The following is a 56383-nucleotide window of genomic DNA, read 5'->3' as shown; positions in this document are numbered from 1 at the left end:
TCGCGATGGAACAAAACGTGCATGTCCTTAAAATCCATCATGAGATAGGAGTCTCCGCTTAGAAAAGTGTTAGCAGGGACAGTAGCAGTGATTATCGAGAATCCCACGCGACATGTCATCATGTACCATTTGTGGAATCTCCTCATCTCCTATGGACCATCTTAGAGTTGAAAGAATGATAGAAATGGCTTGCTATTCTCAAATTTCTCAGGAACATCCAGTGTAGGTAAGAAATTCAACTAAGAGGTACCTAATGTTTTACTGGTCTCTTTCACGAGATCACCCTTCGTTGGAGATTCCTGAGTGGATGATACCTTCGATTTGGAGGATGAAAGCCACCTCTTCACCTGAGATGTTAAAGTTATTTCGTATAGGGTAACCATGATAGGGACTCTCCGATGCTCAGGTGAAGGTGCCGGAGGCGCAGACGCTGGAGGCAGAGGTGCCGGAGTCACAGACGGTGAAGCACGATGCGAAGATGCCTGAGGCAGAGAGACTGGGTGCGGGGGCAAAAGTGCCTGAGGCAGAGAGGCATGGCACGGGGGCGAAGGTGACTAAGGCAGAGATGCTGGGCGCGGGGGTGGCCGTGACGCTGATGATTATGACTACTGACAGCTGAAGATGATATCTTCTCTGGGCCACAAAATAAAGTCACCAACAGCTTCATCAAGAATCTTGATACCCTTAGATGTGCTGATGTCTAGCTTCTACTTTTATGGTGGCTATACTGAGTCCACTTGTACCTTGGTGTAACCGACCGGGATATCTTGATTGTGAAACACATGCCTGGAATGGCCTTGACACTGTACACTTTTTAGTTGGAAGAAACATTGTTACACCATAACAGAAAAACATTGCTAGATTTAGTATACATCTCATTGTAACTAACTATAGATTAAATTCCCTAACGCATGTAGCACATCACAACAATTGCAATTGAACCGATACAATCTAGCAAATTCAGCAATGTTGTGTCATATGAAGGGAGATTGCTATGTGGTCATAAAGGAAAGCATGACGGCACGATGGCTGAGCATCACACAAAGCACGACAGCATGATGGCCAGGCATCACACAGAATGGCGACACGATGGACAAGCATCACACAGACAAGAAAAATGGACCATGGCTCGGTCGAAGCACCGGCTACGATGACTCGGCCAGGCGACATAGATGAAAGGATGGCTACTCACCATGGCAAGGTGGTCCTCGGCATCAGCGTCAGGGGCAGCGGTGGCTCCTCCTCCGTGGGGGTGACGACAGCGTGGGGCGGCTCCTCCTCAGTGGGGGGTGACGGCAGCTAGGACGGCTCCTCCTCGGGGGCGGCAACAGTGTGGGGGCAACTCCTCCTCCGTGGGGGCGATGGCTACCCGAATTTGGGACGACATCGGCTTCAGCGGTGGTGGACAACGTCGACGTTGGCATCGGCGTTAGCGGAAGGCATCAGAGGGAGAGGGCGATTGACGCAGGACTTAGGCAGCCTGATAGCGTGGCTGTCTACTCTTCAATGGGATTAGGGTTTTGGGGTCGCGCGGGCTCCATAATTCATTTCCACAGGCGGTTAACTTAACAAACCGTCTATGGTTGACTTAACGAACCCGCTTGTGAAAATCATTTTAAATATGTTTTTTATCCCCCCTCCCCCCATAAATAGAAATTAAAGCATGCCCTAAATACATGTATTTAGTACATATTCTATACGAATATATTTAATACATTTCCTAAATATAAATTAAAACATATTATTACTCCATACATGCCCTCAATATAAATTAAATTTGTTTTTTACATATTTATTAAATATTATCATTTCTTGTCACTTTTGGGAATCAATAATCATATTGAAAATTAAGTTACATAACATGAATGTCACATTGGCAATTAAATTACATAACATGAAAATCACATTGGAAACTAAGTTATATAACATGGACTATTTGTCTTGAACTATTTTTCCTACACTCTCAAGGCACATGTAGGATATCACAGATCTATCGAGGGTTGCTTCTACAAGTTTGATCTTTTTTGGATCTCCGGAAGGTGGCACATCATCAAACTGATTGTATTCTTTCTCATCCTCCACATTCTCAACTCTACCAATTCTTTATTTTCCAGCAACAACTGTGTGCTTCTTTTCATTCTTTGTGGCATATAATGCTGAGGTCGACAGTTGTGAACCCATAGTTGTCCACTGTAATGCTATTTGGGTGTTTGATCTATTTGCACCGAACGACGGGGATCTGCAGATTCACTCCATAGTAGAGTTCCCATATTACATCTATAAATCCATAGTAGGTGCTCTTTTCCCTTGCTGTATCATAGGCCTCTATCTGAACATCGTTGTTTTAGGCCTTGCTCTTCTTATCCTTTGCTTTGGTATAAAATGTGTACCCATTAATATCATACACTTGCCATGACGTAACTGAGCTTGATGGGTCACAAGCCAACATCTTCATATTTTTTTATCTACAGATTCACCATTTGGTAGGTTTTGGTTCTTGAACTATGTGGTGAAGAGATATTTGTGCTTCAAGATCCAATCATCTAAGCGGCCTTAATTTTTTATGTGAAGCTTATTCAGGTTTTGCTTGACGTATGACTCCACTATCTTGAGCTGCTGCAAGATGGTGAAATGTGCATATTCCACTGCTTTGTAATCATGATCGATGAATCTTTTCTTTCCTTTGGTTCCTTTCCTAGACAACCTCCCCTCATGTCAAGATACATGTATACCAATTGGTTTAGCATCTTTCATGTAATCGATGCAACACTCAACAACTTTCTCGGTATTGTAGCCCTCGATCATGGAACTCTCTGAGTGAGCACGATTCCGTACATATCTCTTGAGAATGTCCATGTACCGCTCAAACGAATACATCCAATGTAAGAATACAAGACCCAGTGCAATTATCTCATTCACGATGTGAACAAAGATGTGTACCATGACATCAAAAAAGGATGGAGAGAAGCACATATCAAGCTGGCATAGAGTCTCTACCAAGTAACTATGTAGAACATCCAATCTTTCAGCATCAATCACCTTCTGTGCAATTGCATTGAATAAGTGACATAACCGTGTGATGACCACCTTTATGTATCCTGGCTTGATACCCCTGATTGTAGTAGGAAGAATATGTATTATCATCACATGACAATTATGAGACTTCATACCGATTAGCTTCAAATCTTTCATCAGAATAGTTTCTTGATGTTGGATGAGTAACCAATCGGGACTCTCACCCCACGTAAGCACTTGCACAATGTTTTTTCTCCCTCAAGTGTCAGACAGTAGTTTGCCGGGAGAAGGTAATATTTCCCATTTGGTTTGTCTTCAGGGTGTAGCTCTAGCCTGATTTTAAAATGCACTAAGTCTTTACGTGACTTGATTCCATCCTTTGTCTTACCCGGTATGTCCAGTAAGAAGCTAAGCATGCTATCACACATATTCTTTTCAACGTGCATGACATCGATGCTGTAGCGAATGTCCAAGTCCTTCCAGTAGGATAAATACTTAAAGAAAATTGACATATTCTTCCACAGCATGTCGGTCGGCGTCTCACTTTTCTTCCTCTTTTTACCCTTCGTTGGCTTCCCAAGAACAACCTTGATGTTATTGATCATTTCAAACACTAGTGTCCCACCACAAGGTTTTATGTCAGTACCTTGCCCAATCATATTATCAAAATATTTCTTCATCTTACGGTATTTATGAGTTTGAGTAAGAACCGTTGATGTCATATGTACACTACCTTATGTGAATACGGAAGGTACACATATGCATTTTTATCCAAGCGTACTATACATCCTTGCTTTCCTTTAACATGTCCCGATAGGCAAAAAAGGGCGGGATAATCACTAATGGTAATGAAAATCATAGCTTTCAGCATGAAGCATTGTCGTTGGAACTCATCGCATACTCAGAACCCCATCGTTCCATAATTTTACCATATCTTCCATCAATGGTTCCATAAATATATCTATATAGTTACCAGGTTGTTTCGGTTCTTGGATAAGAATGGACAACATAAGATACTTTTACTTCATGCATAGCTATGGAGGAAGGTTGTAGATGGCCAAAACCACTGGCTAAGTGCTATGTGAGGTGCTCATGTCACTGGAAGGATTCATTCCATCGGTACTCAACGTGAATCTTACATTCCTCAGTTCTTTAGCAAAATCTGGATACATGACATCGATCTTTCTCCATTGGTTAACATCAGCGAGGTGTCAAAGCTTAGTTCCATCCTTCTTGCGCTTATCGAAATACCAACATATTAGTTCAGAGTCCTTAGGGTTCGAATACAAACATTGCAAGCAAGAGATCACTGGCAGGTACCACATCACCATGACATGACTTCTTCTCTGTGTTGGAAGAAATATCTTGTTCGTCACAACCAGCAGTACTCTTCTTCTTCACATTGGCGGAAACATCTTCATCATCACAATCATCATTCCTCTTGTACCGACTCGTATTGCACATCGGATATTTATCCAAGGCTTCATACTCTTTACGATAGAGGATACAATGGTTCGAATCATGTGAATCTACACAATTGAATCAACATTGGCCATAAATTTTAGCTAATTTGATAATCTAAATAGCTAGAATTACAAGCATATCTAGATCACGTCTAAACCCTAATTAAACTTTAAATATAAATTTAAACTTCAAAAAGATATTAGCTAGAGATGAGATACCCTTACCTTATATGGCTCTTCTAAGGAATTAAAAAATAAAACCTTCCCCTCTGTTTTCAAAATTCGTGCCCACCTCTAAGTTATTTTGTTCAGACACAACGAGTTATATCTGAATAGAGCTCCCCACAGGGAGGTACTAGAGAGATTATCACAAACAGTTCACATAAGGAGCCGTCTGTGGAAATTAATTTTTAGAGGTTGTTCTTTATGTAAATCGTCTGTGTAAATGACACATTTCTACAGGTATTTAACATAAAGAACAGGCTCTGAAAATGACCTATCTCTATAGGTGGATACTTATATGAAACGCATGTGAAAATAGATTTTATTATGGAGCTATTTAAACATGCGAGAAATTGTCTGTAGAAATTAATTTTCACAGATAGTCAAAACCGCACGAGACCTTAGGCTACTTCTTAGACAATTTGTTGTATGAACCGTCTGTAGAAATAAAATTAAATTTTTCAAAAAATAGTTTTTATAATAATGGTCATAACAATCAACTTGTTTTCAGAAAATGAAATAATTTAGTCCATCACCACTCATATCTTATAACCACACGTATAAATATGAGAAAAATCACGAGACCAATCCTACGATGGAAGAATTAGTTCCTGGAACCAAATACGTACTCCGGTGGTTCTCTGTTTGGTTCGAAGTCAAAATTTGATCGTGTCTCAAAAAAGTTGGCCGACTAAAATTTTTCTACAGCGTTTCTAAAAAAACCTCAAACGGCCAAATCGTCCGCTCCAATTTTAACCGGCTAAAATTTTACCTTAGCCTCAAACCAAATGCCAAAAGCCAAACCAAAATTTGGCCGTGCCCTGATTTTGGCCCTGCCCAAAATTTGACTTGGCCAGTTGGAGTCATAAAACAAACAGAGCCTAGACCATCTCCAATGTATTCCTTTCATTTTGTTCTCTTTCTAATTTCTCTTCCCATTTCAATACCCTTTATTTTTTTCTCATCTCCAACAAATTCCTTTCGAAGGGATTCGTGAAGGGGAAAAGGAGAGAATCCCAGGGTCAAGGGAATAGGAGAGAGAATTTATTCGTGAAGAGAAATCGTTGGAACGTTGAAGGAAACAAGAATCATTTCGTGAATGAAACAGGACTCTTGAAGGGAAGTTGTTGTAGATGATCTTATATGTCTTTCTGAGAGAGAGAGAGAGAGAATCTGGACTTTTTTTACGTCTCTTATGTAAATACAACATGTAGTATCTGAACATGCGTACAAACACATACCTAACCCTCATACACGCATACCTACTCATACACCCTACGCACATACTAGATCTCATACACGCATACCTACTCATACACCCTACGCACATACCTAGATCTATAGACTACACACAAAGACATGAGCGTCTCTAAGGAGATCAACATAATCACCCAAGACACTGTAAACAGCGAGCACATAATAGTCCCATTGTGGCTCCACACTTGAGAGGCCTGCAGAGAAATTAATTACGGGGATAAACCCCAGTAAGACCCGAGTTCGATCCTAGGGATTAAACCCGGGTGACAATGCTCACATCTCAGGCCGCTAGCCAACTGGTAGCCAACTGGGCCCCTGGCTCATCCGGGGAGAGTCTAGAGGTGCACTTGGTTGGAGAGTAATGTTGGATAAGATATGTATATTTTTATTTTTTAATAAGATCATCTAATTTTTTATTTAGTTAGATAAATGAGATGAGCTAGCTTTTTGTTCGGTTTGTAAGATTAGAGTGGATAGTATGAGCTCATTTTCTATTTGGTTGGTGAGATTATAGTGGATATGATGATCCATTCATATTTATATGTATTTCACAAGCATTTGGATGAATTTGTGAATGTTTGAATTTTTTTTAATTCAAATTGAATTAAAAAGAGAATATCACATGAAATGATATTGATGCATATAAATGGAGTATTACAAAAGAACTCACTTTTTTTACCAAAAATATAGGGTTGAAGTTTTTTTTATAAATTAGTGCATCACATGAGAATAATATTAGTAAAATTTCCCATTTTTTTGAGAATTTATTTGAGGCATTAAAATTGCCAGAAGTTATAAAAGTATATTTTTTAAAATTTTAGTTAAAGATTAACTCGTGCCTTTTGGATTAAACTAATTAAAATAACTTACTATTGAGCTCTAATTTACCCATAAAATTTTTTATTTATAATTTGTAGACTACTCTTATACTCTCAAATAAAATTGAGAGTTATATAAAAGTTTGAGTGCACATGTACACTGGAGACCTTCTTGCTCGTGAGGATAATTTCTGGCCGATTCGGGTCGGAATCGGAAACTGATTGTTTTTTTTTGAATTGGCATAGGATATATTTGGCATGGAATCGGCATCGGATATTTTTTTCGTAATCGACATCGGAATCGGCGTAGCAGTTTTTGATGGAATCGGCATCGACATCCGATATCCGGACCACCTGAGTTCGGATATTATCCGAAACCCAGGGCTAAAACAACATTCCAATGCTAAAAAATTCAAAACATTATTGAAATAATCAAGAAAATTCTAAAATATATATATTGTAGATGATCCTATAATCTAGCTTAGAAAAAAAATTCAACTCCAAATATGATATGTACAATGAGAAACAAAAAAGACAAACTGTGTATAATAAAATTTATCTTTTTTTTCTCATTGTATTGATCATATTTTTATCTAATTTTTTTAGAGTTAAATCATAATATCCTCTACATTACCAAAATTATTTAGAATTTTTCATGATAATTTTGATAGTGTTTTGAATTTTGAGAGCAAGAGAACGAAATATTTTTTATTTTTAAATGTGTCACCCGTTGGAAGGGCAACATATTTACTTTTTTTAACGGGATGTTTCTATCTTGATCATTAGCCACCATACAGGATCAGTGGCGGACCTAGGATTTATTGGCTGGGTATTCAAGCGAAAAAAAAATTTGTTCCATCTAAAATAGAAATAGTCCATAATAGCTTAAATTAGGATACAAATGATCCAAATAGTCCAAATTATAAAATATATAAAGAAAATTACAATTCAACTTCGTGTTTCTTCGTAGCTTGGAACAGATTTATGATATCAGTATCCTTGACTTGGACAAAAACTTCACGCTAAAAAAGGTAACTAAGCAATCATTCAAATATTGATTACTATTCTATTTCTCAGCTTATTTTTCACATAATTCATTGAAGAAAAAACTCTCTCAACACTAGCAGTTGCCAGAGGAAGAAGTAACACTAATTTAAGAAGCTTATACATAATATCATAGTTGAGATTTTTCTTTATTTCATCAAGCATAATGGATAGCATAAAGGGAACGTAGCGAGATCTAAGCATGGAGGCTAAGAAAAAAAATACCAGATTGAGAGACTGAGAGAAGGAAAGAGCATTCGGCATTTATAGCTTTTTAGCCTAGATAAGCAGGTCCTTGACCATGACGGATTTAACGTCAAGGAATTGGTGGAGCTTAGAAGGCTCAAGCAGTTCGGCTCCACGCTTCTGGGCTACAGCCTTCACCGCAGCACCGCTCCAGCCTGCAGCCAGTAGAGTAGGCTAGCAACTCCAACCTCTAGCTCGGCGCAACGAGAGCAATTGGAGATCGGAGCAACGAGAGAGCCGAGAGCTCCGGCCTCATTCTGCTTGTCGCTGGGTGATGACTGGCCAGTGGCCGCAATGGGATTTTGCCTTTTGGCCTGGCTGCTAGCTAATCCAGCCCAACTCACTTTGGCTTGGTTGGTAGCTTTTGGTCTGGCTGGTAGTATATGCATGCATGTATAGCTTCCATATACTAGTTTTTTTTGCAAAAAAGTTGGGTATTCAGGTGAATACCCTTGCACCATAGCAGGTCCGCCCCTGTACAGGATACCGATCAAGGGTATGGACGTAGTTGTCTGCCGGTTCTCATCCTATCCGACGGTGGCGTTGGGGCGTTGTCCATATGGCGGCAAGCTCGTCTGAAGAAGACTCTTCCTTCTATTTGTGTATATGTTATCTTTATTCTTTTACTAGCTTTATGAGTTTACAATGAACTAAGTTTAAATATGTGTACTAAGTTTAACTATTGTGTATCTGTGTGAACTTGTATCAAGCATAACGTGTGAATATGTGATGAACTAAGTTGTGTTGTTTTTTTATCCAAGTGACCAAGTGTATGCCCTGTATTATCACATCTATTGCGTAGTAACTTCTTAGTATAAATATGCTCTTTGTTTTTGTTATGGTCTTATATATAATTTGAGTAGTCTTTCATATCCTGTTAAATATTCTCTGGTTGTATTCGTTTTTATCTATATTCGTTTTGTATTCCTTTCTGATATTATCTGTGATCATATTCGTATTCAAACTATCCGTATTCAAATATATTTCTAACAAAAATACATAATTTCAAATACAATAGAGCCCTATTCCGATGGATTTCAAATCATTTTCATCCCTAGAACCGGACGGCCTCCGCGTCTTTTTTTTTGGGGATCAGCTCCTTCAGGATACGAAGAAATATTCAAATGACCCTATCCGCCTGATCTACTAACCAAATACCCGAGGACAAAAAACGTGGACGGAGCGATCCCATCTATCCTTCTTACCGTGAACCAAACACACGGTAGACTTGTACACACTACACACCCACCGAGAGCCTAAAATAGTTACTGCTATACCTGTTCACACAGTAGATCGACCATAGACGGATGAAATCTTATCAGCAACCCAAATAGTACGGGCTACACACACCACAAAAAGACCATAACTTACTGTCAGACTAAAAAAACCACACTGTAACATTTTCCAAGAATACAGATTGCTGCCAAACAAGCACCTTTCCAAACAAATCTCCCAAAATTACATCAAATCCATCGATCAGTGACCAGTGCGAAATGTTTTGATTTGAGCCCGTCACAAGGTTCCAAGCAAACATATCTGTTGTCCCCATCAGCAAAACCCATGGCCTGCCCATCTTATCTTCTTCTCCACCAGTTCTGTCACCTAGTTCAATCTCTAACAGAGAGGGATGCATGGTGAGCAGAGCAGACACTTGGACCCCTACCCCATCTTCCGTTTGCTCAGAACAAGAAGCTCACAGATGGGTGAAAAAGAATGGACCGTGCAAGTGCAACCAGCATGCCTCTCTCTCCTCTCCACATAAACTGATGAACAGGGGCCTGCTTATCCAGTTACCTTTCTACCTCTCTGCTCTAGCTAATTTGACACTTGGAAAACATTGTGTAACTTTGGCTGGATTTTAGAGATTTTTTTCGACGTGGAAATATCTCTCCTTTAACGTTGTCTGGTCTCAGGGTGTCACTGGTACGGCAACACATTCGGGATTTCTTTTAGCCTCAATACTTAAGTATAAGCTAAGCTGTAAACATACACCCAAACATGCACACACCCCACGCATATCACACACCTAATGTATATGTTAGACCTACAATTGATTACACATGTCTAACAAAGAGATTCACGAAGTCTCCGACTTTACAAACGACTATTTGTTTACATAACACGAAGCGATGTTTTGATACAAATATACACCAATAGAAAAATGAGCAGTTGAGATTTGACAGAGTGATAGTCAATCGGGTCATCCACGAATTATTCGCAGTCGCAGTTCAGATTCAGATATGAGGTTACAAGTTCAAGGCTCTAAAGGTATAGTTCAGACTCATTTCGACCAGTACAAAGTACAAACTGGCTTGTATACTAGTTGCAGTATCAGTACGGTTGACTTGTTGAGGCCACAAAAACTATTGAACAGCGAGTCAGCCAGTACTAGTGTTTTTCTTTCTCTATACAATTCTCTGCTGTATAACAACCTATAGGCAATGCCCAAATGAGTAATCATTTCCGTTTAGATGTCAGGCTATGCTTTTTCCTTGAGCTCAGCAGATGGTACAAGCACCAAAACTTGGTTTTGCAAGTCACTCTCACCATTGTCGTCTGCACCTGATGAGAGCATGTTCTCCTTCAACCTCTGCAGCCTATGCTCGAGTTCGCACATCTCATCGATCACATCCAAGAAAGGCTGATAATCCGAGACCCCAGTATCCATCCAAGCAGCAGCTTGCTCTTCAGCGCTGACTTCATTATTTGTTGAATGGCTTAGATCTGTCTGCAAAAAGGACTTGCTTGTAGGTGATACACTCTCCTGCAAATATGTTAAAGCTGCACAATCAATTCAATGTTTCAAATTCTCTGCGGAGAGTGATTCTCTGAGTGAAGTGATTGTGTGACTGAAAATAATTCTCTAGAATAAACTATATGTAGAAAATGATTATGTACGGAAAGTGAATCAGGAGAAGCTGTTTTTTTCAGCTTTTCAGTTTCTAATTCATTTCAGAGAATCACTCCCACGGATTCCACTCAGAATTAAAAGCTGAAAACTGCTGTTTGGCAGAGCTCCTTCTAATTTTAGCCGGGAAGCTACTCTGGAAGCTCTAACAAACAGACTCTAGATCTACCAATTAGCCAAGATACAATCGCACTTGTATTGTTTCTACCTTTACTTGACCAGCTTGAGACAAGCAAGCTTCTTTATTGTGTAGCCCCCTCTGAGGACTGCCAGTTAATTCCATCTTCCTCTTCTCAAGATTTCTTTGCAAATGTGCAGGTACATTAATGACTTCAGACAAGGGAACAAAGCACGAATTGTCTACTAAATCAACCTTGCCGGAGATACCAGCTCTTTCTTCATTGGTTCTTGAGCTTTTGTTGGAACCAGTAATATGACAGTTTCCGTCAGCCTGCAAGACAGCAGTGTATCCTCAATAAATTTACACATGGAACCAAAACATTTGGCATAACAGAGGAATTTAAAACTTAAAATAAAATACAGTTTAGTTCATGCATATAATGATGATATGTAATGCTATTTAAAAATGAACTAATGATGATAAGTAATGCTGTTTAGAAATCAAAAATTCAATTAAGGAATGACCGCATTGACTATCATTCTTTTTGGGATACTGCATTATAACCACCAGAGTCAACATGAACACATCAGACTCCGCATCTATTTTCAAATGTGTAGGGAAATTGGTGATTTCAGAAAAGGAAGCAAATAATTGTCTGCTGAATCAACCTTGCCTGAGATTCCAGCTTTTTCTTCACTTGTTCTTGACGTTTTGCTCGGGCCGGTATTATGACTGTTCCCTTCAGACTGCAAGACAGCACCAATGTTGACAGAACTATGTTGAATACATAACCACAAGATATACTGAATGTAAAAGTAGCACCTGGCGCTGTGTATCTTTCAATTTACACATGGAATCAAAGCATATGGCATAGTAGAGTATTTTTTTGCATAATTTGACCCTTTTCAGAAACTATTTCTGAAAATGGACCCATGCCAAAACTATTTCTAGTTTTGACCCATCTGGTCTGCACCAATGACGTTGGAGCGGAGGGTGAACATCTGCGCACAAGAGGGTCCAGGCGATTTTGGTGAGAATCGTGCCAATTTGGCTAAGTCCTAGCTCAGCACCAATGAAATTGGCACGGAGGTCACAACAGAATTGCTCTGGAGTGGACCCAATGGGTCAAAACTAGAAATAGTTTGGGCAAATGGCAAGGGTCCATTTTTGGATCAAATTGTGCAAAAAATACCATAAATGTATACTTAAAATACAATTTAGTTCATGCATTTCATAACCATATATATATATATATATATATATATATATTCCTGTAAAAAAAATATTTGTTCACTTATACAAATCACAGATTCAATTAAGGCTGGAATAAATATGTTGACTATCATTCCTTCTAGGACTTTGCTTACAGAAGACCAGCTGCAACTGCTTGCGTAGAGAAAGCATAAGCCGTAGAGAGTGGGGCAAAACCAGGATCAAAGGGAACACATGACACAACTGATTATGAAAGCCAGTACTAATGACTCAATGAGAACATCCAAATTGAATGAATAATCATGAGACAGAAATCCATGCCTTGCGATATTTGAGAGCAGCACATCTTGTATTTTTGAACCATTTGTCGATCTGTAAATTGATGACAGAACTTGGTTACCGGCGTTAAAGATTTTTTTACGAAAAGCAAGTTGGAAATTGTTCTATACTTCTTAGAAGCTCTGCCCAAGATATCTCGTTAGACGAAAAGAGTGACAATTGTAATATGGATCTGAGTATCTGACATTAATTTTAATCGCATTTATAGTATTTCTTATAACAGAAGTTCAGTTCATAGTTGGGGGTCAAAGGGCCCAAGATATCTCGTTAGACCAAAAGAGTGACAATTATAATATGGATCTGAGTATCTGACCTTAATTTTTAATGGCATTTATAGTATTTCTTATAACAGAAGTTCAGTTCATAGTTGGGGGTCAAAGGGTGATTGACCAGCAGAATGAAATCCTCAGATGAATAAACACATGCAAGTTATCTGTAATGCAAAGCTGTCAAAATTTATCCAATCCAATACTTCATACCTTTTCAAAAGAAATGCCCAATTCTCTTGAGAGATCTTCTTTGATGTTCCGGGGTGGAAGCTCATTTTCAGCAAAAACTTTGCGAAGCACCTAATTTAGCAAGGTGAACATGACGTGAACCAGATTAATGGTTGCAGGCACAATGAACCAATGTGAAATCCAATTGCAGACATCATATGGCTTTGTATCACAGCAAATACATATTTGTATAATAATATACAGATACAATGTGGATAAAATATTTAAGGTAATTAACATCATAAATTACTTTGACTGCCGCGGGAGGAATCCTGAAAAGTTTTCTCCTCTGCTTTTGCACTTTTTCATCTGGTATGGCATTCGAGAAATCTTCAGCAGAATTAGCCCCAACACCAGCTGACTTCACCCTTCTTTTCTTTCCCCTGTCACGGCACCAATCTTCATCCTCACTCTGCTCTTCATTCTTGATAAGTTTTCCAAACATCTCCTGTGCAGGGTGAAAAGTAGTCAAGTCACAACTTACAACTAATGCTGAAAAACAACAGTTACTTAATGATGATACAACTAATCCATAATATTCTTAAGTAATATTCTTTGAGTTGCAGTAGCGACAGGATACAATTTATACTGGTGAAACACACCTCATTGAGTCTTCTATAATCAACATCTCTTCTTGACCTTTGGTAAGTCAGGATCTGTGCAAATTCATCTTCACCAGAATCAGTGCCTAAGTCTAAATCAACGTTACAGAATCCTTCAGCATCATTGAAATCTGCTGATATGAAGTCCGGAATATCATCATTTGGAGAATAAAGCGGACTTCCTGAACCATTGGAACCATCTAACATAACTTCTTCACTGTCAATGCTGCTGCTGACCTCGTTTTCTTCAGGATCATAGTCCTCATCGCCTGAATACTCAGAAAGCCAATCTTCACCTAGTCCATCCTCAGAGTCTATTTGTTCAGTTGCTTCCTTGAAAATATCCTATAAAAAGAAAGTAGAGTTAACACTGACTGAAAAAGGATGAAATTACTTAAGTAAAATAATCAAAACATTAGTGACAGAAATCACAAATACTTACTTCGGAGGGACACTTCACTGTATAGCTCGTTCCTAGATGTGCATTAATAGCTTCTAAAATTTTCATCTTGCAGAAACAGAATTTGCAAAGCCATCCATGGCTACTGATTGGAAGAACTGAGAGGAAGCACGAGACAAGGATAAATATATTATGAACGGTAAAGTTACTGGTACTGCAACATCTGGTAAAAAAAACTAACAAATGTCTGTGTGCTTTTCAGATGTGGAGCAAAAACTGCAAGAGGCAATAGAAATGGGTATAAAATCATCAGAATACAGTGTGTACTTTCAATGTGTGCAATTGCAAACCAGATTATATGACATGCATCAACTTATGTTACTTTTTATTTCATCATTAGGAAGGTGAACAAGATGTAAGAACATAACTACTTATACAAACAATTATCACATGCTAAAAGTAGAACAGCTTTTGTGAATGGCATGACAACATAGTCTAGACTCTACAGACGTTCTGTTTAGTTTAAAGTGTCTGAGCTATATGTTCGCCTAGCACTACCACCAATGGAAAGAAACAATGCCAACAAAAAAAAGCAGCAGTTACTATGACATGAAATGCCACTGAAAAACAAAGAAAGAATTACCACTTTTGTCTAGAGGAGGATCCAAACATTTCTGGTGATATGCCCTTTTGCAGGCCCCTTCGCAGAAGACAATTTTATTGCTGGGAAATGATTCATGAGACTTGCATGTTGAGCATATGATCTAGCAAAGAAAATATTGATGATTTATCAGTTGAGAGATCCTGTGGAGGTAGAGCATCTAATAATCACATTGATGATACACGTACATGTTCAGGATTGACAGACCCATCTGGAGGCATCACCGAGTCATCGATGGAATTATGCAAATCAAGGTGGCGAATAACATCACGGATAGCAATTTTGCATTTTATGATCTGTTTCTTAGCACGCTGTAGCTCCTTCTCTGGCTTTATTTTCTCTCGGCTATTTGGAAAGGTACACTTAATCAGTGTAGTATTTACAAACATACCTTACTCAACTGTAGGAAACATAAAAGCAACTGAGCAAAAGGAGCAAGGAAATTATATACAACAACTTGGTAGAACTGACTTAAGAACAGTCAGTTGACCTGTTGGCATGATTCTATCAAAAATTAGGCAGGCAAATCAGAGTTCTTACACTACCCAATGTCAGCAAAACATACTGCACTGCACTTCCATCTATAACCTTTCTTGCCAGGGAATGTATCGAGACCTCGATTCGATCGAGGGAAGATATGGCGGTAACTTTTTTCCATTTTTACCTGTTACGTTCAGTTCCGAAGGCTAAAAAGTTTACTTTCCGTTCTCATGGAACAAACTTCAATTCAATCAGTCCAAATGGCTACTTCCCAAAAATTAACATGCCAATAAAGCTACATTAATCAGTTATAATGCCCGCAGCCAATGAACTTGTGATCTAATGCCCACCGCCAATGAACTTGTGATCTTCCTATAATTAAGAAGTTGTAAGTGATTGAATACTACATGTCTTTGTCATAAGGTTTATATGCAGTTATTCTTTTTTTCATGGTAAGTGGTCTCATGTATATATAAGTTCTAAACAAACTGCAGTCTTATTTATTATCTGAAAGTTTCCTCCCAGAATAATTCATGTCAACTCAATAAGATTATTCAGGTTCAAAATAAAAATGGCATTAACTTTAGTTGGATGGTTATATTTGAAATTTCCTTTCACCCGAAGTTCACAACAGTGAGAGTGCAGCGTGCACCTTTGCCTGTTCCAGCCATCTCCGGAGTATGCATCTAGTAAATTCTGCTCCAGTTTTATTTTGATCATTAAATATCTTGCTCTTCTTTCCAAGCAAGTTGCCTCATCAGTATTTTGCCTTTTTCTTTTTTGCTTCCTCCTCGCCGTTAGTCCTGTTACAGTTTTCCTGGCAACAGGATCTGAACCCCTCCGCCGTTTCAGGGGACTACAATGATATTTATTCTTTATGGATTTCGACAGAGTAGCATTCCTAACTTTCCTAGGTGATCTCTTGGAAGGAGAATCAGGTTTACATTTGCAGGAAGCATTGCGTCGACTTGATCGTTTTGATACAGGAACCAACTCAGAAGCAGTCCCATTCCTCTGTGGTGGTGATCTTCCAGAGTTGGAGCATACCGGTTTATTTTCTGAAGAATGCATTGCTAGCGATGGAGTATCACAGGGGATTGCAACCTAACACCATAAGAAAGATGTTAAACAGAAGACAGGTACAGTACGAAGCTGCATAACATACTCAGTAGTAGTAGGAAGAAGACTGGTAGAGATAGGTGACTATACCATAAGGTTGATGACTATAGCATGTTAAAAAAATGAAGCAGATATTTTTTACAAAGCTACGCAGATCCCAGGTACTTATTTCTTAATCGTGGCATCTGAAAAAAGTTGGCCATACCAGATACATCTATATACTGCACTAGTCGTCATTCTAGATTGGCAAATATACAGCACTAATCTATCCAAGTGCAAAGCTAAAGATTGATAGACATTGACACAGAATATACTATAAGACTCCAGATTCAGACGGTGAGGCGAACTATTTCTTCCCAACAGTGCGCAACTCACTATGACAAAGCAGAAATGGTGAGCACAACATGTTTCACATACATCAATTCCAAGTAGGCAGTCTGAACTACACCAAGTCGGGTGAATTTCAGTTGGTTCATTCCAAGTTGGCAGTCCAAATGTTGTCTACCGAACGTGAAGCAACACCTCTCAATCCATCCGAGGCAGTAGATCTGGACTCTATGACACAAACGAAAACCAAACGAACCTACCTGATCAATCCCCTCCAGAACGAATCAGCGCAGCTTCAAGCGCCCTGCAAGACATACAACAGCAACTCAACCAAAGAGACCGGGAGGGGAAGGGGAGAGGGCTGTAGGGGTTAAGAGCAGGCAGGCGAGCCCGTACAATGGCGCCGGCGACGGGGCGGCAGACGTCAAGGGAGGCCGAGGACGCGAGGCTCGACCACCAGCCCAGCCAGCCCAGATGCGGGAAGCGCAGCCTGCCACGACGGCGCTGGAGCCAGCCGACGGAGCTCGGGGCGGAAAAGGCGGGGGACGGCGGGGGCTGCTCGAGAGGAGGCGGCGGGGGAGCGGAGCGGCGGCGAGCAAGCGGAGCTGACGGGGGTACGGATGACGACGCGTCGTATCGTTTTCTCTGCACTCGCTGTTGAGTGTTGACGCCCGACGCAGAGGACGGACGGACGGCGTGGGATGACGTAGGGCGGAGATCGGACGGCGTAGCGAACTTTGGACGCTGCGACAATTATTGCTCGTCAGTCCAGCCAATGACAGGCAAGGAACGGAAAAGAAAAAAAAAACATCTTCCTTTGAAATCGCGTGAAGAGCTTAGAAAAAAAGGTTTTTTTTAAACGGTGCAATTGGTTGCCAAAAGAATTGTGATCTCGTGCTGCCTCTGGGACTATCTCCGATCATATTTCCTTTATTTCGTTCTATTTTTGATTTTTTTTATTTTTATTTTTATTTTCTCTCATCTTCAACAGCTTATTTTTGAGGGAATTGTGAAGAGAAAGAAGAGATAATCCTGTCCCTTACTTTTGAGGGAATTGTAAAAAGAAAGAAGAGAGAATCCTATCCTGAAGGGAATGACCTTGAGAATCCTTTTCGTGATGGGAACCGTGAAGGGAAACTATTGAAGCGCTGAAGGGAATGAAAATTGCTTCACGACGGGAATCTGAGTCGTGAAGGGAAACGGTTGGTAATGGTCTAACAATACAACTCACCTAAACACAAAGCTATCTGCATCAGAATTTTTGCCTACAAAGAGAGAAAAAAAGTAATAAGGAGAGATAAAAATCAGACTATATCTACTCATTCAATACAATAATATTGCAGTCTATTGTAAATAAACATATAATTACATTGTTGCAGATATTGTGTATAATGTTATTTACCGGTGACATGGAGTATGTCAAAATTCTTATACTTAGCATCTATCTACATTGGACATGCTCATAGAAATCCACGGTAAACACATCAACTTTGCAGTGAGTAGGACCTCAAATATTGGTTATCCCTACATGATCTCACTCAGCTACGGCTGCTTCCATCTACTGATGCAGCACGGTCACGAGTCATCCCTACATGATCTCCCCTCGAGCTCGAGCAAGAGGAAGGTCCGGTCCGGTCCGGTGCGTCACTGATACTGATCTGGGGTCATGCTCACGACACCAGCTGGATGAAATTGAGGAATACAATGAGGTCCATCTGGGGTCCAAGAGGAGCCAATGTCCCCAATGCAGTGACGACTAAGGCACAATCGTCCCTGACAAATTGATAGAACAATAATTCCAGTTCATGAACAATAATTCTGGACTTGGGAGTCGGTCAAGTTCAAGATCTTACATTTAAATTGAACAAACAAACTGGCCAGAAACGGTATCGGCCATGGACTGAATTTGTTTGAAATTCCAGGGTTTCAGAAAGCCACAGACTAGTCCCTCTCAAAAACAAAGTTTGAGATGCGATATGAAAATGAGGATACAGCGCTCACAAACTAGAAACAAAAACGTTACATGGTATCCAGGTATTGTGGCTTTGCAATGTTGCATATTCTCTTTTCTTTCTAGAAACAAGTAAATGATGGTACACCGATGAGCCCAGATGTCGCAATAGCTATATCCTGGACCAAACAAAGATAAGATGTATAATACTGATTATGTCTGCAGTTCATCATTTCTTCGTCTTCCTAGTTCTCTTTGTAGTCTGGGTTTTCCTTGCTCCCTTCTTAGGAGCCTTTCCTGCAATCTTTGCCTTCTTCTGTCCCTTCCCCTGCATGTCAAAAGAATTATTACTAAAGGAGCAGCGCAAAGGGCATAAAACAGGATATGTGCAAGCTTGTTTAAAAATTAAGTCTCGAAGGGCCCATGACAAAGTTGCAGTCTGTAATTGAGCACCTCTAATACAAAATTTCCAATTCACTACAACACTCTCAATGACCAATTACTGCAGTACATAAGAAAATCCTGTTGACTGGCTTATAGCAGGTTACTATATGTTGTGCACTTGTGCTTCTACCAGGTCAATAATAGAGAGAATCAGCATGCTTTGCGTTAATCTCTCAATCTCATCATCAGTAGGGGCCATGACAAAATGAAAACAAAACCGACATTCAAAAGATTAAGAAACTAAAGAGCAGCGCAGCAACTAAGGGCATATTTGATAGAGCTCCCTTTGATTTAATTTCTCTAGGAAAAATGATTCTTTAAGGAAAGTGAACACCTATTTGGCAAAACTTTCAAAGTGGAATCAATGGGAACTCTGCCAAACGACAGTTTATAGTGTTCAACTCTCAGAGTGATTCCCTGAAATGAACTAGATGCTGGAAGCTAAAAAAATCAGCTTTATCTGATTCACTTACCTCACAGAATCATTTTTTTATACAATTTGCTTTAAAGAATCACTAGAGAATCACTTTCAGCCATAGAATCCTTTCACCAAAAAATCACTTGCCCTAAAGAATTTAGATCAGTGAGAGCTTTACCAAAGTGACTCTGATTCTGTGGCTGAAAGTGATTCTCAGGATAAACTCTATGAAGAAAGTGATTTTATAGGAGAAGTGAATTAGAGAAAACTAGTTTTTTCAGCTCTCAACATCTAGTTCATTTCAAAGAATCACTACCATGGAATCACTCTACGAGCTAAAAACTGTAAACTATCATTGGCAAAACTTCTACCGATTCCACTCTGGGAGCTCTGCCAAATAAGCCCTAAAGTAGAAGCAAGAACACACACCACTGGTTTCTCAGCTTTTCTTTTGGTTTTCGCCTTAGGCTGATCTCCATCGTCATTGTTCTGATTGTTTTGATAAGCATGTGATTCAAGAAGCTTGTCGCCCTCCTCGTCTGAATCAAATGTGAACCCATCAAGGGTACCTACAAAGATGATAAATCTATTATAGAGAAGAATTATTGTAACACGGAATATCATGAATCACTCTCATACAGATTGACTGTTCCTTGCAGTGCACACTAAAACACTAAAGCTACACTCTCAAATGCACCAAGAAGTAGCTCAATCAAAGAATGATAGGAGCATGTCAGCTTTATACATCAGAGATGCTCCGATCTATTGGAAATAATGAATTCAATATCAAGACTGCTGACTGCAACTAATAATCAATAGCCTGGCAGTAATGGCTAGAAGTATGCCAACCTTCCATCATAGTCTCCGATTCAAATAAGTTGGACTGCTGTTCCAGTTGAATGAAGTCATTCATTATAGCCTCTATCTGCACAGGAAAAACAGGGGGTGAATTATGGTAAACAGTTTGCCTTAGGACGAAAGCGGACTTGAGAAATGGAATACATGAACGAATTTAATAGTGGAAATGGCACATTCGGTGCTGAATATTATGACGAGTTAAGCTAATATGGTGGAGAACTCAAATATGCATATTATATTAATTTATGGTTGATGAACCTTTGCTTCTGATTGTCCCACACTCACCTGAAAGAAGAAATGCACCAAGGATTAAAGACCAATACTAAATAATAAAATTGTACTCGGGTTTGGAATATAACTTACTACACAAAATGTCCTGGATGGAACTATAGTTGTTTTGTATATTGTTCCTGTATGGATATGGAAAGAAGAAATAAGATTCTTATGTCTTGGAATATGGCATGTATTAAGACAAAAGGGCCTGATTTTCAAATGCTTTAGCAGAGCTTTAGTACAGATATTTTGCCTGGGATATCCTACTATGGATTCAGAATCCAATAAAGTACATAAAATGAAAGTTACTTGATGGTACCTTTCAGGTCCAATAACAAATCCTGATTTCCAGTAGGACCGTTTGAAACTACGATCCTCCCAACAGCTCCAATATCTCCGCTCAAATCTATTGAGTCACCATCACATTCGATCAATGCCTAGAGAAAAAAAATCAAATAAACAGAACAGCGATTATTAACTTGGGAAATGTTAATAAAATATTTTTTTTTCAGATGGGAGTTTCCAGGTTTATATGACTAGTTTCTACAGTGTAATGTATTTGTTAAGTTATTTTTCCACAGGTCCAGTTGTTAATAATACCAATTTAGCACACATACACAATTAGGAAATTTTAACCATGAGTCTATGGTTATTTTCTACAACCCATGCCCCCGTTGTATTTTCTACAAGTCATTACTTGCTACAAGGGGACAAGTGTTAAGTATATATATGGTAACATATTATTCTAGCCCATATTGGCCCATAAGAACCGACTATATATATTGACACCAAGACTATCAGATACATCATACTCTAGGCAACAATTCCAGGCAAGGTAACATGGTATCACAGCCTAGGGCTAGGGTTACCTAATCCTGATCCTATTTTTTTCCCATCTCTTTCCTGGTGTCGTCGTGCCGGTCTTGTATCCTGCCCGATGCCATCGCGCCGCCGTTCTACACACCTCAGATCCGTCGCGGAGGGTCGATCTGCCCCTTAGTCTATCCGCTCCGCTCCTTAACCCGTCAGGCGTGCTCCTCTGTTCGACCGGTGCACCCCTCCGCTCAGCGCGACCGATCATCCAGGCGGATCCGTGCGTCCACCACACGGCGGATGTGCCCCCAAGCGGATCCGCACGTCCTCCGCACATCCGGCGCGCCACTGCCCATAGTGGAGGCTTGTTCTACCACCCGTCGTTGCGGGCCCTCTCTAGTTGTTGCCGACTTCCTCCATCGTCGCACGTCGCAATCTAGTTTGCTCTTCGGCCTACTCACTCACTGCTGCTTTGTGGAGAACAGAGGGAGGTACTCAATTGATTGCTAATCTCCTGTTCTTACTGCTGTGTTGGTACTATTTATCTTCCAGTATGTCGCAACCAAGTAAAATTGCTATCCCTATTAAACTTGATGGTCACAATTATCGCGAGTGGATTTTCTTTGTGAAAACTGTATTGAGAGGGTATGCTCTGGCTTCTCACATGACTGATGTTCCACCTGTGGATAAGTTCAAAGATGGTTCTGGTGTTGCTGAAGTAAAGAATTGGCAAAATAGTGATGGAAGGGTTATGAGCGCCATTGTCACTAGTATGAAGGAGCCCTTGATCAGTCTCAAGCATCACAAGATAGCTAAGGAGATGTGGGATTATTTGCAGCGTCGATATGTTCAAAATAGTGGTGCTCTCTTGCATACTCTGATGATAGGACTTTATAGCCTTCAGCAGAATAATCTGTCCATAGATGAGTACTACACTGCTTTTGATCGTTTGATGGGACCATTGCTCTCAATGGTACCTTAGTGTACCAAAGGGTGTTTAGGATATTGTGATCAGAAAAATAAGTTTATTAAGTTCCTCATGTACCAATTTTGTCATGGACTACGGTCCAAATTTGAGCCTATTCGTATGCAGCTGCTCAACAACCCCACCACTCCATCCATTGTTGATGTATTGTCAGCCTTGATTGTTGAAGAGACTCGTCTTCGTTTGCTCACGCCTGCTCCAGTGTCAGTACATCATAGTGTACTTGCAGCTTCTCAGAAAACCAGCATAGCTAGAGGAAGTTCCTCTGATGGTATTCCTTGTGAACATTGCAAGAAGATTGGCCATCATTAAGAGAATTGCTTCTCTCGTTATCCAGAGAAGTTGGCTGAGTTCCGTGCACACCATGATGCTCGTGCTCGTAATACAGATCCTTCCCGGGGCTCTGTATCAGTTGCAGCTGCTTATGACAGTGTTTTTCAGTCTTGGGTTCTGAATTCAGGAGCTTCCTTCTATTAGGAATAGCAATTTATATGCAATAGTAGTCCTTGGGGGTAATATATATAGTACATGAGGAGTGCATGATAAGGACTCTAGTAACCTAACCAATACGTAATGAATAAGGACTCTATATTCCTAACACCCCCCTCAAATGCAAGGCACATACAATAGCGTTGCATTTTAAAGAAGTGACACTAAATGATAAACTTAGACGAATACATCCAAAAATTGTCGCTTCAAAGCCGTCGTAGAGTAGAGCCTTAGTAATCCTGTCGAATCAAGCTGAAGAAACATGTAGCGAAGCATAGGAGTAGAGTCGTGATGATGACAACAAATGAATGCCATTGATCGAGAATCACAACAAAACGACAAGTAGCAAGACAACAGATGTAAGTTACCATTGGAACTTGAAAAAACCAAGATGACACAAGAATGACCTAGACCAAGAATTGCAAACACAGCAATGACGAGTAGCTAGACAACAAATGAAGTTGTCACAAGCTACGGAAAGATCTAGATGGCTAAGTTGCATCAATAACGACTCGAAAGAAATCGACTAATGGACGAAGGGGTATGTGGACTTGCACGGTATAGACGAACTCAAAGATAGACTGAAACTTTGGATGTGGACGCAGCGGAAAACAACGACTAAAACTATATGCAAGTGAAGCTAGCAGCAGATAGCACCAAATCTCAGCCTAGCATAGCAACAGGGCACCATACCTAAGACGCAACAGACCATCATGAAACTCAAGCAAGAGCAGCCCACAACTCAGACGTAGAAAAGCAGAACAAGTTACATGGCCAGAAACAGGAGACCAAACGATGGTGAGAAGCTTCGGGTGTGAATGTAAGCAAGAGTGTGCAACATAGCAATAGGGAGCAATATGCCACTAGTAGGCAGCAACAATGGCTCTAAAACGAGGCTAAGACACTAGCAGGCATAACACCAAAGCATGGACAGGCAATAGCACAACAGGAACCGAAGCCTTGCAGCAAACAACAGAGCCGAACAGAGCATGCAATAGAGCAGAGTAGAAAACAGTCGTGCACAGGCAGACCAATACACAACAGATCCAACCTGATCAAGTAGTGCTCCCTCCCATAGCCGTAGAAGAATAGAGCATGCAGTTGAGCATCGTCGCCAAGTAAGGGTTCGCCTTGAGCTCCTCCACATCCTTCCGCTTGCAGATCCGCCAGAATGCCGGCATTGGGGAGAGGAAGAAGCCGAAGGAGATGACAGGAGTCCCACTGGTGCCGCGCCCTGCTCCGCCTTCACAGCTCTCATGCATAATCCCAGTTCACGTAGTAGGCAAGGGCATCGATGCAGGCGCAGAGTCGGATCACGACCGAGCGGAGCCGGATGGCGCGGTAGGGCGAGAAGCCTGCGGGCGACTCGCGGGTGGCCGACTGAATCCGGTCGGGGCGGCCCAACACAGAAGGGGAGCTGGCAGTGGATCCAATCGGGCACGAGAAAGCGATGATAGAGACAACGGAAACGACAGCGTGGAATCGGGCCAACGGACGGGTTATGACCACGCGTGGAGCGGCCGAGCACGGGAAGCACACCAACGCGGGACATCCGCGAGTTCCTTGGCGGCAACGGGCCAGGGGTGCGCCGAATCGGGCAAAGGAGCAGCGCACAACGGGGAAGCGTCATGTGGCAAGGTAGCCGCACGAGCCAAGCTGGGCTGCATGACGACAGGAGCAGCCAAATGGACGGGGAGCAGAAGAAAGAAAGAGCCAGCTGACGAGAGGAAGCCGACAACAGGATATATTGGATCTGGACGAGTTGCGGCGTCCAAAAAAAACTTGGTTGTGATACCATGTTACGTATAGCAACTTGTATTCAATAGTAGCCTATGAGGGTAATATATAAAGTACAATTAGGAGTACAGGATAAAGACTATTAATCTAACATATACGTAATGGATAAGGATTATGTTCCTAACACCTTCCATGTGACATTTGATAAGTCTCAGCTGGTTGCTTACAAGCCGGTCACTTCTCGATGTTCTATTCAGACAGCTAATGGTACATCTTGTCATATCACTCATCAGGGTGTACTTTCCATTTCTTGTTTTTTTGAAACCTAATGTTTCAGATTTTGTGTCTCAGTTATCCATAAATCTCCTCTCCGTCGGTCAAGTTAATAACTAGAACTATTTTGTTGGATTTGACGCCTCATCTTGTTTTATTCAGGATCTTCGAAGTGGGTGTGATTGGGGCTGCCCATCGTCATAGCGGGTTTCCTGGCCTCTACGTTCTAGACACCTTGTGTTTTCCTTCTTCCACTAGCTCCACCGCTCATGTGTCATCTGCTGCATCGTCCTCTGCTTCATCTTTTGCCAAGTGACATCATCGTCTTGGTTACTTATGTGGATCACGTCTGTCTACTTTGGTTCGTCAGGGTTGTTTAGGTCATACATCCATCAAGTCCACTTTTCATTGTAAGGGTTGCAACCTTGGTAAACAGCTCCAACTCCCATATTCCAGTAGTATTTCCCATTCTGCAAAACCTTTTGATCTTATTCATTTTGATGTATGAGGTCTTTCACCTTTTGCCTCAAAAGGTGGTCATAGTTATTATGTCATTTTAATTGATCATCACTCTCGATAAACTTGGATTTATTTCATGAAACATCGCTCCCAGTTGTGTTCTATATAACAATCTTGTGCTTGTATGATCCATACTCAGTTTTCTACTGCCATTAGAGTTTTTCGCTCTGACTCTGAAGAAGAATATTTGTCTTCTATTTTTCATCAGTTCCTCACCTCTGAGGGTACTCCTGCTCAACTCTCATATCCTAGGGCTCATGCTCAAAATAGTGTTGTTGAACGCAAGCACCGTCATCTTATAGAGATTGCTCGCACACTCTTCATTGCATCTTTTGTCCCTTCTTACTTCTATGGAGAAGTTATTTCTACAGTTGTCTATCTTATTAACCGGCAACCGTCTTCACAGTTGGAGGAAAAGTGCCCTAGTGAGTCCCTCGTTGGTACTCCTAGCTATGATCATCTTCGGATTTTTAGGTGTACTTGCTATGTTCTCTTGCACCTCATAAGCAGACTAAGTTGTCTGCCCAGTCGGTTGAGTGTATTTTCTTAGATATAGTCCTAAGCATAAGGGTTTTCGTTCCTATGATCCTTTCTCTCGTCGCATGCATCTTTCTTGTGATGTGACCTTTGTTGAGTATCGTCCCTTCTCCTACATTACCTCCACTCAACAATCTTCCTCTCCCATAAAGTCTACTTCCTTTATATGTCTTCCTCCTCCTCCATCTGGTGATCATACATATGTTCCATCTCCTTCTACGCCTACTCCACCCACCTTTGATTCGGTTCCCGCTCCTTCACCCACACCTGCTCTGGATTCGGCTCCTCCACCATACATTTTGGCTATCACTCATGTTTATACTTTTCGCACCACAGTTCCTTCTGATCATCCATCCATCCCCACCTCATCTGTCAATCCTGATGCTCCTGTCTTTACTGATTCTGATATTGTTGATGAGTTGCCTACTAGTTCTCGTTATAATCTATATGATCGTGCTACTATTGAGCCTCCTGACAAGTTGGGTTTTCCCCGTGCGAGTGATGTTGTAGCTAAGGAGCCATCTACTTATCGGGAGGCATCTGGTATTTCTGAGTGGTAGTCTGCTATGTCTGAGGAGCTTGCTGCACTTGATCGTACATGAACTTGGGGTCTTGTTCCCATACCTCTCATATCATTCCTATCACATGCAAGTGGGTGTTTAAGATTAAAAAAAAGTCAAATGGTTCTATTGAGATATACAAAGCTCGCCTTGTTGCTAGAGGTTTTCAGCAGACTAAGGGTCGAGATTATAATGGGACATTTGCTTACTTTGATCGTTGTGGCTGCTACTCATTCTTGTACTATTTCTCAGATGAATGTTAAGAATGTTTTTCTTCATGGTGATTTGCATGAGGAAGTTTATATGCAGCCACCCCTAGGTGTTGACGCTCCTTCAGGATATGTTTGTCGTTTTTATCATGCTTTATATGGCCTAAACAAGCTACTCGTGCTTGGTTTGAGCGGTTTGTTTCGGTTATACAGGCTACTGACTTTTCTCCTAGTGATCATGATCATGCTTTATTTATTCACATATATCCAAAAGTGAGTACTTTGCTTCTTCTATATGTTGATGATATATTCATTACAGGAGATGATGTTGAACATGTTGCTCATGTGAAGAAGCAATTCAATGAGCAATTTCACTGATTTAGGACATGTTAGTTACTTCTTGGGGATTGAAGTTATGACTTTTGAAAAGAGTTTCTATCTTTCTCAATCTAAATACATTCAGGATCTCATGGCTAGCTCTGAAATTACTGATAATCGAACAATTGCTACACCTATGGCGCTTCATTTGCAACTTCGTCTTATTGATGGTACATCCCTTGAGAATCCCTCTCGATATCGTCGTATTGTGAGTAATCTTGTTTATCTCACTGTCACAAGACCTGATATTGCTCATGCAATTCATATTTTAAGTTAGTTTGTGAGCGCTTCTATTTCTGTACATTTTGGCCACTTGCTTCGGGTATTACGTCACTTGAGGGGGACATCATCTCCGTGCTTGTGCTATGCCCGTTCTAGTCTGCTTCAGATTTATGCTTACTCGGACTCCACTTGGGCGAGTGATCCAATGGATCGTCGTTTCTGTCACTGGCTATTGAATTTTTCTTGGTACTTCTCTTACATGTAAGTCCAAGAAACAAGCTGTTGTATCACGATCCAGTATAGAGGCAGAACTTCGAGCTCTTGCCACTACCACTTCAGAGATTGTATCGCTTCGATGGTGATTTTGGTATTTCTTATGAAATACTCATACCTCTTCTATGTGATAATACTGGTGCTATACAAATTGCAAATGATCCTACGAAGCATGAACTCACAAAGCATATTGGTGTTGATGCTTCATTTACTCGGTCTCATTGTCATCAGAAAACCATTGCTCTTCAGTATGTGCTATCAGATTTGCACAAGCTGCAAACTTCACCAAAGCACAAGCTCAAGCGCATCATCGGCTTCATCTACTCAAATTCAGTGTTTCTAAGCCTCCTATACCACCTTGAGTTTGAAGTGGGGTGTTAAGTATATATATACGGTAATATATTATTTTGGCCCATATTGACCCATGAGAATAGACTATATATTGACACCAAGACTACCAGATACATCATCCTCTATGCATACAATTCCAGTCAAGGTAACAACAAGTATACAATATCACACAAAAACATGTATCTATGTCAAGTTTCCTCATTGTATTGATTATATGATTTATATTCCTCTGCATAAATGTGAAGCAGACATTTTTTCCATGAAGAAAATATAAGAAGCGGAAGACAACATGCATGTTGGTAGCAGTTGGTTGCAACTTGCCTATTAAAGTTGGTCGTACCTTTGAACGTTGAACTTTATCAGGAAATATTAATGGCAACCTCTGGGAGACCTGGCATTTAGAAGAACATACACTCCATCAGAAAGCTGCAGGTACATAATTAGGTACAGAAATAATATTGCACACCATAAGATAACATAAAAATATGGTAATCCAGGGCAAACTACCGAGATAGAGCTTGATGAGTACTATGTAGCATTCAGTTTCTTATTTTCTGATTTGCCAAATACTTGAATGCATTTACCCAAACTTCTACCAGTTCAAAAAAATTCAGTGCGGGATGAGAAGTTTGTTGAAATAATCACATTGTAGGGTGCAAACTGATTTCTTTTCTTTACTATGTTCTCTTTGGCAAACGTCCCTAAGTTTCACATCCAAATATGAGGGGGCAAAAATGAATAGAGTAGTGAGAGGGGTGAGTAGGCATCTTACAGAGTTCCCTGTAAGTTTATATTGCATGTCTTCCTCAGCAACTTCCTCTTGGTTTTCCAAGTTGTCTATGTTGAAACATGAAGCAGTAATTACATGTCATTCACAAATCTGAGTTTTATGATGTTAACTAAAATGGCAGGCATATTAAAATGTTTTAGTTTTACTACCTGTTTGATCTGGATCAGCTTTTGGTCCAGCAACCTTTGGTTTTTTACTCTTAGCTTGCTGATTATCTTTTCTCTTGGCAGTGTTAAGTGAGCCCTCTTCAGGATTAGTTTCACCAGCCCTTGAAGGGCTGTTTCCAGGGGAAGCATCAGAACCAGATGAAAGTGTAACCAAATCCTTCTTTGGAGTCTATAAAAAAGGACAGAAATTAACGGTTAAACTATAGGGCCAGTTTTTGCAACTAGTGTGCTACAATGAAGTTAAAACTAAAGACAAAGACTGGATAAAGGGACTTGTAAGGGTTTCAACACGTTGGTTCTGCTGGTTGCTTGGGAGCTATGGAAGCACCGCAACAACTGTGTTTTCAATGGCGCCTCGCCTGACCTGATCAAAATGCTGCAGGCTGTGATGAATGAAGGCTCCTTGTGTTGTACGGCCGGAGCCAAAGACCTCCAGGTGCTGCTACATGGGTAGATTAGGGTCGGGTTGTTTGGTCGCTCCTTTTATGTTTGTGGCGAGTCTGTTATATGTTTTTAGTAGGTAATTAGGGCCTGTAACCTAACAAACTTTTTCTTCCCTTCTTTTAATGAAATGGCACACAGCTCTCCTGCGCGTTCGAGAAAAAATATCAGGTTCAAGAGAGCTGTTGCCACAAACAGGAACAGAGCATCTGTACAAGAAAAAGATGCCTGCTCAACTTCAATGATGACCAAATTTAGAGTAGCCTGAGCTTATCATAGTCATTTCAGTGTTTACCTAGTATTATTTATCCTTTTTACATGGAGGCAGTAGATGCCAGTAGCATAACTAATTACCAACCTGGATAGCAAGATACCATAAACTGAAACTGGGGAATTTGGAAAACATTTCAATCCATACCAAGCGTCTAGGAGTGTTATCTTGTTTTTCATCTGTGGTTGGTCCCTCATGTTTTCCAAAAGCATCTACAACAAGCATGTGGACAAAAACGAATCAAAATATTATTGAAAAGGAATTGCAGCTTTGGAATTGTCATACTAAATATAGAAGTACATTAGTTCAACCTTTTTTACTAGCCAGATTTTTTCTCCTACTAGCTGTCGGAGTTTTGCCCTTATTTTGTGCAGCATCAGCTCTATCACCTGCATGATCTGAATTGTCCTGCTTTTCTCCTTTTCCATGTTCTCTAGATGGAGTAGTCCTTGTAGGACTAGCATCAGGCGAAGCATCAGACCCAGAAGAAAGCATCACTGGTGCTGTACTTGGTGCCTATACCAAAAAGAAAAAAAAGAGTTCAAATCCATGCAGTAGTAGTAGCCAACTGGTCGTGTAAATATGTAATTGCTACATAATAAACTTATATGAAGTATTGATCTTGGCACAAAAAACAATTCTGGAAAGTTGAGGCTGATGTAAAGACAAAACTAAGAGTAGCCAATAAGTAGCGCAAGAACAAGGTGCTGGATTCATCACAGCCATTGGCACCAAATTGCAATTTAGAAGCTATCATTCATGACATGGCTTGGTGGTATCATCGGTGGACAACCACTGCTTAACGAAAAAACACAGGTACAGCTACAAACATGTTCTGATTCAAGACCTAAAAAGTCTACATCTCAGACCTACGAGGGATATAAAGAGGAATAACTTCTTGAGAAGTTACATGGACCACTGGCAGCATGACAAAGATCAATTGCCAGTGCGACGCTAGTTTCTTCATTTCCTTTACTTTTGAGTTCTGAAATAAAATCCGCATGTTTACAAAGAAATGAATGGCTAAACAAGAAATTAGAACCCAGAAGAGGAAAATTTTGTTACCCACTGGGGTTCAGTGCCGTCTGACCTATTTCGCAAGAAGTTCACACGAGGGATTGCAAAACACGAAAGCAAAAGGTCTCATCTTGCAACCAGAACAACAGGTTTGCTCTAGGAAAAAGAAAAAAAAAAGTTCTTTTCCCCAGCAGTTGCCACGATTTAGAAATGGAGGCCCCAATCTGGGTCTCAGTGAGGGTAGAAGAAGAGAAATGAGATTGGTACCTGAAACGCGCGGAGCCAATCAGGGTCATCTTCTTCCTCCCCCATGCTAACTGCGATGGCTGCTTTGGGGAGAGATCACGGCGCCGCCGTTCGCCGGAGGGTGCGGGGACTCGCGTCGCGGGTGAGAGAGAAAGAAAGGGAGATGGGACTGAGAGAGTTTAGGCGAGGTTTACAAATGAGTTTTACCTCAGAAAATCGCTCGGCTGCAATAAACACGGTAACAAATAGTAATTTAATAGAATTGGTATAAACCGGTTGAATTTTATTAAATTTTTATTTTTTTAAATTTAAGTTTAATCATTAATCATTTGATTTATAAATACGATTCAAACTGAATTATTTATTAACTATGATAACCGAACGGTTACCGATGATAAGTACTGGAAGCATTACTTGCTCTGTCCAGTCCTGTTGTATAAAGACCAACAGCCTTTGTTTTAGTGTTAGATCCTTCATTTATCATAGTCACACATACAACAGGAACGATAAGAATAAGTTTGGCTCGTTTCATTATGAATTATTATAATCTAGATTCTGTAGATAAGTTTCTTATCAGATTTTGGATTATAAAATGTGAGAATTAATTTTTAGATTATAACTGTTTATTTTTGTTTTTAAGATTGAAATTCATAATTAGAATAAAAACAAACGAGCCTAAATCAAGTCGGCAGAGCGAAGCGCAGATGGGGTTTAGGTACAAGATGTTGCAGAGGCATATTACATCAGTCCAGCAGTGCTACATAAAAAATTCAGAAGAAGAAAGCAACGGGAGACACTTCAAATACTTCGTGTTTTGTGAGATTCAGAAAATCATCCTACGTGGCCTAGAAGGAGTTAAGCATCGCAAATTTTGTGAGATTCAGAAGACGTCACAAGATCAGGATTCGAAAATACTACGGTTATCGAGCGATTATCACGGTTTCTAAGCTTATCGGTCCGTATCGATTTCATAATACAAACAATTTTTAAATTTAAATTTAATATAAAAAAATCCAAAAAAAACTAGAGACAATTATAAAACTTTCTATGATTTTTTTTTAAAAAAAACATATAGTTTGCATCATATTCTATATAGAGGAGGTTTAAAAAATATTGAAGCTTAACATACAAAAATATATTTTTCTTATGTATAGTGTATCTTAAGAGGAACTTTAAAATTAGTTTCACTTCATTTAGAGTTTTATTAATTTCTCTATAATTTTTACAAATTTTACAAGCATAAAGTTCACAAGCAAAAAAATTCACTTGATTTGAACCTTAGATGAATTAGGTTTTTTTTTTTTGCGACGAAGATGAATTAGTTATTGATTTTATAAGATTGAGCCATTTTTTGTTTCTTTTTGTTGAATTTCACTTAAATTCGAAAAAATCGCTCGATAAATCGAGAAAACCGATCGATTACCGAGAAATGCGGTTAATACGGAAAACGGATCTATAAATTGGTGAATTCGCTCAGTTATCAGTGCAATTCGACCGGTTACTGAATGTTGATTCAATCAATTTTTTCTTCGATTTTCGTATTTAACCGAGTAAATTTTGAACGAATTCTCACTGAATTTTGAGTAGTTTTTGCGATAACCGTGAATTTTCGGTTACCGCCGAGGAATGGTTTTCAAGGTCCAAACATATTGTAAACCTTACACCAGATCAATCCTATAAAAAACCATAGAGCCAGCTCTCCCATGATAGTAACGTGATAACCGCAAATTTCCAATTACCGTCAAAAACCGTTTTTCAGATCCAAACGATATAGTAAACCTTGCACCGTATCAGTCCTGTAAAAACCATGGAGACGGCTCTTCCATGATAGTGACACATCACTGGCATCTAGTACTAAATGTTTCTAATAGTTACTTGACTTGTTCCTCGAATTCAGACAACTTATGAACGACTAATTGCAGTGAAATTTATCAATTGTTTTAGTCAGACATCAATCGCCGGAGAGGCATCCTTGATGAGCTTATATATGAGGCAACGGCTGAACTCGTGCAGGAAAGGTCTGAAACCGTACATGCTTTTCCTCTCCGATCCATCTCCGAGAAACAAATGGGTGGCAAAAATGCTCAACCTGTTTCACGTAGCGGAAACTTGCATCGAGTTTGTATTTATAACTTTGACAGTAATAAATACAAGCATATCAGTATAATAAGTATACGAAAGATAGAAAAATATACTAATTGAAAATATATAAACTTTATTTATTCATATCGAAATCATAAAGTACAAGTTTCTCATATTATACATATCACTCTATAACCCACACGCTATCTGACTATCTCGTATGATTTGATGATTGCTTTGTCTTTGTTCTCGAAGCTTCGTAAAGTGACTCCGGTTAATTATATCTGTTTTTTCAGGCTACATGCAATTAAGCTACGCTAGTGGTCATCATATCGAGGTTATCTCCGAGTCTGCAAGACTGTAGTCATCCGCAACAAAGAACAAGCGATATAAGCATTATAAATAAAAGTAGTAAAGAAACAGAATAACAGTCTAGTATGAATTTTTGGATTGTTTATGTATCTCAGATCATCACCGGTCACGTATAACATTAGTATCATGTATGTAGAAAGAGGTGAGCTAGGAACGTGATACAACACGTAGTTTCTATCAGAAGCGATAACGAAGCCACAACCAGAAGCTCTGACATCATGCTTGAGTCATTAACTCACTTTTCGAGCCTCGAACTTATCATCATCGGCCGATCGAAGGCAACATGCCACAAAGGTGAAAACCACATATGCGGGGTAATCACTACGGGCCACGAAGGCTTCTGTCGTAATGACACTATATTTTCTACAATAATCATTATTAGATAGCCACACAGATAAAAGGTAATATAACAGCAGTATCAACAGGGCAGAATTGGTAACAAGAGCAAGATCAAGCCACTTTCAGCATCACCAAGAGGCAAAAGCATATCTAGCCACCATCAATACCAAAGTAGCAACAGCAAACTCCTCATATGAACAAGCACCTGATGCAATGGCGAGTACTCTCCCAGGGAGTTAACAGGGGCCATGATCCATACACAAAGATGATCATGAACAAATGACCACAAAGCAATAATATGACTTCAATTATCACAACATGTATCAGGTAACCAAGGTCAGCAGCAGATGGAGTGACCACAAAGTTCACAGCCGGCTGACAAAATTCTCAGCACCAGAATTACACTAGGGCAGCACTAGGCCGGTGCTAAGACAGCATTAGGATAGCACCATGGCCAGGCATACAGATACACAAGCACGCCATGAGTATACACATACACGGGTGCCCAATAGCTCAACATGATAATTGAAGACCCGGGGTCCCATTAGCGCACGGCCGGAACCTGGGCTACTACATCGTGTGGCCAGAGCGCAAAATTTCAACAACGCATGGTCGGAGCCCAGTGCTACAACAGCACACAGCATAGAGAGAGAATTGCGGCCGAGACTCAATCAGCACAACGGCATGCACCGACAGTGCGATGGCATGGCTATCACGACTCGTGGCCGGAGCCCAGGCTTCACTAGCTCGTGGCCAGAGTATGAGACTTCAACGGCGCATGGCTGGAACACAGTGCTTCTACATCGCATGGCCTGAGCTCAAGCGTCCATAGTGCATATCAAAGAGAGAACCGATGGTCGCATATCGCGCTGGGTTGCCGCCCTCGATTTGACTGTAGGGATCGGGTTCGGGCCAACGACAACGTGACACACGCAAGGCGGAGGCAAACTATAGCGGCTGGGCCGAAACATGGGCACAGCGGCATGCGAAAACCTATGATACTTGGGCTCAAGTTTGCACAACGGCGCACAAATCCAAACTGTGAGCATAGCGACATGATGGCTGGACAAGCACATGAGCACGATTGATGAGAGAGAGAGAGAGAGAAGAACCAGTGGTCGCATATCACGCTGGGTTTCCACCCCTGATTTGACTGCAGGGATCGGGTTCAGGTCAACAACAACGTGACACACGTGCGGCACGATGGCCGACCATCATAGAGAACATAATCCAACATGGGGCTTACCAACGGCGCAACTTTAGTGAAGGTCCATCGGCAACGATGACAACAAAGGGGCAGTGAAGATGGCACAGGCAAAAGGTGAGCACGCAAGGTTCCCTGACTTGACCACACGACGGTGGACAACAGGTCAAGCTGAACCCGATGGACGGCGGTGACATGAATCCAGTGGCGATAAGCTCACTACGCGACAGGGCTTCCGCAGCTCTCCAAAAGATTCCTCCCCCCTCGGGCACCATCTCCTTCCTCCTTATATAGGTGTGGCCCAGGGTTCCCTCGAGAGGATAAGAGCTAAAGCTGTTAGGATTTGGGACGGATTCGATTCAATTCGAATCGTGGGTGTTAGGGATGGAAATAAGGGAGAGAGAGGAAGGCGGTGTATCTCGAGCGGCGCGACTTGGCTGGGTTGCTGCCCTCAATTTGACTACACGGATCGGGTTCGGGCCAACGGTGACATGGCACACGCATGGCAGAGGCAAACTATAGCGGCCGGGTCGAAACATGGGCATAGTGGCACGCAAAAACTTATGGTGCCCAGGCTCTAAGTGAGCACAACAACACACAAATCTGAACTATGGGCATAGCGGCACGATGGCTGGACAAGCACATGAGCACGACTGATGAGAGAGAGAGAGAGAAACCAGCGATCGCATATCGCGCTGGGCTGCTGCACCACCCGATTTGGCTGCAGGGATTGGGTTCGGGACAACGGCGACGCAGCACACGTGCGGTACGATGGTCGGCCATCACAGAGAACAGAAGGGCAAAAGGGAAGATTCAGCATGAGGCTTACCAACGGCGTAGCTCCGGCGAAGGTCCATCGCGGCGATGACGGCAAAGGGGCGGTGAAGATGGCACAAGCCGAAGGTGAGCACGCGATGTTCCCCGACTTGACCACACGATGGTGGACAACACGTCAAGCTGAACCCGACGGACGGAGGTGACATGAATTCGGCAACAAAGAGCTCACAGCGCGATAGGGCTTCCATAGCTCTCCAAAAGATTCCTCCCCCTCGGGCACCCGCTCCTTCCTCCTTATATAGGCGCGGCTCGAGGTTCCCTCGAGGGGATAAGAGCTGAAGTTGTTAGGATTTGAGACGGATTCAATTCAATTCGAATCATGGGCGTTAGGGATAGAAACAAGTCCGATCCGAGGGGGATAGAGAGAGAGGAAGGCGGCATGTCTTGGGCGACGTGGTTTAGTGTGGGATAGGGGCAAGGCAGCACGGGAGGTCGCATGGCGCATGTGGGTGGCTTGGGCCCGGAGCAGCGCAGCTAAGTTGGAGAGAGGCGGCACACCCATGGAGAGGGGTGAGCTCATGTGCGGCTGAGGGAAGAAGAGGCACAGGGGTAGGCAGCCCCTTTGGGCTGGTTCGGCTGGGAGGAAAAGAATCGCAATTGAATGTTATTGAACAAGGATGGATGATGAAACAGTCAGTCGCTATCCAGTCGCAGCTAAAATGTGATAAAAGGCTGGTGTAGGAAGATATCAAGGTTACTGCAATATGAAAATAATATGCAAACATAGCAGCAGAATTTTAAAACTCTACATGTGTTTTCCCCCCTCTACTTCAACTCCATGTAATAGTAGCTGAATAACCTAATGACATATGAGTTAGTTGATTAGCTGCATATAAATTGTTCCTGACACTTTGTGCATGTTGGTTGGTATCCAAATCGGTATGGTACCAAATGATCTTAACAAGTTTGGATCTTTGTTACTAGAGACAAGGTTATTTGTTTGGCAAAATTAGCTAAATACTATTATAAATATTCATATTAAAAAATAATATTCGGCTGAGAGAATAACATATAGACCCAAAACTTATATATCATCTTCACACCGATAATATTTTTTAACTTTTACGATAATACCTAGCAAATTACTCCTATTTGTTTTAAGCCTTATGAATTAGCAAATTACTCCTATTTGTTTTAAGCCTTATGAATGAGGTAGTGAGGGATACAGGGGGCAAGACACGCACGCTGCAGTACAGTTCGCAAAACGACTGGACTGGCCGGAGTACCGTTCAATTGAACAGGCCAAGCAACGATCACAGTCCCATTAGCATAAACATTGAAAAGAGATGACAACAGAAGTGCTATAACAAGGCAGATTATGGCGCAACTTATCAAACAAAAGTTCACGTCTCCAACCCTAGTCAAACGCCAAAAAGGACACTGTATGCCTTCGATCACCTCCACCGAGTCAGTTCTAAAAATGTCCCCAGTAAGTCCAATACATACTTGATAGATACAAATAAGGTGGTGGTAGAAGTAAACAGCAACTCTACTCCTACGTGCCCCGGTTTTGATACTAAGTGGTACATCAGTCATCACACAAGCAAAAACGCTTAAATTAGCTACAACTCTGGCATGAAAAGCAATGTCTATTTGATGAACCCCCAGGATATGCCGAGCAAGGGATGGACGAACATATCAGGCCTATAAATTGTCTCACTCCTCATGATACTCTGGGTTCTTCTTAAGAATTACAAAGCCCTCCAGTACCGGTGTCAGTGGAATGTATCTGCGCAACACAAACGAACAGTTATTAGCTTTCCTGTGGGGAACATATACAAATGATATTAACACATTGTTTGTTTGAATCGCTGATTACTTTTCTGTCGCTAGCTCAGCTCGCTCCCCTGCTGCAAGCAAGACAGGTGTCGAATGTGTCTGAAAGCCGGTAATTGTCTTAGGTCTTCCGGCCTGACCAACAACATCGACAGCTTGCCCAACCCGGACTGGAACAGAGAGGGGCTTCAGATCCTCATCCACCGTTAAAAGCATCCTAGGCTATATAGGTGAAAAAGGAGTTCAACCATAGTATCCAATTGTTGTTTGGTCCATTCATAAAAATGGCAATTGTAATGAACCATACCTGCATTGCAAGGACGATAATGTAGAGGATATAGTGATATCTCCCCAGAATCGTGGATTTCATATCAAGGCAGGCATGCAGAACAGTTACAAGCCCTCCAAGCGCCATCCTGAAAAAAAAAACAAAAATGAAGTGTAGCCCAGTAGCATTCAAGGGTGAATCAAGTGTTTACGGATAGTCACTTACGGGGAAAGAAGAAATCGATCAGAATGGTATGGAGAAAGGGTCAACAAACCCTTACCAAGGTGAACAAGTCCCTGAGCAATTCTTACCTGATGAACACACCAAAATTAATCAATGTATCCAACTTAAATACAACCAAGAAAATGTTGTATCTACATGGAGTAAGGATGCCAAAAGATCATTGTGGGGTTATACTTACACAAAACAGATGAGCAGCTTCTTTGTAGTAATAACTTGAAAGATTGCGAAGCATGCCGGCTATTCTGGCATTGTTTGTGCCAGCACCGATCAAACCCAATGAGATGATTGCAGCCTAAAGCAATTTAATTAGGATGTAAGATATAAGCTACGAAGTAAGAAATGAACAGCTAGGTTACAAAAGGTTGAAAATACGAACCATTGACACATCAGCATCCGCATCATGACTCAATCTGCTAAGTGTGTCCATCACATTTACCTGGGAAGGCAAGTATCAGAAATGTAATCAGAATACCTGATGGGCTGTAAACTGTTTAGCAATGTTATGCTACCAAGTCAAGTAAATGCACCACTGACCAAGAACTCTTATCTTTAAATTATCGCATACCCAACAAAGTATTTTAGTCATTTGAGAGAACAGTGCGCAACAAGAAATTGCCTAACCAAATTGCTAAGGATGTGAATTCAGAACGTCCAAAACAAAGAAACTTGCAGACATATATCACATAGGATTATAGATCACAGTTTGGTTTATGATATACAAATTACAATGAAGATAATTTGGCCACGCTTTCAATAACGATGGCACCATGTAAAATTTTCCACGTGTGATAGTGTCTATTATAGGAAGGTGTTGCAGCAAAATTTATCTTGTTTTGATGTGATGTGTTTCTAATATAGCAATATGGCACTGGATCCAAATTACTAGTCTTGGGTTCTGGGCCTATATTAACAGTATTGGGGAAAGGAATAGTTTTGCATTAAGAGAATGAAAAAACAAAGTTAGCTAGCAAACCTAACGTGGCTAGATTGGTTTCATGATCAACAATTTTCTGGAAAAAAGTGAAAATAATTTATCAAGGATGCATGCACACATGTTCCCTGTTGTGTGTGCGGGTGCAAGTGCATCAATTAGGTTAGCACCTTCATGTACTAACTCCATTAAAATGGCTTTATTAGAGGGACATTAACACAATTTGACCATTTTTACCAACCAGAACTGAAAATTTCCCATGGGGCATTTAGGACTCAAATATAATAGTGTGTGGCAGCGCTTCTTTCCCCTTTGATGTAATCCTCTACACATGTAGAACATGTATTTAATTAAAAAATTGCTTTGCTTGCAACTCTGTAGCTCTTAACACTTTGTTGATCAAGTTAACAATTCGAGCATAAGTTAGATTCCACATTATTTCTCAGATATTTAGTATGTAAGACCAACTTATTCACATACCTTGGGATTAGATATGCAGAGTATACCAAGAGCAAGAGGAACTGCTCGTCTAATATTCTGCTCGCCATACTGCAAGAGACGCTCAAGAGAACGTACAGCCATTTCAGCACCTAATTCTTCAGCCATAGCAATGAGAGCAATTCCAAGGACAGCTGGCCCTTGGTGTGTATCGCCTTTCTCAAGATGCTGTGAGCAAATGCCAAGAAGTTTCTGAACCTGCACACAGAATTGGAACATTTATTCAAGCCATTCAAAAAAGTTTCAAGGGAAAATACTAAATACCATTGAAGGTAAAGTACCTTAAGCACATTCCCTGTTCCAGCGTATGCCAGTGACATAAGCGTTATGTCACAGTACTTTCCTATCTTCTCATCAAATGTTTTAGAGACCTCTGCGGTAGCCTCTACACTCTCCTGAAATTGGAATTGCCTACTAGTGACAAGCACATCTTTGAAAATAACTCCATATTAAGTACCTGTACTTTCCGGTCAGTCCAACTTACCACATGTACTTTAAAACCGGACAAATAACCCCTCTACAATCAAAACCAGACAAAATAATCCCAATGATGGTTTTGCCACATGGACCGATAGGTGTCTGCAGATCTGTTTCTAAATTGGACTGACCTGTCTCCTGAAAGGCAGCAGCTTGCATCAACTACTATCTCTGTCTTGCCTCTGTCCCTCATCTCCATTCTCAATATCTCACTCTCAATCACGACCTGGTGGAATCCAGGTTCATGGAAACTCACACCGAGCTGGGGCAGGTGTGGATCCAATCTTAGTTGCCATGGACCGTGCATTGTCTCCATGCCATAGGAAACCAATCAACCCAACTGTGAATTTCGTCGAGCACATCATGGCATGGAACACTTGCATGCGTGTGTCGCACTGGCTGCTCAGATTGAATCAAATCCTCCGTGCCATCAGGAACCAACATTCCCCATCCTCTCTGCTCCATAAACGCATAGCAGCGGCTGCAAGTCGCGGCACTGCAGTCGTCGCATGACTGCTGCAGATGCTGCAGGCAGCACCTGCTGTGTGCCTGCCACAACACCTCCTACAACTGTGGTGCAGCTGGCGGAGGCAAAGACCAGGCCGCCTCTTCAACGATGACGCAGTCGGCCATAGCTCTCAGCTGAGGAAGCAGCAGGTGAGAGGGAATGTGGGAGAGGAGAATAGAAGTGCAGCGTTTCAGGAAAGACCAGGATGCGGAAATCAGTGAGGCCCACATGGAGATGAGAGAGAAGAGAGAGAGGAAAAGAGGTGAGGGAGTCCACGTCAGAAAATCATTGCCAAGGTGGACTCCACATCATCCTGATACTACCTGGTAGGTGGTCTTAGACCTAATTTGAACCAGTATTGAAAGTAGAGGGTGTTATTTGCCTGGTTTTGAAGTGCAAGGGGTAAGTTGGACAAACTGGAAAGTTAAGGTACCTGATACGGACTTCAAATAATTTCTAAAGGAAAAGAATAGGTCAATACTTAAAATCAAGCGCAACAAATAGTATTTCACATATGTCTAAGGAATACCTAGCAACGATTTATTTAATACTTAGCCTACTCAACAAAATGCAAACGCTAATCTCTCAAGGGATGCTCAAAATTACCTGTTTTCCAAGATATAGAAGGCCAAGCGCAACTGGAAGCAACCGTATAATGGGTTCTGCCAACTCAGCTTCACTACGCTCCATCAAAGCAAATATGATGGACTGCGCAATCTCTTCATTGCAAGAACCAACAAAAACCAACCCCAAGGCAATGGCTGAGAAGACCAAGACCTCAAGAGGTGGTTGGGAGTCTCCCAACACAGCTGACAGATGAATTTTAAGCTGAAATTAAAAAAAAACGATGTGAATAGGAAACATACAAGAAATCTTTGAGAAAGTAAGACACAATAATAATCCCAGATGTCTACCTCCTCTTTCTGGGAACCAGCATATGCAATACCAAGACCCAATATTGCCCCAATACGTATGTTTGTGTCATCATTGCCAATATACTCCATGAGAATGGCAAGTGCCTGGGAAAAAAGGGTAGGGTGTTAGGAAAGAAAAAAAAGATGCAGGGAGGGAGGGAGAAGATGAAGAGCTAATAAGGTGGAGCACATACAGGGTCACAATCATTTTTCACACCACAAGTGACAATTCCAATGCCTAGCAAAGCTCCAGCAACAACATGAGTATCACTACTATGCAAGTACTTGTCGAGCTGAGCAAGCCCAGAATCAGTATCCCACAGGAGAATCATTCCCTGTAAATAATAGTTTTTTACTATTGTTGAATAGTTCCAATTAAATCATATGTTATGGTTAGAAACATAAGGAATACTATAATTATACCAGACTAGCCGCTGCGCTAGCTTTTCCATGTTCCTTGTTCTTGAATAACCAAGTTCCAGAAGACCCACTACTGGACGAATCAGATGCTGCAGTCATCAACTTATCCTGCACAAAGGAAAATTTCTTAAGATGCACTATTACCTCACAAAAAGGACTGCTAGTAACAGATTATTCTCAAAAGCTAACCTGGCCAAACCCAGCATTCACAAATGCATTGACAAATGTTGCAGCCAAATTCTGTCTTGCAGAATCAAGACTGGAGCTGGCACCACGGCCATCAATCAAATGGACCTACAAATTACAAGTATAACCACAATTATTATGATGATTGAATTGTGCCTCTACAAATATGGTAAATTCGTAAGTAGTAAGATAAGGTCACCTTGTATATATCCTCTGGAGATTTTGGCTCCATGACCTCAATATCTCGAGCAAGAGTAAGGTATCCCTCACTCAGCTTAGTATTATTAACTATTTCTTGCAAAACCTCCTTGTCATTGTCATCAGCAGCTATCTCATCATCAATCTCCATGGCCAAACCCTTCAGAAGAGGAGAGTTCACAGTTAAAACCATGGGGAAAACCATTTTCATGGAAAAAGATGAAAAAGAGTAACCCTTCAGAATAAGGTGTAGCTTAGGGTACAGAAGGAATCAGAATTGTCCTTTGTGTGTGCATGGATGAGCAACCTGGCCAGCTGCCATGCCTATCAAATATGAATAAATGAGCATACATAGGCTCAGACACATGCACACATAGAGCAGATACATGCACGCGCGCACATGCGCGCGCGCGCACACACACACACACACATAGAGAGAGAGAGAGAGAGGATACATGGCGTGCAATGATGTATGAGAATTGTTTCTTGAGCAGAAGATCATCGGTTGTTGTGTAGACTTGCTTCACATACTGCATGGACTACAAATCATTTAAATGCATGTCAGTTTAAATTTGGTTCTAAACAAAGGGTTATGGAATGAGATAATGATGTGCTCACCTTGTCAAGGAGCAGAGCAATTCTCAAAGCACTTGCAAGGTCTCCAAACTTCATGTAAATAGTATATGCTATGTCAAGTGCCAACATATCATCAGGAGCAGGAAGATATCTGCAAATTTCATGTTCGGGTACAGAAAAGTTTTAATTAATTCACAGAAATTCATCAATACTAAGCTCCATATGGAGTCATTCCAAAATAGGTGCAGAAGCAATAACACAGAAAAATACATAATATGTGACAAAAAGATGCATACAGTAGGAAAATAGCAACATATAACCAAATGTGCTCGCTTACTTGGAAGAACTAGTAAGGTACAAGCAAGCTCTTTTGTAGTTTGTAGAGTCAACATGCTCAGCCAACAAATCAAGGTCTTCAACCTACAAAACAATGAAATATGATGCATCAGTAAATCCATTAGCAAACAAATATTGGGAGCGTATTCTGAGAAGAATAGTATAAGGATTGAAGATACCTCCATCAGAAGATCTACAGCTTCAGGCTCAGCATTATGCTAATAGAAATAAAAGATCAAATAGTTAACAATGGAAATGACAAAAAATCACATTATGCATTACATCGCTCAAGATGCTGTAACAGAATAAGTAAACATTCGACCATGAACACTAATCAGAACAAACCTTCATGTGAAATGAAATAATTTGCTGCACTAGTTCCATTAGGGCATCAATGGGTAAGTCATCATCCTGCAAAACAGTAAAAATAAGCATTAGATGTATGAAAGCTAAACAAGGGAGCATAATCAACAGGGTCCACTACTTAGATTCATTATTGCAGCCCAGCAGAATGAAAAAAAAAAAAAGAGAAGAAGACAAGAACAAGAAACAATAAAAATTTGCAGTGATTAGCAAAGAACTTGACAGATTTCCTACACCTAGCATGTGTGGAATGTGATCATGGTTACCAGGTATGTGGAAATTATGAAAATGCTAAACGACGAGGGAGAATAAAGAAAATGAGACAGGAAGGAATAAAATGCAGTTACTTACTTCTATCTATATTATAAACATTACCAGTACTTAGTTACCGTGTTCACCATGCCAACCTTATCAATTGAGACATATTGTCATTTTCAGCTATTCAACAATCAACACTAGAAGCTTCCATTCATGTGATTCAAAAGTCTACAACTTTGGTATTAATGAAAAAGATATTGATTACTAGGACATTAATCAATAGGTCAGATGTGGTAAGAAATTAAGAGACAACAAAAACACATTTTTTTCACAACTTCAACAGGGCGTTAAATAGAAGAATAGGGCACACAGAATCAAGGTAGAAGTTACAAATAATAATGGTACAGAAGAATTCAAGAATTTCTATTATCACTTGAGTGAGAGCGCAACCTGGCGCTTTTGGAATTCTTGAGCAATCTCGCCTGCCAAATTTCTGTACATGAGACATTTATTTGTTTAGAATCCAACAATTTTGCAAAGAAATAACATGTAAACATTTTTTTTTAAATGAAGCATATTGGAAAACAGGGGAAAAAATTCCTCTAAGGTATCGGAATATAGCAGAATCATGAACATTTCGAGGTGAGATAACTATTTGCGAAATGTATCCTTTAAAATAAAACCAAGTACAAAAAATTAAATGCCACAGAAGTTAATAAAAATGTTCAACCTAACAACTGGGGAGAAGAAAAACAAAGCACGAAAATAGCAAAGTGCCTAAACAAACATGCCTGTCATAAAGAAGTTGTACCACATGTGATCAAATTTGTAAATAGCATAGAGAGGCAAGCAGGAGGTTCACTTATTGTTTCACGACATAGTGTGATATATCAGTCGATAAATGCTTACAGACTTTTGATCATGGAAATATTTTTCCAGAATGTTGCATGGGTAGTATTGTCAATACAGCACATTGGACATATTTAGACTTGACTAACTGAAGGAGCCATGGGAGAGCAGGTAGAAAAATCTTATTTCAGTTTCGCTAATACCTCACATATTCATGACCCCACGAACCAATGTCACCTTCAGAGCCCAACAAACGGTACTTCAGGCTCTCCTGTAACAATTAAAAGGAGGAGATCAAACCTTAGCAGGCGAGCTCAACTGCAGTTGTATGGGAACAGCTGGAGATTATTTTCTTAATCAAAGAAATATCTTGTCTATGACAGTGGAAAAAAATATTGCGGCAGGCACATACTCTTTCTCCTTCAACAGACATTGTCAAAGCTAACACTGACAGTATGTCAGCCATGTACTTCTGCAAAACAGTAAGAAGGTGGCATCAGCACTGTACCAAAGCAATGTCTAAATCTAATCAGGCGCAATTGGGAGATCAACAGTTAACACGTACCTTCAGATCAGATTCTGGCATGGTTTCGAAGTATGACTTGAGGGTTCCATAGTGCGGGCGGAGGAATTTCAGTGGCTTTGGGACAGATGTCATTGAACTTGTGGCGGAACGAATCTCCTGCCTGAAAAGAATCAATTTAAGTAGCAGCAGCAGGAGTTAAAGAAACAAGCTTTTGGTTTACATCAGAAGCACTCAATTATAATTCCTTGCATAACTGTAACATTAGGTGAGACCTACATCGAAAACAATTCCCATCAACCCAACACATCAGAACTGCATAACTATACCATGGGCGCTCCGCATTCAATAAAGTTTCAGAAAATGATAAATCTATTCTAGAGATCATCTCAACACAAGAGAACTAAACCACACAGCACTTGTCAGTCACTAAACTCTAACAATTATGGTAAATTTATACCTAGACCAAACATCACACGAAGAAAAAAAATCAATGCAACCTAATTATGCCGGAAGCAACGCAATCGTGCAACTGCATCTTCCGGTTCAGTAAGCGAATACCTCATGCTCTCGAGCGCGAGCTTCTGCACTCCGGGATCCACGTCCTGCGCCCGTAGCACGTATAGCTCGAGCTGCTCCTTGAGCGCCAGATCCTCCTCCGACTGCGCCCAAACCAGCACCGTCCAACACGTCAGGCAAAGTAAAACCCGAGATCGAATCGAAGCAAGCATAGCGAGATTTTGTGCCCCGGAATTCAATCAATCTCCCTTGGCGTCACACACGGAGAGGGCGCCTACTCACCAGATCGTCATCCTTCTTCTCGTCCTTCTTCTTCCCCTTGGACTTGGCCGCCGGCGGCGGCGGCGGCGGCTGCGCGGCCTCGGACGGCGCGTCGGGGACGGCGTCGCTGGGATTTTCGGGCGGCGGCATGGCTGCGGCGGCCGATAGGGTTCCCCGACCAACTAGGGTTGGAGCAAAGGAGGCGAGAGGCGGAGCGATAGCAGAAAGCCGCCTCCTCCCGGTCGCTCGCGGTCGAAGGTGGGAGGCGGGGGAGGGGGAGGAAGGGGATCTCCGCTTTGCTTGCTGGCTGCGGCCGAGCCGCTTCGATTTGCCCCTCCTCCAAGAATGGACCTGGACCGTACGATCGTTTGCTTCTTCGGCTGGAGATTCGGCCCGGTCCGACTCCGCTGGCTGGTAGGCCGTCCTTACCTAGAGTAATGGGCTTTGTTGGGCTACTACAAATTCCTCAAACAAAAATAAGACAGACATATCAACAGTCGCATACTTTTGCATTGTGAATACATCGCACTGAGCGGTTGTACTTGTTATTAAGGGATTGTTTGTTTGGGTTTTTATTTTTGTCTTTTTTGAAAAATTGTATTTTTTGGTTTTTCTGAAAAGTTACTTTTAGATTTTAGCTATTAGATTTTATAACTATATTTTTGGCTTCTCAGCACACTACTTCTCATAAAAACTACTCTTAGCTAGTTTCTTAGATTCTAATTAATTTTCTCAGAAGCAGTCTTATGATTTTTCCAGAAGCCACTCTTCAGCAAACTCGTTTGTTTTGGTTTCTGGCTTCTGGGCTTCGGATAGAAACAGAAGCCAGAAGCAGCCTGAAACAAACAGGGTCTAAGGGCCTGTTTGTTTGAGTTTCTGCTTTTGGGCTTTTCTGAAAAGTTGTACTTTTGGCTTGTCTGAAAAGCTGCTTTTGGAAATAGGTTGTTGGCTTCTACAACAAATTTTTGAATTTTTGGTTTCTCAGCACATAGCTTCTCAGAAAAACGTATCTCAGCGAGCTTCTCAGCTTTAGTTTATTTTCCTCAGAAACAGGCTTCCGGCTTCTCCAGAAACCACTTCTCCAGAATCCCGTTTATTCTGACTTCTGGCTTCTGCCAGTAGAAGAAGCAGAACCAGAAACAGAAAACAAACAGACCATAAGTCCAAGATGTTACTACAAACACCTCAAACAAAAATAAGACAGGTATATCAATTTGTGAAAGAGCATGCAATGGTTAATTGAGCCTATAAAACCAAGCGGGCTTGTGCTTGCACGGTATGCGCCAGGTCGGGATTTTCCTGGCTTCCTCACGGGAACACACGGAGCGTGGGGGGCTCGACTACATGGTGGAGTTGAGTCCCGGCGAGGTTTCGCCTCAAGACCTCTAATAAAAATCGTGTAGATGAGGTTACACTGTTAAAAAAATAATAAATAAAAATAAAACCAAGCGGGCACCATCGATCCTTCCATCTCCTTGCCGAGACCATCTTGCTCGTCTCCTCCGCCGTCTCCCATCTCCTTGTCGAGACCATCTTGCTCATCTCCTCCGCCATCTCCACGTCCAAGATAACTTGGCCATCTCTACCCGCACGTGGCCTTGCTCTCGTCCTCGTGCATGGGTAATGTCGCGCTAACTGCACGCCACACATGGCTTCATCGCCACCGTACTCACCTTCACCGACAAGTCGTTGTTATTCGTGTCGTTCAAGCGGTTTATTGACCATGTAAAAAAGACTTCAAGCGGTTTGTTGACTATATCATTAGTAAAGACAGTTCGGAGACAACTAATAATGTCTTTGTGGCTAATGATATTGGGGATATTATGCAAGTGGTTGTGAAATGTGGGGCTCCCAAAATAAGTGATGAATACTACATCGTTAAAGGGTGTTCAGTAAACTCCAAAGTAGAGGTTTCTTTTATACTATGAAGGCAAACGAAGAGAGGCTCGAGAACGGTGCGAGAATAAGAGAGACATTAGATGCTTCTTTATTTGTACCTTTATGTGTCTCATCATTTATATCCTTAATTGATCTAAATGTTATGTTATTGTTTTAGATTTAATTTATTGTTGTATTGATGAGACCAGTGTAATGAAATCTGAATCTTATGTATGGATCGCTTATTGTTTGCAAATATTTGTCCCATTTTTTGTTTTTAGATGAGCACAACAAATGACATGGATGTTGAGAGTAGCTCAGGTGATGATGAGATTGATTCTACTATAAAAAAGAGGAAGTTAAGAAGTAAGAGACATCAACAATATATGTATGTCGGTGAGAAATACCTTATGAAAAAAAAAGAGAGGAATGAATCTGTATGTACTGGACAATAATTGATCTTTGATTTTTTTTTGGGCTCGTCAAAGGATTGTTACAAAATGGTCATAAGGCATATGTCTTATTTAATGCATTGTATGATAATTTGGTACTCAAATATGGGTTGAAGGCAATACGAAACATATGTTCTGAAGAGCCCTTTGGCATGTTTCTGTCGATTGTTGGTGGCCTCTAGTCAGTGAGTTAAGTTCAAAGTCGATTCCAAAGGTCTATTGAACAATCAATAGAAAGTTTAGAAAAATGTTTAGATGTTTGAATTTATTAGCTGCAGACATCATTAAGCCAATTGATCATCAATTCACAATTGTGCATGAGAGGCTTCAAGATTCTAGATTTTCTTCTCAATTCAACAATTGCATAGGGGCTATTGATGGGACACACGTACCAGTTGTTATGCCAAGTGATGAGATGGTTAATTATGTTAGTCGTCATGGGTTTGCAACATAGAATGTTATGGTTGTATGTGACTTTGACTTAAGATTCATCTCCATAGTAACTGAATGTCTAGGTTCAGCATATGATACAAGAATATTTAAAGATACATTGGACAAATACAAAGAAATATTTCCTCATCCTCAAGCAGATATATATTTCACTTGTGTGCAACTTAATTTACAATGCTTATTGTCTTCTCTTTCACTAACACATGTATTATTTAGGAAAATACTATCTTGTTGATTCAGACTATTCCAATCAGATTGGATATCTATCACCTTATAGAGGCCAAAAGTATCATCTACCGGAGTTTCGATAAGGCCGAGCTCAAAAGAGATATCCAACCATGCTCATTCGTCACTCTGAAATGTCATCGAGTGCTCCTTTGGTGTGTTGAAGCAGAAATGTCACATTTTACGGAATGCGCCTAGCTGCCCAATAAACAAGTAAACAAGGATTATTATTGCGTGTATGAAACTGCATAACTTCATTATGGATAGTGTATTGTATAATCAACACTGTGCTAGATTTGATCATGACGAGGACTACATTCTTCCAGGGCATGTGATCGGCACATCTGAGGGAGCTATGTGTGTGTGGGGGGGGGGGGGGTGATGGAGACATGGATATCACTCATGAAAATATTGGTAATGGATGGTTGCAAAGGGTAGAAAACCTTGCAATAGTTAGACACGAGAATGGTATAATACTTTTGGATAATAGGTAGCTATATATTTTGGTGTAATTATGTTATAATAGGTTGACATGATAAACTTATATTCTCAATTGGACGATGGATTAATTTATATTTAGTACTCTCTATGTAATCTTCTTTTAAATATCAAAAAATTATAATATTTCCTTGTTGAAGTGCCATGTCTCTGAAAATCCAGTCAAAAATATGCAATCTACATGGTCAAACCATGCAATTTCAGTTATATCCTATTAAAAACAGGTAATTCGTGCTGAGCAAGTTTCTACTACCTTCATCCTCGGGTGAAGCCGGTTTCCCTGTAGCCTATCCGTGGTTGGGAAGGCAAGCGAAAAGCACGTTCTTAAATATCATTTGCGCTTAAATAAACTCTTAAACATGTCATTTACACTTAAATTGACATAATCAACATTTAAAACAAAATCTGCAACAGATAGAGACATTTTATTCATTTACCACCAGCCACGAGTCACCAAGCGTCCAAAAGCTTACTCACCAAATAACAAATCTATCTATCCACTAGCTACCAACTCCAGCAGATTCTTAAGCATCCTCAAGCGATTTCCTTCGCGGACAAGGCTTCCCTTCACGGTTCTCGTCACGAAAGGATTTTCAATGTCATTCCCTCTAGGATGAAATTCTCTCTATTTTCTGTTTACGAATCCTTTCGAAAATAAACTGTTAAAGATAAGAGAAAATAAAAGAAAGAAGAGAAAAATTAGAAAGGGAACAAAATAAAAATAATATAATTTGGAATGGTCTAATGACTCGCTAGCTCCAGCTGCTTCTCAGCTAGATGCAGCCCTAACAGCCTAGGTCACTTTCAAAGAGTACTCTTTTTGGCAGGAAGTGGGTGAACAAGATAAGAATCCCTATTTTCCACGTCACAGAAGAAGAAAAGGCAGCAAAAGGAAGACGACGCTGCCGAGGCTCTGATTGGGACGAGGACAATCAATCGCCGTCGCTTTGAGTATTATTCGCAGAACGCCGCTTACGCCAAACGTGCACAGCTAGTGCCCATGCTTTTGCTTTCTCGTGCTATGTCGACGAGTAGCACGTCGCAAAATTCGCTCAGTTGTTGCTGTGATTTGGACCAGGCAACCCAAATAGCTTTCTTGTTCATCTAGAATGGTAGAAATCCATTTAACAGGCTTGAAGAAAAACTTCTTCCAAAAACATGTGGATTCTGAAGCCTTCCATCATATATATGCGACATATGGCTCCAGACAGAATAGAGGCCAAGCATAGCTTAACAACGAACGTAAATACTAAAGTAGTGTCTCAGCACCCAGCTAGCCCAGGATGCGCAACAACTTACCCGCTACAAAAATTTCCAAACATTGCATAGAGAAAAGCAGAAACTTAAAAGCCGTCCTTAACCACAATTCAAATAGAGCCCGACCTTACCACTCCTCCAAAGCAGAGAAAAGTTGACGACATTTAACAAAGACAAACTTCTTTATCCAGCACCTTAGCCATATTATCCTAAGACATAATCTAGAGAAGGTCAGCGACGTTCGCTGGCAGCTCCTCGATGGTCACGTTGTAGAACCTCTGGATGTCAAACAGCATCCTCTCGTCGTCGCGGGTGACAAAGTTGATGGCAACACCCTTCCTCCCAAACCGACCACTACGGCCGATGCGGTGAAGGTAGTTCTCAGGCTGGGTCGGCAGGTCGTAGTTGATGACCAGGGAGACCTGCTGGACATCGATACCACGGGCAAGCAGGTCGGTGGTGATGAGCACGCGGGAGGACCCAGACCTGAACTCCCTCATGATGATGTCCCTGGTGTTCTGGTCCATGTCACCGTGTGTGGCAGAGACGGTGTGGTCCCTGCTCCTCATCTTGTCAGTGAGCCAGTCCACCTTGCGGCGGGTGTTCACGAAGATGACACTCTGGGTGATGGCCAAGGTCTCATACAGGTCACAGAGGGTGTCAAGCTTCCAATCTTCCTTCTCCACATTGACATAGAATTGCTTGATACCCTCAAGGGTGAGCTCATCTCTCTTGACAAGAATCCTGACAGGCTTGTTCATGAACTTGCGGGTAATCTCAAGGGCCTCAGGAGGCATGGTAGCAGAGAACACACCGACCTGAATCTTTGATGGAAGAAGCTGGAAGATATCATAGATCTGCAAAGGACACATGTCAGTTCAAGCCATACAGCTAAAGTTATCAAAACATAGTTTCCCAAAATGGTTTACCTAAGCTTTCAAAATATGAACAATTCAAAACTGGTTTAGGAACATTAGACAAAGCACAGCCAGGTCGGCGACATTCTCCCGAGTAAGTAATTTAACTTTCACATGCTATATGAATACTGAACTGGGACCAGTTCATACTATAATCGTACTAAGCACTGAATACCAAGTACAATTATGAATTAGTTGATAGGAGATAGTGATCTGCTGGGAAGCAGTTCAAACTAAGCAGGTAAAATTAATTTAATTAGGCAGTTCTAAGAATCAAATATGTTTTCTTCAGAAATTTCATATCAATTTAATTTTCCAATAAATCAAGAAACAATTGGATAAATCATATTGGATCTGGTTTGGGCCTTCATGGGTAACACCTAAAGATAACTGTCATGTGATACTAACCAAAAACATCACCAATTGCTAGACCATATAGCACTGGAAGTTGTAGCATAACAAGGAGTAAGAAGTATTAAACATGACAATATAACACTAGAAGTTGTAGCATAACAAGGAGTAGGAAGTAAACCTGATCCTTGAAACCACGAGATAGCATCTCATCAGCTTCATCCAACACAAACATCTTAATGTTATCTGGGCGGAGAGACTGCCTGCGCAACATATCAAACACACGCCCTGGTGTGCCCACAACAACATGCACACCACTAGCAAGAATCCTTTGGTCCTCACGAACTGACGTTCCACCAACACAGGCGTGCACTTTGACACCCAAATAGTCCCCAAGAGCACGCATGACTTTCTCAATTTGCTGAGCAAGCTCCCGGGTTGGAGCAAGGACCAATGCCTGGCACTCAACCAAACCATAGTCAAGCTGCTGCAGAATTCCAGAACAGAATGTAGCTGTTTTTCCTGTTCCAGACTGAGCTTGCTGAATCACATCAAGCCCCTTGCAGAAGGGAACAATTCCCCTTTGCTGAATAGCGGATGGCTTCTCAAAACCTACAAATCAAGTAACGTGTTTGTATGAGATCAAACTTTAACAATTGAACATTTGGAAGCGGATGGGATTTTTTGTATACCATAGGCATAGATGCCTCTCAGAAGGTTCTCTGTGAGCCCCATGGCATCAAAACTTTCACAAACTTCATCATACGAAGTAAAGAAATCTTCATGCCTGTATGTTGCAAGCATGGTACAAAAAGAAACTTGTAAATCCGTAGAAAGAGGTCATGGTTGAAAATGGAAAGCTAAATATAGGCTGCAAGATTGATGTAAGATGACTTACAGCAGTTCCTGCATCTTGTTGTCATACTGCTTAGCATCAAACTGGGAACCCTCTGGTGCCAATCCTGCCATGGCTGTATAGTAAAGAAAAAAGGAGCAGGTTAACAAAAAAGTACAAAGTTAACAGGCTTAGCAGATAAACCTAGCAGCAATAGCAGATAAACTTCTAAGACGTTGACTGCTCCTGCACATCATAATAAAGCACTCTCCAACTTCAAGAACAAGCAGAAAAAAATTGCTCCTTTTTAAGTAAGAAAAGATAACCAGCAAATTCGCAAAGGTTGCACGAAGGACTATGTAGCCATGCGCTTAGGCCACTCCCAGTGCCAGTTCCTTATATATTAATTAGGTGTCCAGCTAGGCAAAAAGCTGATGTGGCAAGCAATTTGACGAGGAGAGGGAAGGAGCTTGTTTCTTATAGAAGAAACTAGCTCTTTGAACAATCCTACACTATTGTGAGACAATAAATTGTCTTGGGAGACCTCAATAAACTATTAGCATACATGCATGCATTGGAAGCTTGTTTCTTAACATGAAAACACTACACAGTGCTTATTTGCTCAAAACTGCTTCGCATCAGTATCAAACTCATGTGCACGCGTCCACTCCACAGTACACATAACACTAGATTCAGAACACACGACTACTATATACCAATCTTGAAGGTTAAAAAAAGACCAAAGTATGATATTCCAATGCTGGTAATAGGAAAAAGCAAGCTTATAGCTACAAAAAATCAGTAGGAGAAGGCTAGAAACCTCCCAAATCCAAGAAAAACGAACGAACGTATGTCCCGATCAAAATCCTCAAACCTTTCACACCTCCATACCCGAGACATCAACCTTTTCGTCCGAATCGACCCAGATCCAACCCAAACTCGGATATATGGACCGGACCACGCGCCAGCACCGGCCGGAATCCACCGCACCTCCAGATCGAGAAATAGGCCGACAAAACGAACACCACAAGGGGAGAGAGAGAGAGAGAGAGAGAGAGAGAGAGATCTCGGCGTTACCTGACGAGCGGAGCGGGAGACGACGAGAACGCTGGAGGGTGGCTGCTGCGGTCGCTGGCGGCGAATCCGAGATCGGCGTCTCGGATTCGGTTGGGCGGTGGAGCTGGGGAGGAATCGGAAGGGTGAGGGTTTGGGGGAGGCAGAGGCTGGCGGCTTATATGGGGTTCCGACTTCCGACGGAAGCGGGGCGCGTCTCGACTCGTTCCTTGTCTTCTGGCTCTGACAAGGAACGATAGGCTCGAGCTCGGAAGAAATTTGAGCCGAGCTTAATCGATCCTGGGCTAGAACAGAGCCAGGGCTGTCCACGAGTTTGAGCTCGAAAAAAACTCGAGCCGAGCTTGACCGAATTTGAATCGTCGATGAAGCCTAAAGAGAGGCTCACGCTCGGTTTGGTTGATTCAGCTCAAGAAAGCTTGTTAATAGTTAAAAATTATAAAAAAAATTATTTATTTTTAATAAAACATATACATTATTAAATTATTGATAGAATAAGAGGTAAGAGGTCTATGAACTTCGAGCCAAGCTTCAGCTCGGCTCATAAGCTTTGAGCCAGGTTTGAGGTCAGCTCAAATCTTAGACGAGTCACTCTCAAGTTAAGCTTTTAGAGAGATCGAATTCAAATAGCTAATGAGGTTAGAGTTTTTTTATAGCCTAGCTCTGGCTGGCGTCGGGACATGAGACGACATGAGGCGAGCGTTGCTACCTGCTAGTAGGGTTTAGCGTCCGCGGTGGGCTAATGGGCTTGGCTTAGTTGGGATCGGGCCTCATGGGCCTTTTATTTACCCCGCCTTCCCCAAATTAGCGACCCAAGGAGGCTGCCACTCTGACGGGCTCCCTAGCTATTTGGGTCCTGGAGGCATCAAAGAGATGGCAGTTTCCATAGACGTTGAGAAAAATGGTGTGTGCCAATGGCACGTGGGGTCAGTGACGGCATTTTCCATTTTGTTTTCTGTGCAGCTCCGAACATATTTTACATTTTTGGTTGATCGTCTCCACTCATAATCACTGCGATTAGAAAGAACTTCAAAAATGTGTTGGATACAATTCCTCTTACATATCCGATGTAACTACATGTATAATATTGTTATCGTTGCTGACACATTGGCTAACTCTCAGTAAGTCTCATGTGTTAACGACGGTGTCATCTCTTATAATTACCTAAGAAGTTCTCTCTCCCGATGCGATCATGCATGCAAAGCTTTGGGCACGGGTAGACCAAGTCCCAACACCTACAGCTCTATCGACAGCTCCATCAACACCTACAACATGTAGTTTAAGGTCAAGTCCACACTGGAATCAAAGAGAATGATGGAAACACACTGGAATCAGAATTAGCTGCTGCAAATTTACACGTCCATGAAAGACTCTTAAGTGGCCAAGATTGTTAAAATTGGATTGGAGATGACTTACAGTAGCCCCTCGATCGATCCTACTGTCACGGAGCTGTTGTGGTAAACTGCGAACCCCCAGATTCGTTTCTTGGAGGAAACGATCACCTATTTGCAAACACGCTCATAACTGTTATCATGTCACATCCGTTTTCTTCCTCCCTCTAATCTCTCTCAATTCTCACTTTGTCATATGGGTCTCGCCAGTCAACTCCTTCTTTTTCCTTCTAAATCCTCTCTCTATCTTCACAATCTCATCCGTTTGAAATCTGTTAAATTCACGCTCGAGTTAAGGAAGGAGGTCATGTTCGTTTGGTAACTGAAGTCCACGTTGAAGACCGCCATCAAGACAAGATCAATCGCGAAGGAAAGTGGATGAGGAGTATGGAAACCAAAATCAAATTTTTACCGCTGCCATCAATCTCCACTGTCGAGCCCCAATTCACCCTCGTCCCTCTATAAAATATCGATTCACTCCTCAGCCGAGCTTCTTTGCACTCCACCGCACCCAAGCCCTCAAAGCTCATCGAGTTACCCTCACTAGAGAGCTCTCTCTGCATCGCCGAAGCTCCGCTACACCCCACCGCCATCGTCATCGCCGCCGCTGCCGAACAGCCGGAGCTGAGGTAGCCCCACTTTCCCACTGTTGGATCTTAGATGTACGACGTAGATTAGATGGTGGATACCACTTCGCAGTAGATAGATCACAGTCGTTCGATCGAAACGTGCGGCGTAGATTTAAATAGAATTTGGCTTAGTCAGCGTGCTTCGTTAACGCGCCTAGTTATCATTTTTGTCCTACGTGGCAGTCCAGTCAGCAGATCAGAGCCGCATCAGCATGCCTAGCCAGCCGCTGACATTAGCGTTGCACAATATTCCAATTTTCCTTTAGAAAAATAATTCTCAATAATTTGAATATTCTGAAAATAGGTTTTTATGTTTACAAAAATTCCAAAAAATATATGGTTTACAAAAATATATATATATATATATATATTTGCTCTATTTATTTATGTAAATGTTATTTAATGTTTTTTAGCGTAAAAATTATTGCAAAAATGTTATATTATTTTATTTTGGGAAATGGTTTAGAAAATATAAATTAATTATGATAAGGTTTTAAATATGTTTTATTTAGTAAAATAAATTCTTTTAACATGTTTT

At 41.1% G+C, this 56383-nt stretch overlaps 4 protein-coding genes across 6 annotated transcripts; all 4 read right to left on the bottom strand.

Moving 5' to 3' along the window:
• Positions 1–10219: 10219 nt before the first annotated feature.
• On the bottom strand, positions 10220–17419 carry LOC133918360 (pathogenesis-related homeodomain protein-like). Of its 3 annotated transcripts, none has more exons than XM_062362213.1 (13): positions 17128–17419; positions 16992–17035; positions 15938–16389; positions 14994–15150; positions 14791–14908; positions 14187–14302; positions 13745–14089; positions 13393–13590; positions 13125–13214; positions 12628–12678; positions 11763–11840; positions 11182–11424; positions 10220–10829 (listed from the first exon to the last, which is right to left on the bottom strand). In XM_062362213.1, the coding sequence occupies exons 3-13, from the start codon at positions 16354–16356 to the stop codon at positions 10545–10547; spliced, it is 2100 nt and encodes a 699-aa protein (XP_062218197.1). In that variant the 5' UTR covers positions 16357–16389; positions 16992–17035; positions 17128–17419; the 3' UTR covers positions 10220–10544. The 3 variants fall into 3 exon arrangements, with proteins under 3 accessions (XP_062218197.1, XP_062218195.1, XP_062218196.1); XM_062362211.1 differs by having other exon boundaries at positions 14788–14908; positions 17128–17418; XM_062362212.1 differs by lacking the exons at positions 16992–17035; positions 17128–17419 and adding an exon at positions 16822–16968 and having other exon boundaries at positions 14788–14908.
• Positions 17420–18562: 1143 nt separating this feature from the next.
• Positions 18563–31170, bottom strand: LOC133918359 (DNA-binding protein BIN4). Its single transcript, XM_062362209.1, has 12 exons — positions 30975–31170; positions 30002–30206; positions 29838–29902; positions 28961–29147; positions 28794–28858; positions 28362–28412; positions 20995–21112; positions 20766–20812; positions 20661–20687; positions 20394–20469; positions 19974–20113; positions 18563–19010 (listed from the first exon to the last, which is right to left on the bottom strand). Exons 1-12 carry the CDS (start codon positions 31017–31019, stop codon positions 18912–18914), a joined length of 1125 nt encoding a protein of 374 aa, XP_062218193.1. The 5' UTR covers positions 31020–31170; the 3' UTR covers positions 18563–18911.
• A 5916-nt stretch (positions 31171–37086) lies between these two features.
• On the bottom strand, positions 37087–46212 carry LOC133918358 (26S proteasome non-ATPase regulatory subunit 2 homolog A-like). The gene is made up of 25 exons (XM_062362208.1): positions 45913–46212; positions 45673–45773; positions 45154–45274; positions 45001–45060; positions 44792–44859; positions 44190–44232; positions 43464–43529; positions 43298–43336; positions 43120–43202; positions 42825–42933; positions 42662–42745; positions 42208–42366; positions 42012–42116; positions 41826–41930; positions 41597–41737; positions 41403–41507; positions 41095–41316; positions 39785–39898; positions 39486–39701; positions 38451–38510; positions 38253–38366; positions 38057–38142; positions 37871–37979; positions 37607–37785; positions 37087–37516 (listed from the first exon to the last, which is right to left on the bottom strand). The coding sequence occupies exons 1-25, from the start codon at positions 46039–46041 to the stop codon at positions 37444–37446; spliced, it is 2691 nt and encodes an 896-aa protein (XP_062218192.1). The 5' UTR covers positions 46042–46212; the 3' UTR covers positions 37087–37443.
• Positions 46213–50620: 4408 nt separating this feature from the next.
• Positions 50621–53996, bottom strand: LOC133918357 (eukaryotic initiation factor 4A). Its single transcript, XM_062362207.1, has 5 exons — positions 53832–53996; positions 52818–52890; positions 52612–52706; positions 52101–52531; positions 50621–51508 (listed from the first exon to the last, which is right to left on the bottom strand). Exons 2-5 carry the CDS (start codon positions 52886–52888, stop codon positions 50873–50875), a joined length of 1233 nt encoding a protein of 410 aa, XP_062218191.1. The 5' UTR covers positions 52889–52890; positions 53832–53996; the 3' UTR covers positions 50621–50872.
• Between the last annotated feature and the right edge of the window lie 2387 nt (positions 53997–56383).

This window comes from Phragmites australis, chromosome 5, assembly GCF_958298935.1.
Source record: "Phragmites australis chromosome 5, lpPhrAust1.1, whole genome shotgun sequence".
Classification (NCBI taxonomy): Eukaryota; Viridiplantae; Streptophyta; class Magnoliopsida; order Poales; family Poaceae; genus Phragmites; species Phragmites australis.
This window is presented reverse-complemented; position numbering and strand designations above follow the sequence as displayed.

What these genes read in the sequence shown, in the direction of transcription:
- LOC133918360 (XM_062362211.1), bottom strand. Translation starts at nt 16,356, where the DNA reads ATGCATTCTTCAGAAAATAAACCGGTATGCTCCAACTCTGGAAGATCA. An exon ending in TTCCTCCCGCGGCAGTCAAA is followed by an intron (nt 13,215 to 13,392) that starts GTAATTTATGAT and finishes TTGCTAAATTAG; the next exon opens with GTGCTTCGCAAAGTTTTTGC. An exon ending in CTCAAGCTGGTCAAGTAAAG is followed by an intron (nt 10,830 to 11,181) that starts GTAGAAACAATA and finishes ACATATTTGCAG; the next exon opens with GAGAGTGTATCACCTACAAG.
- LOC133918359 (XM_062362209.1), bottom strand. Translation starts at nt 31,019, where the DNA reads ATGGGGGAGGAAGAAGATGACCCTGATTGGCTCCGCGCGTTTCAG. An exon ending in ATCGGAGACTATGATGGAAG is followed by an intron (nt 20,114 to 20,393) that starts GTTGGCATACTT and finishes TCATCTTTGTAG; the next exon opens with GTACCCTTGATGGGTTCACA. An exon ending in GAAAAGCTGAGAAACCAGTG is followed by an intron (nt 19,011 to 19,973) that starts GTGTGTGTTCTT and finishes TTTGACATGCAG; the next exon opens with GGGAAGGGACAGAAGAAGGC.
- LOC133918358 (XM_062362208.1), bottom strand. Translation starts at nt 46,041, where the DNA reads ATGCCGCCGCCCGAAAATCCCAGCGACGCCGTCCCCGACGCGCCGTCC. An exon ending in TCTGCATATCTAATCCCAAG is followed by an intron (nt 38,511 to 39,485) that starts GTATGTGAATAA and finishes TTGCCTTCCCAG; the next exon opens with GTAAATGTGATGGACACACT. An exon ending in CGGATGCTGATGTGTCAATG is followed by an intron (nt 38,367 to 38,450) that starts GTTCGTATTTTC and finishes AAATTGCTTTAG; the next exon opens with GCTGCAATCATCTCATTGGG.
- LOC133918357 (XM_062362207.1), bottom strand. Translation starts at nt 52,888, where the DNA reads ATGGCAGGATTGGCACCAGAGGGTTCCCAGTTTGATGCTAAGCAGTAT. An exon ending in GAGAGGCATCTATGCCTATG is followed by an intron (nt 52,532 to 52,611) that starts GTATACAAAAAA and finishes CTTGATTTGTAG; the next exon opens with GTTTTGAGAAGCCATCCGCT. An exon ending in CTCGTGGTTTCAAGGATCAG is followed by an intron (nt 51,509 to 52,100) that starts GTTTACTTCCTA and finishes TGTCCTTTGCAG; the next exon opens with ATCTATGATATCTTCCAGCT.